The sequence below is a fragment of the Eufriesea mexicana genome, unplaced genomic scaffold, assembly GCF_001483705.2.
Source record: "Eufriesea mexicana isolate 0111107269 unplaced genomic scaffold, ASM148370v2 scaffold9443, whole genome shotgun sequence".
NCBI classification, from domain to species: Eukaryota; Metazoa; Arthropoda; class Insecta; order Hymenoptera; family Apidae; genus Eufriesea; species Eufriesea mexicana.
In genome coordinates this window covers 171,975-241,750 of record NW_016917158.1, presented here as the reverse complement: position 1 = coordinate 241,750, position 69,776 = coordinate 171,975, and the positions used below count along the sequence as shown (strand labels likewise).

General features: G+C 41.1%; 7 protein-coding genes and 1 long non-coding RNA gene across 16 annotated transcripts in view; 4 read left to right on the top strand and 4 right to left on the bottom strand.

Moving 5' to 3' along the window:
* LOC108553137 (single Ig IL-1-related receptor) overlaps positions 1-13,388 on the top strand; it is a 60,891-nt gene extending 47,503 nt beyond the window's left edge. The window contains exons 4-7 of the mRNA XM_017907916.1: positions 1,926-2,059; positions 2,337-2,501; positions 4,305-4,442; positions 12,941-13,388. Coding sequence (XP_017763405.1) covers positions 1,926-2,059; positions 2,337-2,501; positions 4,305-4,442; positions 12,941-13,380 — 877 coding nt within the window. The 3' untranslated portion in view covers positions 13,381-13,388. The remainder of the gene's footprint in view (positions 1-1,925; positions 2,060-2,336; positions 2,502-4,304; positions 4,443-12,940) is intronic.
* A 2,760-nt stretch (positions 13,389-16,148) lies between these two features.
* On the bottom strand, positions 16,149-23,666 carry LOC108553149 (probable multidrug resistance-associated protein lethal(2)03659). 4 transcript variants are annotated; one of them, XM_017907946.1, is made up of 15 exons: positions 22,851-22,903; positions 22,355-22,461; positions 21,623-21,910; positions 20,676-21,109; positions 20,407-20,563; positions 20,129-20,331; positions 19,693-20,060; positions 19,407-19,621; positions 19,111-19,329; positions 18,856-19,036; positions 18,598-18,774; positions 18,060-18,516; positions 17,485-17,851; positions 16,709-17,405; positions 16,149-16,621 (listed from the first exon to the last, which is right to left on the bottom strand). In XM_017907946.1, exons 1-15 carry the CDS (start codon positions 22,860-22,862, stop codon positions 16,481-16,483), a joined length of 4,023 nt encoding a protein of 1,340 aa, XP_017763435.1. In that variant the 5' UTR covers positions 22,863-22,903; the 3' UTR covers positions 16,149-16,480. The 4 variants fall into 4 exon arrangements, with proteins under 4 accessions (XP_017763435.1, XP_017763434.1, XP_017763433.1 ...); XM_017907945.1 differs by lacking the exon at positions 22,851-22,903 and adding an exon at positions 23,337-23,666 and having other exon boundaries at positions 18,060-18,774; XM_017907944.1 differs by having other exon boundaries at positions 18,060-18,774.
* Positions 23,667-24,520: 854 nt separating this feature from the next.
* On the bottom strand, positions 24,521-54,947 carry Lapsyn (Leucine-rich repeat activity-regulated protein at synapses). 2 transcript variants are annotated; one of them, XM_017907942.1, is made up of 4 exons: positions 54,024-54,947; positions 27,137-27,357; positions 26,192-27,064; positions 24,521-25,863 (listed from the first exon to the last, which is right to left on the bottom strand). In XM_017907942.1, exons 1-3 carry the CDS (start codon positions 54,070-54,072, stop codon positions 26,228-26,230), a joined length of 1,107 nt encoding a protein of 368 aa, XP_017763431.1. In that variant the 5' UTR covers positions 54,073-54,947; the 3' UTR covers positions 24,521-25,863; positions 26,192-26,227. The 2 variants fall into 2 exon arrangements, with proteins under 2 accessions (XP_017763431.1, XP_017763432.1); XM_017907943.1 differs by lacking the exon at positions 54,024-54,947 and adding an exon at positions 27,845-27,867.
* On the top strand, positions 50,717-52,240 carry LOC108553148 (uncharacterized). Of its 2 annotated transcripts, none has more exons than XR_001890613.1 (3): positions 50,717-50,809; positions 50,908-51,131; positions 52,133-52,240. It is a non-coding gene; the product is annotated as an uncharacterized LOC108553148 (long non-coding RNA). The 2 variants fall into 2 exon arrangements; XR_001890612.1 differs by having other exon boundaries at positions 50,717-50,813.
* A 2,688-nt stretch (positions 54,948-57,635) lies between the features above and the next one.
* Positions 57,636-60,121, top strand: LOC108553131 (epidermal retinol dehydrogenase 2). Of its 3 annotated transcripts, none has more exons than XM_017907907.1 (7): positions 57,636-57,697; positions 58,809-58,985; positions 59,056-59,232; positions 59,314-59,463; positions 59,533-59,789; positions 59,851-59,976; positions 60,055-60,121. In XM_017907907.1, the coding sequence occupies exons 2-7, from the start codon at positions 58,842-58,844 to the stop codon at positions 60,119-60,121; spliced, it is 921 nt and encodes a 306-aa protein (XP_017763396.1). In that variant the 5' UTR covers positions 57,636-57,697; positions 58,809-58,841. The 3 variants fall into 3 exon arrangements, with proteins under 3 accessions (XP_017763396.1, XP_017763395.1, XP_017763394.1); XM_017907906.1 differs by lacking the exon at positions 57,636-57,697 and adding an exon at positions 58,323-58,349; XM_017907905.1 differs by lacking the exon at positions 57,636-57,697 and adding an exon at positions 58,630-58,633.
* A 1,093-nt stretch (positions 60,122-61,214) lies between these two features.
* On the bottom strand, positions 61,215-66,358 carry Sym (symplekin scaffold protein). Its single transcript, XM_017907895.1, has 16 exons — positions 66,143-66,358; positions 65,706-65,902; positions 65,401-65,634; positions 65,041-65,327; positions 64,743-64,972; positions 64,486-64,671; positions 63,959-64,401; positions 63,612-63,884; positions 63,357-63,540; positions 62,799-63,040; positions 62,556-62,734; positions 62,310-62,470; positions 62,102-62,237; positions 61,644-62,008; positions 61,439-61,516; positions 61,215-61,301 (listed from the first exon to the last, which is right to left on the bottom strand). The coding sequence occupies exons 1-16, from the start codon at positions 66,194-66,196 to the stop codon at positions 61,215-61,217; spliced, it is 3,336 nt and encodes a 1,111-aa protein (XP_017763384.1). The 5' UTR covers positions 66,197-66,358.
* Positions 66,359-67,063: 705 nt separating this feature from the next.
* LOC108553124 (ketohexokinase) lies at positions 67,064-68,574 on the top strand. Its single transcript, XM_017907896.1, has 3 exons — positions 67,064-67,244; positions 67,488-68,084; positions 68,163-68,574. Exons 1-3 carry the CDS (start codon positions 67,102-67,104, stop codon positions 68,572-68,574), a joined length of 1,152 nt encoding a protein of 383 aa, XP_017763385.1. The 5' UTR covers positions 67,064-67,101.
* A 614-nt stretch (positions 68,575-69,188) lies between these two features.
* Positions 69,189-69,776, bottom strand: part of LOC108553128 (Lipid droplet subset dehydrogenase 1) — a 3,859-nt gene continuing 3,271 nt past the window's right edge. Inside the window, exons 7-8 of one of the 2 annotated variants that reach the window (XM_017907899.1) lie at positions 69,475-69,600; positions 69,189-69,415 (exon numbers count right to left, since the gene is read on the bottom strand). In XM_017907899.1, coding sequence (XP_017763388.1) covers positions 69,346-69,415; positions 69,475-69,600 — 196 coding nt within the window. In that variant the 3' untranslated portion in view covers positions 69,189-69,345. The remainder of the gene's footprint in view (positions 69,416-69,474; positions 69,601-69,776) is intronic. The other variant, XM_017907901.1, reaches the window with a different exon arrangement.

The following is a 69,776-nucleotide window of genomic DNA, read 5'->3' as shown; positions in this document are numbered from 1 at the left end:
AGTTCATCGGTTTCCCTTAATTAAACAGGATTGACCGCGCGATGATACGAGCAGCGATATCGGTCGCGGGGGCGGTAGGGCAGAGAGGGGGGCGACGGGAGTGGAATCATTAGATTCATCGATTTCCCGTCACCTTTTACGAGATTAAAATCTATTCGCGTGCGGGCGAGATCGCGTAACGCGCGTTTCCCCGAACGGTCTATAAATTCCGAGCCGGCGAGTCGATTTAAACTATTTCGATCGACGAGATACTTCGAACCCTCGCTATTCCGTTCCGCGAACTCCGTTGCAGGCCGGCCATCGATCTTCCTTCAAACTCGTTGGGCGCGGTTTGCGAACGCGACTCCGCCGGCCCTGGGACACCTGTTCGCGGATCTCCGTCGTTCGCGCACGAGTACGCCAAGGTGCCGTAGAATTTTTCGATCTTTGGAGAAGACGCGAAATCTCGTACCTGGTCACGCTCTATCTTTCGCGTAGATTAGCATTAGCTCTGCCGCGTGCTCACGCAGCGGCGTAATCCGATGCTGGCGACGTTTCACGCAATTTCCTATCGCTGACACTTCCCTTTTGCGCGTCTCAATTCCTACGGAATCCCTCGATTACTTGAAAAAGAAGGGAAAAAGAATCCTCGAATTTCCCGAGAAGCGACGAAAATCTCGCCCCGAGTGCAGAGGGTTCGCGCGTTCTTATTTCTCCGTCTTCTCGATCCGCGAGTCTCTCAGCTCGCGATGGACTTATCGGTGCGTGCTAATTTAATTCCAACTCGAGGGCGAAAATCGCCGAGGTTCCGACTGCCGGTGTTATATATACGTACGAATCGAACGAGACGCGAGGGGGCAAGAGGCGGAGGGATTAAATTTGCTTTTGTAATTCGCAGCGAAGCGTGCCGTAATGAGCGGCGTTTCCCGATTGTTTCGGATTTTGGCGGGCGACTTTTAATTAAAAGTTGCCGAATCGAAGGGGCGAGCGGGGCAGGCGGATAGCGTCGGATGTCGACGACTAGTTGGTCGATTTAAAATTCGCGTTGCGCGCTGATCGCGCGTCGACTTTCATCCGCGTAGCGGAAAGAGGCTGAATCGCGGACGAATCACCGCTTCCGGGCAGAGCGGGTATTCCCGCGAGCGCAGGGACGGGGAGGAGAATTCGGACGCGCGTCGAGTTTCCGAGCGGAATTGGTTCGGCGCAACGGAAGCGGCCGCGAGATTGAATTTTCCGGCGAGCCTCCGCTTTCCTCGCGCGCGGAAAAATTTTCCTTCCCCCCGGTCGGATTAGTCGGGGATTAACCTCGAGCGACGCGATAACGCGCGGCGCTCGCGAGAAAAAAGGGCCACGATGGGACTGGCCGATTAGCCGGGCGCGGCCGCGATAGCGAGACAGCTGACGGCTCTATAAGCTTAATAAGCTCCGGCCTGGAGAGAAACTCTCGTGGGATCGGAGCGTAGCGACCATCGTCCGATAGGCGTCTTCCAGCTTGGTGAAGGTACGAGGACTTTCTCGCGGGAGGAAGGTCTCTCTTGCCTTCCTTCCAATGGTATCCTCGTCTGAGGCAGGGCCTGTAGGGGTAGTCTTACCGACGAGTCCACCAGTTCGTCCCTTCCAGCTAAACACCGCCACGCCAAGGATTCCCGCGACCATCTCGACTTGGACAATCGCGGGGGAGGAAATCGGGCGACGATTGTTTCTCTGCTCGGCGAGAAATTGCGGAGAAATCGCGAGGTGGCGATATTTATTGGCGGAAGGTACGCGCGGCGTTTACGAGCGCGCGCGGATTCTCGAACGACGCTCGTTTCGTTTCTCCGTTCGGAACGCGCGCGACGCTGTTTACGAGCAGCAGCCACCCGCTCCGCGTTCCCTCCCAACGCTTTCCATTCTCCTTTTTCTCCACTCGCGCTTTAACCGTTTGTTTCCGAATGGTCTGCTTTCAGGGAGAACAATCAGATCGTCGGCTCTTACCTGGAGATCGAGGACATAACGCTGGAGGATTACGGCGAGTACAAGTGCGAGGTTAGCAACGGCGTGGACGAGGAGATCACGTTACCCGCTCACGTTTATCGGCAAGGTAACAACCGAAGGAAGAAGCTTGGATCGCGTTCGCGGGGACTCTCGGTCGCGTGGAAAAGGGAGAAAATTCGACGAAGGAGGCTAATCAGCCACCCGATCCGTGGCTTAAACGAGTACCTCGAACGCGATTCGTCGTTCGTTGCAATTCCGACGAAAAATTTCCACGAAAATTTCGCTCTCTTGCTCCTTTTCTCGCCCCTTTTATCTCTTCCTTCCACCGCGATAGGGTTCCTACCGTGTTTGCGAGAAATTAAAGGAACGGTTTGCCTTTGCAGAGCCGCAGTTCGCTTTGGGACTGCAAAACGGATCCTGGAGGAGGTCGTTCCTGGTCGGCGTCCTGGTGCTGGTCCTGCTCATCTCGGCCGGCGCGTTCTACGCCCGCTGCTGGCTGCCTCTGGCGCTCCTCTGTCGCGACAAATTCGCTCCTCTCGAGGAAAACGGTAATTACCCCCTTTCGTTGCTCCCTTTCAGCGATCGTCCAATCACCACACCCAAATGCACGGTCTTTCCGCTTTCTCGGAATCGACTTTCGCCATTCGGAGGTATCGTTGCTCCGCGAATATCAGCGAGCCAACTGTTCCGGATGCAACGGAACGGGGGATGGATTTCAGGTGTCGCGTGGAGTACGAAATTACCGGGCTTATCGTTATTCCGCGGACGCGGCGAGGATCGTATTTCGTCGGTTGCCGATACGAGCAGGTCGTCGATGCTCGCGCGTAAAATCATTCCGAGTTTGTTCTCGAGATCCTCGCAATTTCCACCCCCTTCCTCCCGTTTTCCCCCAAACGGGGTTTTCCTCCGTTCTCGCGAAACCGACGCGGCGCGTCTCGGAGCTCGAGAATAACACCCGCTCGACTCGGCCGAAATTAACATATTCGATTCCCATTTCGCGCGAGTTTTACGTGACCCGTGATCCTTTAACCTCTTCGCGATGGGCTACGCTCCTGTCCCGTGTCTTTCGTGGATAAATCGCGCGCGAGAGGGGATAATCGTTTCGGGAGTAGCCTTTCGCGACTATCGTCGCCTTCCCGTCGAATCTGAGCCATGCCGATAACGCGGAACACGCGTGCTAGCTACCGATAAACCGCGGCGGGCTTGGAATTACGGCTTATCTCGCAGGGTTCCATCGGTCGCGGGTTATCCGGAGGAGGGAAGCGGTGGGATCGGGAGGACGATGGTCCAGCGGTGGTTGGGCTTGGGTCGGCCGGAAAAGGAGGAAAACGGTAGGGGGGGGGGGATGGTGGGTACACGCGGAGGCGATAAATCGCGGCCGCGCGCCTCGGGCTGCGCGACGAGGTGGTACACGTGTAAGTCGGAGCCTGTTACGGAAGGAGATATGCCGTCTCGGACGAGATCTGGTCGATAGGGTAGCCGACGATCGAGTAGCCCCTACCCTAATACGGAAGCTGGAAAATTACCGCGATTACGAGGCTTCTGGGAAGCGGCGCGCCGCGACGCCGTGCATTAACGTTTCGCGACCGCGCGCGTAAGAGAGAGAGAGAGAGAGAGAGAAAGAGAGGGAGCCGCGATGGCTGTCGAATAACGATCCAGCGTTGACCGACGTTTGACGACTAGCGCGCGATAATCAAAGTTGCCGGAATGCCGGATCGATCCGATTTCTCTGCCTCCCCTTTGTCCCCGGGTTTGATTTTCGAGTCTCTTTGCCGGGAGTCGCTTCGATTCCAGCGAACTGGAAAGAGCGCGGAACGAAGAGCAAATAGGTCGCGTAGGTCACTCTCTCTCTCTCTCTGTCTGTCTTTCCGCTTTATTATGCGGTTCCTCCCGCCGAGGGGACCAAGATCGGCGAGATTTCGCGGATAATCGGAATTCTGGGGTAATCCCGACTTTGGCGAGACACCGAGGTATCGGCTCGCGGAGGATCGGTGGCTTTCACCCGCGATCGCGATTCCGAGCCGAGCGGAATTCGTCGCGGCGTTTCGAAAGGCTCGGCGTGTCGATCCATTCGAGCGGAGAAATCGAAGGCGAGGCCTCGGAAGCCGAGTTTATTCGTCGTTCGAGCCGCTCCTCCTTCGAAGCTTCTCTCCGTCGTCCATTTCCGTCGCGGACGTTGCGCGATCGGTCGGTTTCCGAGTAAGCAGCTACGCGGAGAAGAAAGCGGAGAGATCGGTGGTCCGATCGGAAAGAGGCGGGATTCCGCTGGCGAGTCACCTTCCCGGCGAGTGTGTGGCAGCTGGGAAGGAAGCGACACGTACTCTAACCATGGTCACGAACGCTGCTTGCAGACGGCAAGGAATGCGACGCTCTGGTGTGCTACCACGAGAAGGACTCGAGCCTGGTGATCGGTATAGTGATACCCACGCTGGAGTCCAGGCATCGATACAAGTGCACGGCGTTGGAGCTGTCCCAGCTGAATCAGAACTGTAAGTCTCGGGTTTAATTAAACGCGCGAGTGTTGCGCTCGTTCGCGACCTCGGCGTCGGTGGCGTCGATGGCGTCGGTGACGTCGGTCCGACGAAAGGACGCCGGCGATCGCGAGCACCGGCTCCCTCGCGACGCCGCCCAGAGATCCGACGACCACCACGACGACGACTGCTGGAAACGGGAGAGGGAGAGAGAGAGAGAAAGAGTAGCATCGTCGCCAGGGAATTCGCCTCTTTGCCGGAAACTTCGAATCTGCCTCTCTCCCTCGGGAATCCAGCTCTCTCTCTCTGTGTGTCTCTCTGCTCGGTGTTCCTGGCGCTGCCAACGAGTCTCTCCGATCCTCCGACACGCTCGAGGATCGAAGAAAGTTTACGCGATGACGTCGGTCATTCCGATTGGCCGCGTCTCATGAATACGAACGGGGCTAGGCGCGCAGTCGGGGTGATAACGACGGGGAAAAATATTCAGACGCTAATTTCCTTCTAATTGGCAGGACGAAATTGAGCCGTGTTGCAGCGGCCGAGCGGAGCCGCGATTTTATTCATGCAAATTGCGCCACGCTGCCGGCCCCGATCCACACCCGATGCAAACTACAGCCTATACATAAATTTCGTTCCGCGATCCTCCCCCTCTCGCCCCCGCTTCCTCTCTTCCGTTCTCGGCCCTCCAGTAGTCCCTGGAATAATTCGGAAAATCTCCGCGGCCCTCTGCGGCCCTCTGCGGCCGTTTGCGGGCCGCGATGCAGCGGCGTATAACCGGAAGGCAAAGGGAGGCAGGTTGGAAGGAGTATCCTCGGGGATCGCGGAATCACGGCGCGGAACATGGAAGTTGGCAAATTGAATTAGGAAGTTGGCCAGCTTCTCCGTCGTTTGTCTCGCGAATTCGAGCCGCGGTTTCGAGTTAGGCGTGTTACGGCCTTTCCGTTCCACCGACTTCCGATCGCGTCCCGGAAACCGCGCCTCTCTCCTCCGGCATTTTCCCCGTTTCGGCATCCGATTAATTCCCCATTTTTCCGCGGTTCGAGAGCGGTTTACTCGCCACGGTATCGGATTTTCTCGCAAAACTGACGCTCGATCGCGAATAACCTCCGATAGACGTCGTATAATCGGTCGCCTAGTCGCAACCTCGGCCCTTTGTGCTCGGCAAACGAATAGTAGTCCACCCTCTGCTACTCGGGGGTGCATTCGCCGCGGAGAAATGGCTCGGAAATTTTCCGTCCCTGATAACATCCACGGGAATCGCGTCTAAATTAACCTTTCGCTCGGATATTTTACGTACCGTTGCGTTATTTCGCGTTTCCTGCCGGGTATTCGCGTTTGTTCCGAAATTCTAATTTAATTTGTCACGGTTTAAGTAACGCGTGGAAATCGGAGAAACGCAAGACGCGTTTATTATACGTTTTATTCCTTGTTTCCCTTTCCGCGAGCAGCTGATTACTCGTTCTCCTGTGTTCCGAGTCTTCTCGTACGGTGTGTTATGGCAACACGCGTGGTCATTCGGACTTCGAGCGTCAGTTTGATCGCGCACGCACAGGCGCGAACTGTTTACGGTACAGGGAGAAAAATTCCAAGCTTCTTTGTCGTAAATTTATTGTCTTTTAAAGTCCTTGTATAGTACTTACGCGAGTGAATTCTTCTCCACGCGCGATTTCGTATGACTTAAAAAGATACGCGACATACCATTTGGAAAATTAACTCTTTTCGATGATTTTTTTGGCCAGAGAAGAACAGAAATTCGATGATTCGCATTTGACAAAAAGGCTTACAAGGGGAGTGCAAGTTCTTCGAGTCACCGATTTAGTTGAAACTTTGCAGGTTTGTAGATATAGTCATGCAGTTTAAGAAAATATATCATTATAGCCGTAAATACTCGATAGCTTTCGAGATATTTACGATTAAAGTTTTATTATTTCTTTAATTATAAATTTATTTCCAGTAGTTTTCGAGTGGAGTGGTGGTGTAACGGTGACAGTTAAGAGTTCCTATGTTGTAGGACCCGGGTTCGATTCTCGCCTATAGTTGGTAGTTTTTTTTCAATCTATTTTTTTATTTTGTATTCATTTTTTGCCTATGAAAACATTGTAAATAAACAATTGAAAATAAAATTTGTTAATCAAAAAATTTATTTTTTACGCTTACTTATGTTAGTATATATTTACTGCGAAATAATAAGAATACTATACAAGAAAAACAGTTTTCTATAGCAATCTTATTTACTACAGGAAGATAACAAAAATACAAGTAATCATTAGATACAGGAAATACAAATGTAAGTATTACATAAACTGATATAAGTATTAATTATTAAATTAAACATTGCATAAGAGTGTTAATTATAATTTTAAGTTTGCTGTACAGCTATAAATGTTCATGAATTGATTACAAAATCTTGGAAATTTATTAATTTTCTACTGCCGTATTGATTTATTAAGATTTTAAATTCTTTTAATATTACAAATTTTTACCGCTTGCGATCAGCGCCATCTATGATTTGGGCTCAAAAATCAGAAAAGTAATAGGAATATAGAATAGGCAAGGAGGTCGTCGAAGAGCTGGTCACGTGGTAGACAAGGACAGAGAGGGGATAGAAAAGGACAGAATGGCTCCGGCGGTGAAAAATTGTTAATTACTCTCTTTCCGTAAACAATTTGTGAACTTTTATAATTTCATTGCAAAGCTGGAACTTCAAGCAACATTCTTATATAATATTCGTAAAGAATGTAACTCTAAATTGTTAGTTATTAATTTTTGTTTGATGGCGTCTATGATTTCATAACGGCGACAATTTCGATCTTCCGTGAAAATAATTTAATACTGAACGAAATTAGTGGAACTCGAACTTCGACTCTCTAATCATAGACGGCTCTGATGTCAGTTTACTAACTCTGGTATGTGCTCCTTACATATTTTAATAAATCAAATCGGTAGTGGAAAATTCACTAATTACTCAATTTCTGCGATTAATTTATGAACTTTTATAATTCCATCGTAAAGCCAGATCCTTTAAGAACTTTCCAATATATTTTTCGACATAAATTTGTCCCTAACTAATTAATTATTAATAATTATTCTACGAAATGTTTGAATTATTGTCGAAAATTATCAAAGACGCCATTGGTTTTTCATTAATTACTATCCTTTACGCAATTAATTTATGAAACTTTATACACTCATTAGAAAGACATTGTTTTTTGGAATCTTCTCATATAACTTTCAATCACATTTTGCTTCTAATTTCGTTCAGTATTAAATTATTTTCACGGAAGATCGAAATTGTCGCCGTTATGAAATCATAGACGCCATCAAACAAAAATTAATAACTAACAATTTAGAGTTACATTCTTTACGAATATTATATAAGAATGTTGCTTGAAGTTCCAGCTTTGCAATGAAATTATAAAAGTTCACAAATTGTTTACGGAAAGAGAGTAATTAACAATTTTTCACCGCCGGAGCCATTCTGTCCTTTTCTATCCCCTCTCTGTCCTTGTCTACCACGTGACCAGCTCTTCGACGACCTCCTTGCCTATTCTATATTCCTATTACTTTTCTGATTTTTGAGCCCAAATCATAGATGGCGCTGATCGCAAGCGGTAAAAATTTGTAATATTAAAAGAATTTAAAATCTTAATAAATCAATACGGCAGTAGAAAATTAATAAATTTCCAAGATTTTGTAATCAATTCATGAACATTTATAGCTGTACAGCAAACTTAAAATTATAATTAACACTCTTATGCAATGTTTAATTTAATAATTAATACTTATATCAGTTTATGTAATACTTACATTTGTATTTCCTGTATCTAATGATTACTTGTATTTTTGTTATCTTCCTGTAGTAAATAAGATTGCTATAGAAAACTGTTTTTCTTGTATAGTATTCTTATTATTTCGCAGTAAATATATACTAACATAAGTAAGCGTAAAAAATAAATTTTTTGATTAACAAATTTTATTTTCAATTGTTTATTTACAATGTTTTCATAGGCAAAAAATGAATACAAAATAAAAAAAATAGATTGAAAAAAAACTACCAACTATAGGCGAGAATCGAACCCGGGTCCTACAACATAGGAACTCTTAACTGTCGCCGTTACGCCACCACTCCACTCGAAAACTACTGGAAATAAATTTATAATTAAAGAAATAATAAAACGTTAATCGTAAATATCTCGAAAGTTATCGAGTATTTACGGCTATAATGATATATTTTCTTAAACTGCATGACTATATCTACAAACCTGCACAATTTTAACTAAATCGGTGACCCGAAGGACTTGCACCCTCTTTGTTAAAATATCCCAGAATGAGACGGTTGTCTGAGAAATATGAAAGAGTGAACATGTAAATGTAATCGTTATTAAGAGTGAATGGGAGAGAAGGAACTTCTGGAAGGAGAGTACCAAGTTATCGCGTCGAAGAGTTTATTATTTAAATATTTTAACTTAAATATATTTTGTGCGTTACTCGTTAAAAAGGTCTTAGATGTTATTATTCATTCTACTCACAAATTCTTCAAGGCTTTTCGAGCTTAAGGATAAATTTTTACATTATACTTACCTTACAACAATTACCTTGTTAATCTTAATATACATATTACTTCAACAGATATTGCCCACTGTCTATTATCAAAATTCAAAGGGAACTTTGAAAATTTACAAATGATAGGAAATATCAATACAAAAATATCAATACAACTTTGTGCGTGGCTCTTAGCTTGGTATCGTTGGCCAAAGATTTATTATATTGAATTTCACAGTCTAGCCGTAAAATTTTCGGCCGATTTTGCTAATTTTGTATCAGGATAACATAACTTGAAAGGAGGTCGTTCTTTGGACAATACTTTTACAGTCTCGGTGGACAATACTTTTGCAACTTCTGTGGACAATACTTCTGCTGCGTCGAGGAAAAATTTCTGGTCGATTTCACGATTTTGTATCAGGAGAACATAACATGACAGGAGGTCGCTTGCCAGAACAGTTCCAAGAAATGACATCATTTCCAAGAATTCTCGGACAAATAACTTTTGCTGCCTTGCCGTAAAATTTCTGGCCAATTTCGCGATTTTGTATCAGGGGAACATAATATGACAGGAGGTCGCTTGCCAGAACAGTTCCAAGAAATGACATCATTTCCAAGAATTCTCGGTCAATACTTTTGCAGTCGGCATGGACAATACTTTTGCCGCCACGGTGGACAATACTTATGCCGCCACGGTGGACAATACTTTTGCCGCCACTGTGGACAATACTTTTGCCGCCACTGTGGACAATACTTTTGCCGCCTCGAGGAAAAATTTCTGGTCGATTTCACGATTTTGTATCAGGAGAACATAACATGACAGGAGGTCGCTTGCCAGAACAGTTCCAAGAAATGACCTCATTTCCAAGAACTCTCGGACAAATAACTTTTGCTGCCTTGCCGTAAAATTTCTGGCCAATTTCGCGATTTTGTATCAGGGGAAGATAATATGACAGGAGGTCGCTTGCCAGAACAGTTCCAAGAAATGACCTCATTTCCAAGAACTCTCGGACAAATAACTTTTGCTGCCTTGCCGTAAAATTTCTGGCCAATTTCGCGATTTTGTATCAGGGGAACATAATTTGACAGGAGATCGCTCGTCGAGTGAATTCCAAGAAATGACGTCATTTCCAAGAATTCTCGGTCAATACTTTTGTAGTGTACATAGACAATGCCTTTGCCGCTTTTGGACAATACTTTTGCGGCGTGAAGAAAATTTTTTAACCGATTTCACGACTTTGTATCAGGAGAACATAATATGATAGGAGGTTGCTCGTCGAGACAGTTCCAGGAAATGACGTCATTTCCAAGAATTCTCGGACAATACTTTTGTCGCCTCAGCGAGAATTTTTGGCCGATTTCGCGATTTTGTATCAGAATAACATAACAATATAGAAGGTCGCTTATCGACAGATTTTTAGAAATTCACTCTCCTACTTCACTTACCTTACTTACCTTACTTTCCTTACTTTCCTTTTTTACCTTACTTACCTTACTTCCCTTACTTCCCTTACTTTATTCTTCTTACATCACATATTACTTCAACAGATATTGCCCATTCTCTATTATCAAAGTTCAAAAGAAACATTGACAATTTACAAGAGATAAGAAATATCTTAAACTTTGCGCGTAGCTCTTAGCTTGGTATCGTTGGCCAAAGATTTATCTTTCGTCAACGATACCAATTACCAGGTCTCACCACGTGGAGGTGGCTACGCGTCGAGACCCGACATGCGCCCTAGTGGCGCAGCCTGCTGGCGCTACCTGTATTAAAGGCACCCTAATCTAACTTGGAGCGAATTAAGTTAAAGTGACTCTACTGACACTTTATTTTATTTCGTGTCTTACAAAGGGAACTTCGATTCGGTATACTGAAACTCTACTGTCGCAACGCTAAGATATTTTCAAATTCCCATAAAAATAAGGAATGAAATATCAAACACGCGAGCAAATAGAAAATTGCGACACGCCCGAACGAGATCGCGATTATTCGAAAGACCGACTAGCCTAGGCGATGTACTCTCGTGTACAAGACAACTTCGTGCCTCGGCACCCTCCCGATCGAACCTAGTTCAAGTCCAGCCACTGCCGTACTCGTCAAGACTTACACGTGAACCAAGGATAGTTCCCCGAACCAGTGAAACTCCCAGAGTCGTTGCGAGGGTCCAGCGGGGTCTTGCAAGCCAGACAGACACTTCGTGTCCCTGCCCCAAGGGGTAGAACTTAATCATCCCAAGTGGTCTGACCGTAGACACTATGTCCGTCCAACTGAAGGCCCATGCCCCAGTCGCGTACGACCAGGGTGCTGGACCCCCGCATCGAATCCAGAAGAAACAGTGACCCGAGGGCCACCCTGAAACTCGATGCTTGACGAGGTTGACAGTGGTTGGAAATGAGTGTCGGAGACAAGTCGTGAGAATGACTTATGAGACGCGAAGTTGTCGAGTACACGGGAGTACGTCACGTAGGCTAGTCGGTACTTAAGAACGATCGCGGTTATCGCGAGAACAATTATGTTCTGTTTGGTAAACGAGAGGGATAAGGGAAAATATATATATTCGCTCCAAGTTAGATAGCTTACCTTTGTACAGGTAGCGCGCACATGAGACTTAGCCTAGGCATCTATCTTATAACTGCTTACAACTACTTAGGTCTAGACGCACGCATCTCGCGTCGTCCATTGATGACTACCAAATGAAGTCTTGAAGAAACTTTATAATCTTGAGAAATCTAAAAGCTAAAACAGAATACTTTATTGTTAATATAAACCTGTGAAAGGAAATGAATTAGTACGAGGAAAGAAAACGAAGGAACAGAAACCATGAAGATTAACCAAGTGGAACGAGCAACCCATCGATGAGACAGAAACAGACCAACGACGAAACATTCGAATATTATACGAAATATTCGAATGTCTAAATATAAATAAATATAAACGAAAAATAACATGTGAAATAAAAAAAAAATGAATACCTGAAAAAATAGAAAATAATTAAAATCTGGGAGAAAAAAATAATTAATAGCTGAAAATAAAAAAATATTAGTAACTTGTTTAAGGGGGTGGAGCGAGGGTGGGGTAGCCAACCCCACCTCACTTCGGACCCACCCCCACTCCCGCACTCGAAAAAATTTGAATGTTACACTCCCGAGGCCAAATCGGCAAATGACTCGAACAGCGGCTCGTCGCTCTTTATATAGCCTCCGATCGGCCGAGTCCCCCACCCCGTTGGAAAATTTTCGAACTTTGCCGATTTTATTAATTATTAATTTTCTACTGTCGTAGCCAATAATTTATTAATTTTTTCACTGTTATACAAAATTTACGTTCTAAACAATTTGTTAATAATAAATTAATATTGTATCAGTGCGATAATTTATAAACTTTTTGCAAATTGTAGGTACATTTTTATACAAATACGTCATTATTTCAAGTAATAGCCAATAATTTATTAACTTTTTACTTTTATTGTAAATTTACGTGTTGAATAATTTGTTAATAACGATATTCTTTTGTTGTTAATAATGAATTTAATAATTTATAAACATATTTTATGAACTTTAACTACAATCGTAGAAAGGAAACTTTGAGCAGAGTAGTTGAGGTTGGGAAGGAAATTGGAATTTTCGGTATAAACGAGACTCCATGGGTAGTACTGATCCCGAATGAACGATCTGACAGAGAGTGAAATGGTGAGAGAGAGGGGTGAAAGCTTGGCGTAATCGCGGCATAGTTGGCTCGCGTGCCGACTCGGGAGGAATCCGATTCATCCTTTGACTAGTTGTCGACTTTGCCCGTAATCAGTGAAACATCGGCGAACAAAGCGTCGAGATATCGATGAAACCGGCGAGTATAGTCGGCAATTTTGCGATCATTACCTTTAATTTAATTCTGTAATTTAATTGATTCCGTACTTTAAGAATGACTAAAAGAAGAGATGAGAGGAAAAGATATAAATGGATAAATTTGGTTTCAGGGGGTCTGGAGATCGGCGCACACGCCACTATGAGCCGGAGAATCATCGTGATCTTGAGTCCGGCTTCCCTGGGAAACGTTTGGAACGAGACTAGCATCGGGGCGGTGCTGAACCAGCTGTCATCGCTCGCGACGCGAACAATAGTGATCGCGACGAAGGACCTATCGAACACAACCATGATCGCCAAACGATCGAGTCGGAGTTGCAACGACGGTAGCGAACTCTCGCTCGATCGTTTAAAAATACTGCACTGGGACGAAACTGGAAACTCGACTTCGGGTAACCAAAAGTTTTGGTACAAGCTCCGGCTCGCTATGCCACCGGTTCGACCGATTAGTTCCGAAAGTGGCTGCCAATCGGTCGCCATGATCGTCCAGGCGAACGGGAAATGCGGACAACAGAAGGCCCGATCGCGCGAAAGTCTCGAGGTTCTCGTCTAATCGGGAACCGAATGATGGCGTGATAAAAAAAAAAAAAAAAAAAAAAAAAAAAAAAAAAAAAAAAAAAAAAAAAAGAAAAAGAAAAGAAAACGAAAGGGAAAAATCGATTCCTAATGTATCGTCGCCTGTTCCCGCGTTTCTACCTTTTGCCTCCGCTCGAAGCGACGCGTAGCGTCGAACGTGGTCGTTAACGCCTGTCACGGTGTGCGCGCGTATGATGCCAGATATTCTCCTTCGTTTCCGTTCCGCTGCAAGCGTTTCGGGACACACCGGTATTCGTCGCGCGACTAGACGTCTCGAAAGATTTGTCGTGTGACACGGTAAACGCATGCGACGGCGAAAGTCGTATCCTCGACGAATCTCGAAGAAACGATCGCGTCTATGAAATGCTTCCCGCAGTGATCTTACTCGCGATACTCGAACAACAGCTGTTGCGCGATGATTCGTCGTTTTAGCCTGCGTATTTTAACATGACGCAATTTTGGACGCTCCTCAGCGTATATATTCGCGAGAAAAGCTACAATACGAGACGAATTTCCTTTCAACGTATGAATCGTTTGTTATCTGTAGCGCGCGGCACTTTTGAAACGATTTGTACGTATACTCGCTGTTTCTAAACAAAATATTGTTTTATCGTAACGAGTTACCACGAATGCGTGTGACTGTATATTCATCGCGAAGGATACGCCCTCTTCTTCGACGTGCGCACGCGCACCATGTTCCGTTCTGTTTATCTTTCGCTCGTCAAGTAGGCGACATTTCGCGACGGAGGAAAATTCTTGGGAATCTCGTGAACACGGAGAAAGCTTCGAGCGAAAGGATAGAACTAAAATCTCAGACAAGTTAGAAGAAAGCATAAAGGAAAAGGCGAGGAAAGAAAGCGAGTCTTTCGTTGCTCGCTTATATACGCATTATCGCTTATTGCGTAGTAACCTCTCGTTTTCTCTCTTTGTATATATCGGATAAATCGGTGCTGCATTATCCTTATTTATTACTTAGCTAGGCCGTATTATTTATACACCGTTTAGATTTAGCGACTTCTCGAATTAGTGTCGAAATCACGAATTATATAAAAGCCGCGTCTACGTTTTCGGGCACACTTTTCTAAGCGGATTTTACGCGCGAATTTTAAGAAAGAAATTTACGCACGATAAGACTAATAATAAATATAATAGGTATTTTGTACTGGTTTGTATATACATGTAAAATGGGGAAAAGAAAACATGTGCGTGCATAGGTGCATGCATGGATGTCTGTTTGTATGTATGTACGTATGTATGTATGTATGTATGTATGCATGCATGTATTATATATCAGTTTTTATTTTTTCTTTTTTACCGTTTTTTCAGAATTATCATTGCGCCGAACGAATACAAGGCACTTAGAAAGATGTATCTGCGAACGTAACGTCAGACGATAATCCTGTAATTCTAATGTTAGGGTAACGATTATCTGCAACTATACGATATATACACGTTCTATATATACATATAGTCTAGCCGTTATATCCGCGTAATTGTACTTTAAATGTTACGTACACGCGCAGATCCGCCACGTGAGCTTAATTTTAATATCATAGTAATCTCTTTACTGTCAGTATTACGATACACTAGTGTTACTTGTCTCGCGAGAATATGCCTGTACGATTCACTAGCGTCGCAGGCAATTGTTGCGAGCCGAGTATGAGCAGAGTATAGACATTAGGAGGTATACTTCTTGTTTCTTTAGCGATATAGAGGGTGACAAAGCGACCATCCTCTAATCGTTCGTCGTCGCGTTTCTTTTTTATACGTCGCGTAGTCACGTCGAACGCGTGGCCCCGTTCATAGGATTTCCTATTAAAAAAACAGAACGGTGAAAAATATATGTGTACACTCGATTGCATCTCGATTCTCGTTTGATCCCGTAAATACCGAATAGAATCGGCGATAATACAAGGCTCTATATATGTACCAAATATTAAACGCCCGTTTCTCATCGTCCCAACGTGTAATAGGTAGCAAACGAAAATTGTTGTTCGAGAATTCGATAATAAACAAAGAGTATTTATATTTCCAGAAACCGTGTGTGTGTGTGTGTGTGTGTCGGATTGTCACTTTCTCTTTTTAACGTATATATATATGTATATATATATACATATATATATACACGATACAACGCATTGCGTTTCGCAAACTTACTGAGAACCACTGCCGTTTTGATAGTCTAACTGCAACGACGACTACGCTCGTCGCCCAAACCGTTTTTCTTCTGCAAAACAAATTTCAGGAAATCCTTTGAAACTGAAACGAAAAAGACAATGTATTAACGAGATAAACCATTCTCTACATTTATATTTTTCATTTATGATATAATTAAATTACATAGGCAATTGTATATAAGGCAGTTGATTTCACCTAAAAGTACAATGTAATAACTCGTACGATAAATAATATTAGTGCGTGGAATAATAAGTACGAGGTATAAACCTTTTAGAATTTTGTACAAGAAAGAATTCCATTAACTCCTGACACAGTACAAACTGGCAAAGTGATTGTTCGGGTTGATAACGCTATTCTCGTTTATTTCGTATTATGAGTATTCGAGACACATATCCCTCGAATCTATAACGACGCAAAGGAAAGAAAAACTCTTAAATTCGTATTTTTTCTTTTAACGGTCATATGTGTGTACATATATGTCACAAGTACGATCCACGGTGTTTTAATAAACCTGTTTCCCACGTAGCAACAACAATGTGTGGGTAAAAATGAATCGCTACAGCGAGGTAAAGTTTTTTTTATTCCTTAATTGTAATACGGTTTCTACAAAAGTAGCTTTTTTTTTTTTTTTTTGTTTTTGTTTTTTATTATTACGTACTTAAGTACGTTTACGTTTCGTCACGGGTTCTTTACGGCAATATTTATCAGAATACGATGTCAAGTTCGTTTACAAAAATCTATGTAATAATACTGTGTAGATGAACACGAAATTCGGTGAAAAAGGAATCTCGTCCGAAGGTGGCATATGCTTTGACAACAAAGTTAAGTAACCCCACAAGTTGATAATCGGATGATTTTCGGAATTTTATTTATGAATTGGCAAATGCATCGTAAAATTATCAAAGTGCAGATGATGTACGATTCTCGTAATTTCGACGAGCGACTTGCTTCAAAACTTCTGCCATTGACGGTCCTGTTTCCTTTATCATATTCATTAGATACCCATTCTTTTGAATCAGCAAATGCGGAGCATCAAATTCCTGTGAGATTGAACAAATTCGTTAAATCGCTTTTCTCTCGATTTACTTTCAATTGAAAAATATATAACGGGCAATGACGACACTTACCACTGCGTTGCCGGCATCCATTACCAAAATTCGATCACTGTCCATGACGGTGTTCAGCCGATGAGCGATAGTTAATACTGTACAGCTTTCGAATTTTGTACGAATCAATCTTTGAATGAGCTCGTCGGTTGCTTGATCGACATTCGCGGTAGCCTCATCGAGAATGAGGATAGTGTTCCTTTTCACGACCGCGCGTGCCAAACAGACCAGTTGACGCTGACCGACACTCAAATTGGAACCACCTTCGTTAATATGAGTCTCTAGCCCCATTTCCTTTAGTTCGACTTCCTCTAACGCTTGCCATAGCACATTATCACTGTAATTATCGAATGGGTCTAAATTTTTCCTCAATGAACCCGAAAACAAAAAAGGTTCTTGAGGGATAATACTGATCTTCGATCGCAAATCATGAAGACCAATCTCGCTGATATTGACACCATCGATCAAGATATCACCGTCGAGATAGGCGAGGCGGAACAGTGCTGAGATTAAGGATGACTTTCCCGCACCTGTTCGTCCGACAATTCCTATCTTTTCTTGCGGATAAATTACGATGTTCAGATTCTTTAGTACTGGAGGTTCAGCCGGATCATACCTCATGAATACGCCCTTGAACTTAATCTCACCCTCTTCCGGCCAAGTTTCCTTGGGTTTCTTGTCTGGAGTACTTTCGAGCGCTGGTTCATTTTCCAAATTGCTGAAAATACGATTAATTTTTTGTAAGCAGCGTTCGCTGATTGGCGAAAATAAGGTTATAATTTTCTTAGTACGCTTACCTGTACTCCAATACACGTTCCACTGAGGTCATTTGATTTTCGAGCTCGGTACTTTGTCGCATGCCCCACTGGAACATTCCAGTTAATCCGATACTTTGCGTTATAGCTAAACCAACATTACCGCTTTGAGAATCACCATTATTTAGTACCAAAAAACTCAAGGTAACGAGAGTGATATAGATAACGCAGAAGAAATCCAGCCAAAACCCAAATGCTCTTGATGAAGATATGAATATAAACCATGCTGATGAATGTAGGTCTTGGTGTTGATCGAATTCCTTCGTCAGAATTTCTTGCGCTCCAAAGGCACGAATAGTTGGCAATCCTTGCAAAGTTGCACTGAGATGCCCAAATACCGGGGAACGAGCTAACGTTCGTCATTATAAATTGTTTAATCATTATAATTTCTCATTCCACAAATCATTGCAAAATTCTTCTTTTAGATATGACAGACGATAAAACTGAAGAGTAGAAAAAGAATTCTCCTCTCTTTGAGAAAAAAAAAACAAACAAAAAAAGAAAAAAGAAGAAGGTAGATGCAAATAGAATTAATTGTATATAAGGTAAGTACTCACTAACTCCTTCCAGTCGTTTGACGCTGCGACTAGTTGCCACGTAGAACACACGAATGTAATAGAAGATTACTGCGATGATTACGGTGGGTATCATCAACCAATAATTGGCTATCCCGACAACAACTACAATACCAAGAAGTGACAAACCAATTTGTAAACAGTCAATCAAAACTGAGGGTAAAAGTTCGTCGATAGCGCCCATATCTTTTGAGAATCTATTAAGAACGCGACCCGATGTATTGGTATTGAAAAATCTCATTGTTGCTCGACTTATGCATCGGAACATGCGATCGTGTAATCTAGTAGATGCTTTCATGCACATCGAGAAAAAGGTGACGGAACGTGTCAAAGTAATTATTACAGTGGAAACAATCAAACCACTGTATATATAGATACAAACATTACGGCTTATTGGACCTTCCCAGTGCTCTTCAATGCCGTTTTTTGTTTCATTCACCTTTAAACAAACATGTTTACTTGTTACAATTGATAAAAAATGAAAGGATAAAAAGGAAAAGATAACATTTATGATAATTACATATTTTTCTTCCATATTAACCCACTGAGAAATGAAGAGGTCGCAACAGCTGGCTAACAACTGCGCGACTACACAAAGTAAAGTAACCGTAACTACGATAGACCAGTTTCCACCTGCGGTGAAATATCCTTTGTACACTTTACCGGAAATTTTGCCTTTCGTACGCGTCTCAGCTACCTATGGATAATTTATAAAAAAAAAAAAAAAAACTACACATGATTTCCGTTACTCTTTATTTACTTTCATGAGCATATTTACCTCAACTGGATCTTCTATCTCGGAAGTATTAGTCTTTACCGAACTCAATGATGTGATACTGGCATGTCGAGAAGTACTTCTGCTTGCGGGAGCAGATCCTGATTTTTCTCCCCCATCGGTCGATTGATTTTCCAATAGTCTTCCAAAGTCTGTTCCCATTGAGATAAGCTCGTCGTAAGAACTGTAATATGTAATATACGATTTAAATAACTAAATAACTCGGAAAAAGAAGATATAAAACCGTTTTGCACGAACCCATCACATTGTATTTCTCCCTCTTTCAAAACGATTATTCTATCGACATTTCGTAAGTACTGTAGCTGATGCGTAACAAGAATTCTAGTCTTTCCCTTTAAGTACTTAACGATACATTCTTCGAACATATGTTTGCCCACATGAGCATCGACCGCGCTTAACGGATCATCCAGTAAGTATATATCCGTTTCAGCATAGATCGCTCTGGCTAAATTAATCCTGCATATAAAAATCGACAGATTAATTGTAACACGATATCATCAATAACATATATCAGGATTATAGTAATCACTGACCTAGCACGTTGTCCACCTGATAAACTAATTCCTCTTTCACCAACAATCGTTTTATCGCCGTACGGTAATAAAGCAAAGTCTCTTTTCAATTGACAACATTTAACTACACGATCGTACCGAAACTGATTCATATCTCTGCCAAACAAAATATTTTGTCTAACAGATCCGGCAAACAACCATGGTTCTTGACTAGCATATGCAAATGTCCCATTCATCTACAAAACAAAAATTATATAATTATTTACATATATAAGCAAGATATAATTATCTAAGAAACAATACCAACTTGTAAAGTACCCGCGGTCAAAGGCAATTCCTTTAATAATACATTAAGAAAACTACTTTTACCAGAACCAACTTGACCAACAACGACAATTAATTCGCCTGGTTTTACGTTAATGTTAAAATTCTTTAGTGTATCTTCTTCTTCATAAGGAAACCATCTGGTACTAGCATTCTTCAACGATATAATATGTTCTTGTTGATAATTATTTGTATCGACTATGTTATGTACACCTTTCTTGTCCTTTTCATCTTTTGATTCCTCCTGCTTGTATTCCGTTTTTTTCTGGTTTGTTTCCTTAATTTCTTCGTAACACATAAACTTTTGTAACCGTTTTATAGAAACTAATAACTCAGCTACTTGAGTTATTCCTATGATATTAATTATTCTATTAGATTTAATTAATCATTAATAATTGCGTGTATTCAAACGTACTCACCTTGTGGAAAAAAGACAGTCATATTTTGCCGTAAAATATTATAATATGCCTGCAGCATGAACACTTTTTCAGCAGTTATCTTACGATCGTACGCTATATATGCTAGTATAGTAACAAAAAGTGACATTCTTGTAGTGAACATTATGAAAGACATGGTGATACCTCTGACTATAGACATAATTCGTATAACATTTATTTCTCTCCTGCAACAATATCAAAGACGTTGATATTTACGGATATTAATAGACAATAACACATTTTTAACAGACAAATAATACCTCCTTGCTCTTTCAACCAAATTGCTAAACGGTTTCTCCCAGGTATACATTTTGATTGCCTGGATACCACCAATAATTTCATTAGTTAATCGGACTCTTTCATCTGTTCTCATGGCCGTTTTTAACCTGAATACCGAAGACTTTTTACCCAAGTATCCTACATATTTAGAGGAAGAAATAAAGAAAGGAAGAGAAAAGCATGATATAAAATAAACAAAAAATTATATGCATTATATTTGAAGATATGTTTGTAAAGTTATTTCTATTACCTTGTAAAGGAATAAACAGCAGGAGAACTATTATTCCAAAAATAGCAGACAGTTCAACTTCTCTGTACATTAAGTATGCTATAATGACAGTTTCCAGTGGTCCAATCCACAAGTAATGTAAATATATAAGTGCTATGTCGAATCTATTAACATCATTGGACAAGAGATTCACTGCTTGTCCCACTGTTGTTTCACCCAAAGCAATTCTTGAAAGCTTCAGTGCTTTTCTGTAGATTAATGTACAACAAGCCACACGCAGCTTCATTCCCATGTGAAGTATCCCCATCATGTATGGATGAGTAAAGAATATCATTATACCTGAACACAGTACTACACCTCCTGCATATAAATAGGCAGTTTGTTTCGTGACCACCGTGTCGTTATCGATTGTATAATATCGCAGAAGCCGACCAAGGAATATTGGCTGCATTATCCTGTATATAAAATAGAAAAACTTACTATTAAAGAACTCTTAATTGGAAGGTTAATCAATCAACTAACATAATTGCGAACTACAAAAAAAAAAAAAGAAAAAAATACACCCAAATTAGTATTAGTAAATACTACTTTTATGTTAACTAAATAGCAAATAAGTTTGTTTTACTTTTTATGCAGGGGAATAAAAGAGAAATATCAAGCAATCTAATATCAAATATGAGAGGAAAGATTAGTAGGTACAAGAAACAATGAATTTAGGGACTTAACGGTTTCATCGCATCGTCAATTTCATGAACTTGCGAATTAGAAGAATTGTATAATCTGGTCATTATGGTATGTAGCGGTATAGATTCAAATTTCGTTTGATTGTAGTAACGAATCAAAAGACCAATAAACTGGGCTTGTGATAATCTGAACAGGTAATCAGGCTTTAAAATGAAACGAATCGAACTGTCGAAGTTTATATAATCGTAATAAATGTTATATAAATTAAACGAACGATCATGTACCTCAAAACAATATCCGAAACGGCTAGAACTATTCCATATAACATTAATCGAGGTCCAAAACATTTGAAAAGCACCTTTACTAAACTAGGTTCTTTTAACTTCTTTTTCTCATCACTTTTCTTTCCTTCATTCGATAATTTCTGTTTTACATAAGTTTTATACTCCTTTTGCCATGTTCTTGATAACTTAGTACCTAAATAATCGCTTGTATGCTCTTTCAAGGGTTTATATAAATCACTTATTTCTAAGTCTCTTTGATAACCAGTCCAAAATGTAGGAAACGTAAATCTGTCAACAAAAGTCGTAAATCATGATAATATTTATATCTAATGTTATTTCAGTGTTAAAGAGTAAGCAATGTGTTGGCAATTTTACATTCCGGTATCTCTATATCAATGACTGAGCCAAATATTACAAGGTAGGAATATTATCTGTTTTCGAGCAACTAATATCAATGGTAACTGATTAAAGATAACAAAAAAGTTCCTTCAAAAGGTTTTGTCTTTGAATACTAGTAGATAAGAAGCATCATTAAAAACTTCATCTATTGATTTAATAATGGAATTCAAGATAATTGTTATTCTATTTACCTAAGGCTTCCTTGAATCAGATTTAAAGGTGTTTCCGAGACATTGCTTACTTATCAATATGATTTCATGTTTTTATTAGTGATTTACTGGTAAAGAATGACAATGTAAAAAATGAATAAGCTGTTAAATCTTTAAAACTTACGCAAATGTTAGAATGCTAAGAGGATTAGCACCTTTTCTAGGATTCTGTTTCCTCTCTGCTTTTACTTTTCCATCCATAATGATTTTTAATTTATCAATTAATTTTTCCTGCAAAATTAAAAAAATTTTTTAATTTTAAACTATCTACTTAAAAACAAATAAAATGATTATAGCGTGCATTCATAAATTCATTATTTATCTATAAATAAATACAAATGATAGGTAAATAAATAATTAAAGTATATGTACTTGTTCTGATAACTGATCTACAGAATGATATGCTACAAAATTAAATTTAATAATACAAAATACACCTTGGAAATATCAATAAAATTATCAGATTTATAATAAGCATCGATACATATATTATTGGATATCATTGTTTTCAGCTTTATATCTAACACTTTTACTTCTAACACTTATACTGAAAATTAATGGTTGCTCTAGTCCTTAGAAACTTTCAAGGATTCTATTTTATATCAATACAAAATGATTACCAAACAGGACATGTTAAATAAACAATGCTTAGCAATCTACATCTTGATGCGTTTGATATATTGGAAAGGTGTTTCATGTTAAATACTTTATATAATACGCAAATGGATGTTCGAAAAAATGCTTCAATGACCAATCGATCAAAGTGTTTGTTATAATATAAAATGTAACTGTAGGGCTTCAGCACTTAACTTCGAAATTACAAAAAATTGACCGGCGAAAGAGATGGACAAAACAAGTTTAATGTACGTGGCAGTAAGTAGAATTTAAACTATCGTAATAACAAGCTATGATCGATCGATGTCCTTATTAATTACAAATGATTAATCAATTCATAGAATTGCATGCAATAGACAAATTGTCATTGAAACACTTTCGAACTAAATCTGGCTTTGATCCATTTTCTGATAGGTTGAAACGAAAAATATTATTGTAGGGAACGATAAAAAAAATAAAGGAATCTTCAGTCAAAATTTTGCATCACTTACGATCAAAAAGGATAGACGTATTTATTTTCCGGCATATGAATGTTCCATTCCGTTTCAACTGTTCAACAACTCGTTGAATGACTAGTAACACCCACTAAAGTAGAAAGTCGTTACTTGACTGAGCAGCGCTGGTCTGTATTCACATGTGTCATTGCTTAATCTTAAATTAATACGTGATAAAGCACCGTACATATCTATACGTATATCTATACATTTCTTTCCTCCTATGTCCGTATCTCTTTCAAATAGCGATCAATACGGCATCTTTTGACCACGGAATGAAAAAGAAGGATTTGTTTATCAACAGTACATCTTCAATATATAAGCAAAACAGATCTATCAAGATAATCAAATAACAAATTGATAGCTGGTTTTAATTAAACACGTGACATTGAACGGATCATGATAGTCAAAGAAACTATTTTCAACTGTTACATCAAAATTTCGATCACAATGAATAAAAACTATTGCCACCTAGCAGCAAAACTTGTAACTTTCGAATTAATATGATCGTTCGAATTGCGTGCTATCAACGACTGGTAATAAAGATATCTCGATAACACAGGTATTTCCTAAACTGCTGATTAACGTATAAAAATATTTAACGTAAATTTCTAAACCAAATAATCTAGGGTTTCCCAGTAAAATAATAGTCGACTAGATTTAAGCTTTATTTCATGGAATTTATCGAACTGTCGGTAACATCATCGTACAACGTATTAATATCGTACGTATTAAAAGTTAAGGTAAATTCAATAGAAATGTATTAGAAATATGGATTAAGTACACAACGCGTACGCATACAAAGAATCATTGTTTGTCGGCAGACTGTAGCTTTATGTCTTACTTACAATTATATATCTTCAAAATCTACACTCGCATTATTAACTCGAACTTTTTCTGATTCTTACCTTTTTATCCTCATATCGTTGTTATCAATCTTTGAAACGAGTAATCGTCGTTTAAATAACATACTTACTATATGTTGTTAAAAACAGGTAACTAAGAAAATTGTACAAATATTAGGAACTAGCATCTTAATCATCGGACATGATATTTCGATCATGCCCGCTTCTTCTTCTTCGTATGACGCACTTTGAATTAAGAAAGAAATTCGACGAATCTAGGCAATAGACTAACGATATTTGGCACTTTTCGTAAAAAAGCATAATATTACGGTAAGTTCGAATTTTTCACTATATTTGGGGAATACACATTTGAGGTTGGAAACTTAAAAAAAAAAAGAAAAAAATTAGCATAAATGCACTTGAAAATTGGTCGTAAAAATAACAAAAAAAAAAAACTTTCTCCGATAAATATAAATAAATATAATATTTAACACGAGTATACGTTACATACACGTATGTATGTTACGTGTGTATATTAAGTGTGCGCGCGTTGCGTGCGCTTGTGTGTACGTTTATATCATGTATATATACACTCTGGATGGAACAAAGATCGTTCGAAAGACGCGTATACTTTTCGTAATAAGAATTATATCGTGTGAATCGGCAAATCGCTGATTATGTGAACGAATTAAAGGTACTTTTTCGATCGATCTTCATAAATCGTTTCTCAAAAAGAAATTTACGTATCCGGCTAGTTTACGATTTTAGAACATCCATTAATTCCAACGACTGTCGGGTAATAGCAACACGAATATCGAAATTCCGATATCGTGCACAACGATCAGAATTGTTGCTTAGTTACTACTAGAAACCGGACAAACGATGGGCATTCGAAATATCGGTTTTCGATTAAATTCGCAGATTATTGGTAAAGTCGTACCACGATAGTAATCTGAGATCGCACAGTTACATATATATATTCTTATCCTTTTTTTTATCGTTTTCTCTTTTCTTTTTTTTATTTTCTTTTGAGAACACAAACATAGTGATGTATTTAACCGTGATTTTATTTTCAGCCACTTCGTCCGTTTCACCAGATTCGGCGTTCGCTTGGAAATTTCTTGCAACGCAAGTTGAAAATACGGCGACAAATGATCAGTCGTCGCAAATACTTAGAGCTGCCTCTGAATAAATCTACTCTTCATCCGTACGGAGTATTTGTCTTAGCGAATAGAACGCTAAAACGACAGCGAAATCAAACGCTGACGCAACAACGCTTTGGGGGAAATTTCGAATCGGGGAAGCCATAGGGTTCGAGGAAATCGATACGAAAAATTTGCTCACAGGATAGAGGCTGCGGTTCGATCCAGTCCTCGCAACCCAATATCCTATGGTACTACTTATCGCAATGGCATCCTGTGCGCAGAAAGCAGACAACACGTCCGTTTTAAACGCAAGTTAGCCGTAAGTTGGTTGAAAGCAAGATTTAATATCGGTTCCCTCGAACGCGAGCCTCGTAAAAGAAACTTTATTCCGCATTTTCGATCTATGTTCTTAGGAGGATGGAGGAAGATCGCTTCCGTTCTTCGTTATATCACACCTGTTACGGGATACTCCAGCACATTGATAGAAAAGTCGAGGTTCCACGTAGCATCGCCGTAGAAGAGCCAAAGTTGCATCTGCAAAGAAAAATTGCACTGAAGCGTGTTTCCTTATTAAGTTGGTCTTCCACGGTTCGTTCGTTCGTTCCTTCGCGCGATCCAGGAACGTAGAAGCGAAAGGACGACAGGTACTACTGTGCGTTCGAGAAAAGAAGACACAGCGTGTCTACATCCTCATGGTAAACTTCGCTAACATTCCCGTGATCACGGGCAGTGATGTCACCGATAATCTTTGTCACCGTTTTCAGCCAACAGGTCACTGCCTGTGATCAAGGGAGTGTCAGTGGAGTTAATCAGCCGCGAAGATGTGAACACGCTGTGCTTTCTTTACTCGAACGCACAGTACCTCTGTTTGGCAACGCGACGACGTTGCACCGAAGCTTCAGGTGTTCTCCGGCTGGTTCAAATTGCTGTTGAGCAACTCGGTGTTGGCGTTGTTCGCGTTCAGTCTCTGTTCCTCCTTCAGCTTCTTCTTCCTCCGCTTGTTTCTCTTGTGCACGCAAAACAGGCTAATGAATAAGCAGAAGAGGAAGCCAGAGATGCAACAGGCGATCAATATCCACGTGGTCCTGGCCTTTTCCGTCTCAACTTGCAACCGCAGAATTTCCGTGCACCGATCGTACAGTTGGATGGTTCTGTTGCTAAAGGCAGGCTGCGCGCAGCCTCTTTCTTGCTCCTCGGTGCAATTGAACACCGGTCGCGAGCGTATTCCACGAGCGTATATCCACGCGTTCAACGTCTGGCACTCGCAATTGTTGGCGTCAAACTTGATCGGATTTTTCGACACGTCGAGAATCTTCAGCGAGCAGAAGGGTGCCAGATCCTCCGGGGAAACGGAGCTGATAGCGTTGTCGGAGACGTTCAGATTTACCAAGGTGGGCATTGCACCCATTTCGGGTATCTTGCCGAGTCTGTTCCTGGCGAGTTGCAAGAAGGCCAACGGGGACGTCACTTCTATACGTTTGAACAGATCGTCGGTGAGCTTGTTGTTATACAGATAAATCTTCTGCAGATAGGGTAGCCGGAACAGGCTCTTGGGCAGGGTGTCGCAGCCGTTGGTCGAGAGATCGAGTACCTTCAAGTAGTGCAGGCTATCGAATGCCGCCTCTTGGATCTCCTGAATAAAATTGTCGCCCAGATAGAGATAGGCGAGACTCGTGTACGCGGATAAACTGTCGTTCGTTAGCACCCGCAGTCTGTTCACGGACGCGTCCAGGATCTGTGGGAAGAATCGCCGGTTACAACGATGACGAACGATCGGTGGGTAAACCCGGAAAGCTTCGCGTCTCACCTGAATCTCCGTTTTCAGATTGGTGGGGATCCATTCGAGGTGCAGATTCGAGCAACGGACTTGAATCATCGAGTATGCCCTGCTATACCGGCAGGTCCTCGACGGGATGTCCTGATCCATGACGAGCGTCGCGCCGGAAAATCCGACCACCATGGTACCTGGCATGATGGCCGCGACGACACCCAGCATCAGCAGTCCGTTCATCAGGGACACGCTCATGTCTGTAACAGAGAGGCGAGATTTTCTCGTTGAAACTGCGGTCTTGTTTTCGCCTCCATGTCTCGGATCATGGTGGTTGACGTTTCGAGACACGCGAAAACTCGAGGATCACGGGGCCAACGTCACGCTGCGATTTTCCACCGCGAGAAGTTGGCTCTTCGTCGTTGTACGCGCGAACTCGGAACGTTCCGGAATCGTGAAAGTTTCAAGTTTGGAAAGGGTTGACGAGAATGGCTCGAGAACGAGCAGAGATTGGCTGTTTCGCGGAGGAAAACATCCCGCGAAGAAAATTGCGAACATTCGACGCGACAGGGGATGCTCGCAGACGCGGTATGCGCTGTGCCAGAGATCTCGATCCATTATTCCGTGTTGACCGCTTTCGGGCGCGAACAATGAAGAGAGAATTTCCGGGAGGCATCTTCGACGCGGCATTTCCTGGGTAGGAACGCGCAAACGGCTCTTGTAAATCTTCCACATAGCTCGGGATACCTGCGAATCCCATAGTCCCTTCCGGGAGGCTCTGCTGCTCGGCGGGTAGCTCAAAAAATTCACCCGGTCGATCGGATTGGCGCGAAACGAAGCGAAAAGGTTCCGTGACACTGGTTCCTTCGAAGAATTACCGAATCGGAGCGCAGATTTCGTTGACTCGGGGAAAGACGTGTCGGAGTATGCGACGAGATTGCATTTCGGAGGCTTCCTTGTGCGGTTCTCTTATCGCGGAAACTCATCGTCCAACATTTTCCAGGCTGATGGCGGCTCGGCCGGAAGTCGGTTATCGTCAGGTTGCAAGAATTCGTTGGTTCGAGAACTCGCGGGAAATTCGCGCGTGGTTCGAGCAAGCGTCGAGTGCTCGAAAGAAGATCGCCGACTCGTGTTTATTGTACCAAGCTTTGATGAACTGCAGAAGCAGCTCCGCTAACGTAAGCCATCCATATCCTCCCCTGGCGAACGTGGACTCGAAGAAGGGAATTGCACACGCTCGACGGATATATTTTCTGCCGTTGTCCGCGAAATTCGAAGCTCTGTGTCGCCGGGACCTTGGCACTCGGCTGTTGCACCGAATATACGAACAACTTACGCTGGATGGGTGGTTGAAAATTTGAAGAACGCTCATCTGTGATCGCGTTAGGGTGACAGGGATGAATTTTTCGACGAGGGGTGAAGGAATTTGGGACGAGGAGCTAGCAAACAGCTAGGAAACAGCGAGCGGACGAGTGGACGTAGGCAGAGATTCGGAGAAGCTTTGGGGAAAAGAGACGTTTCGCGGAGCTTTCGCGGCTCGACTGGCGAACGAAAATAGCCAGTGCTATCGCGAAGGTGCATTGGTTATACGGCAACAGGTCTGCGAAATGTATCGGCAGAGGCTGAGAGCTCGATCGTGGCACGCGTGTACACGTTCCGATTATAGCCCGCGATATTCCCGTCGATTCTTATCTGCGACTTTGCGCACAGCGGGAAACACAGCCGACGAGGGCGAAACCGAGAGACGGGGTATAGATGTTAATTAGAGACGAGCGAGATGATTAGCGGAGATCGCAGGGTGTCCGTGGAGCGAGATAAAAGGCGAGAAGCTGTTGGCGCATAGGTGGGCCAAACTCGTGGAAATAAATTAGGAAGTTCTCGTGTATCGTGCGATTCAATTAGCAGGTGCGAGTTTGGGATCTCTATTGCCGTTACTCCTATTATCCAAATATGTACTCAACTATCCGAACACTCTGTTATTCGAGTGCTTTTTCTTCCGCAGCTCTGACTTCGTATCCTGCAAAAGCACACCAGTCGTACCGATTCTGACGCCAACACGTAACAGCACGAGATACGAATCTTCCTTCGCCTGGATAAATACCTATCGCGATTATGCGTTTATATATATATATTTTTCAAATTTTCTATAACGCGATTAATTCGTACCGCGTTATAAGAAAATCGGAATTAATTGAAATCGGGAAATGCGTTGCATGTAAACCGCGTTACGATAAACATAGTAATAAGACAAATCAGATTAATTTATACCGCGTTATATACGAACAGCGCTATAAGAGATACAAATTGAACGAATTCGCACCACGTTATATGGAAACTCAGATATAAATAAATCGTACATAAATCGGATATATATAATAACTGCATTCTCAAAGTATCAAGGTGTGACTGATACGGTTACTAAATAAAATTTTCTAACAGAAATGGCAATGAATACGTAGATTTTTACATATTTGAATTTAGGGTTATCGAATGCGATACATAGTTCGTATGATAAAATTATGTACTAAAAAGATTGTTTCGCAGTCGGCTAAACCTCCAATTCTTTTCTAATGTTTATATAAAAATTCGATCTCGGAATCAAAACTTATTTTTCCACCGATAACGTATACGTAACAGCACACTTCGCGAGTCTCTCTGGGAACGCGAATTAGCATGAAACGAGACCCGTTGATTCACGATTCGGCGTGTATTTCCGCGCGGAAAATGATTCACGATCATTTGGCAAGTGGACGATGTACCGATCGGAGGGTGACCGGTTGAGCTTGGCAGTTTTTCACCGGTGTCCACGAGAGCTTTGGAACGCAGTTTGCGACGCGTGCGTTTTACGAGAACACGGTCCAGCGCGATCGTTCGCGATAATTGAAGTCGCAGGGCAAAAATGTAGCCGGCGAAGTGAAAAACTCGCGAGTTTCCAGGTTTTCCCAACCTTTACCCGACGTGAGCCGTGTTAGCTGGTAATCGGATGCTCGGTTCGCGGCGCCCCGACGCAGAGACAACAGGAAAAAATTCGTTATTCGCGGATGAAGGAACGATGGTCCATCGTAGGAGGGTGAGCGTGACACAGGGCTAGTTTCTTAGCGGGGAAAAAGGCAAAGAGGCTGCTGGATCGCGAATCGTTTGATCCTGGAACACGCGTTTCTCTCGCGTGTAAACGCGCTTTATACGAGCTCGCTCGGCCGACACGCGCCTTCACGCGTTTCGCACGCGTTTCTCTCGGTTGCAACGAATTCGCACCACCCTCTGCTCTTTTCCCTCGATCGCGGCGCACCGGCGAGAACCTTCGTTCCTCGGCTAATATCCGATCGACGCGGATCGAAGGAGAGTTCCATCGTTCCAGCGGGACGCATCCGAGCGGAACTGTCGCTGACGTTTCGCCTCCGTTTTCCGCCCGATCATGCCGGAATTTTGCATATTTTCGCATCGACTGCGACTTCGATCCCCGCTGATACGAAATTGCTCGCAGACAACCGAACCGCGAGCTTTCTCTTACATCCGCGCGATATTAAACGCGACAACCTGCTTTGGAAACGTCGTCATCGTCTCGCTCGCGGAGATCGATCCTGCTTCGGATAGATCGCGGTGTGCCTGGGCTGTTACACGTCTGAGGAAATCGCGATTAAACCTCGATTATTCGCCGGAGTTGAACCGTCACACGGCATTCGATGAACTTTGCTCGGATTACGAATCTCTCGCGGAACGACCCTGTCTCTGACAGATAGGGGATCGTGCGAGGCTCCTCTCTCTCTCAGACATGTCTTATCTCCGGATCGACGAAACGAAACGTAATTAGATAAGTTTTGTTTGCTCGATGTGTCGAAACGATGGTCGGGAAAGGAGAGATTCCAGAGGAAAAGCTGTAAATGGAACGCTCGTGGATAAGAATCGCGGTGACGGTCGGGAAGGGGCAACAACGGCAGATTATCGTAGATTGCTGCATGCTTTCGTGACACGTCGTTTCTGAGATTAAGTTATATAATAGTACGTGACACGTACGTGAATCGCGTTATCGCGGTGACATGTTTGCCTTCGATTTCGACAGAACGTCGAGCTGTTGCTCAAGATAAGTTGGTTATTACGCTTCGTTACGCGCGAGTCGCCGATCCACCCGCGAGTTTGCATAGACGATACTCGAGCACATTGAACCACTCGCAATCGATGTTTGTCCCCCGACCCGGCTCGTTCCTCGTCTTCTCCGCCTTCCAATCGCGTTTAAACGACAAAGAGCGTAAACACCGGGTAGATCGGCAGTGGAGGAACTCGTTGCCGCTGACAAGGAGACTGCAAGGCCTTTCAGTCACCGATTTCAGATTTTGCAGGATGGTAGATTTAGTTCCCCTGATGGCGAAAGTTATTCCCATCTTCCCCGGAATTGAACCCCGGTTCTATCCCGTAAAGAGTACTACGAGAAGAATACTGTCGCTACACCAAACCATTTCATGGTAACCTCTTTAAACTGAATTGCATTAAACCCACGATAAATCTTCGATTGCAAATATCTTGCAAATTATCGAGTAATGGCATCTATAATCGTATACCTTCGCCATCAGGGGAACTATACCATCGTACGAAATCTGAACCAAATCGGTAACTCGAGGGCCTAGCAGTGATACTCCTTGCGAGACTACGTATTTCGTATATACCTCGCACTGCGATCCGATTACGGAAAATTATGCGCGTACCTGCCCATCCATGATAAAATTGGATAAAATTTGTTTGAATTGCCTCGAGTCTCGTGCAAGTTGAAACACGTGCGATACAATTAACCAACGTTCGTGCTATAGCTGTATTCCTACTAATTAAGATGCCGTTTAGCTCTTTCGTTTGATCAGGATGATCAGGTGGTCCAGAATCGTGTCAGCCATGCGAGCCCGTTTTTCAAAACACGATTTACCCGAAAACGTAATAAGTTGCACAATTTTCAATAATTTCGTGAAAAAAGAAAATATTGGGAATGTCCTTTAAGCATAAATAAATCCACCTACGAAAACTGCGGACCAAAACCCATCGCGATTTCTCTATAAAAATATCCGAAAGAAGTCGCTTTTTATCGGTCTGATTACAAGAATAACTCTTCTTAGACGTTTAATAAAATTCTAAAGACTGGTGTCGATAAGGGTACTAAATTTGGAGTTATCGAAATCGAATGACTCTCGGATTTCGTTATTCACCGAAGCAAGAGATATAGTCGCAATTGTCGGTGAGGTCTTTGAATTTTTCCGTCACGAAAAGCTCTCGCGAAGAAATAATTAGAGTCACGCGATTAGCAGAGTTTACAATCGCGAGACTCGACACGAAGAATTCGCGACGTTGAATCGACCTAGTCATCGCGAGAGATTAAAAACGATACAAACGAACGATAACGATCAAAAGGTACGAGATTAGCAATAAAGTGAAAAATATTCCGGTAATTCCGACTGCTCTGATAGCCCGGTCGGAGATACACCGTGCGATTGCCAGATCGAGTGGATATTAATTTTTCAGCTTATTTAAGGAATCAGTGTCTATTAAGGAACGCTTGAAAAGAGCTCGGAAGCTTCCTCGAGGAAGGCATTAAAGCCTGACGCGGCCTGGGACGAATGGAATCAGCCGGGCTTGCTGCTCGGCCTGCAATATGCCTCTTTCAGAACTCATCAAGCGGTTCAATCTCCGTTCGTGCGGTTAGAAAATGTCTTATTTTTCCATAATCGGGGAGCGAAATTAATCGAGCGTCGCGACATCGTCTCGCGACTCGCGAATCGCACGAGCCGGACTAGGTACACCGACCCTGTGGAAAAAGCTTCTTCTGCCGGGAGTGTCAAAGGTAGCTTTTACGTTGCGAATAAAAATTACTCGCGCGAAGCTTGGAATTCATTCCCAACGCGTTGACCGACTTTCCCGCGGACTATTCCACTTTTTCGAGTATTCTCAAAGGGGCGAGGTTTAACAGCTGCAATAACCGTTACTGTTTCTCGCCGCGTTCGAAATTAAAATTCAAAAGCGACGAAACGAAAGGATGCACGGGGCGAAGGATGATGAAAAGTCTGCGGTGGGAATGGGGGAAAAATCGCGGGCAAATCGGTGGGATAATCGGTGGAAAAGTGGTGGGAAAATGGTGGGAAAACGGTGGAAAGATCGGGGAAGGAGATTCGCGAGGGAGGTTAACAGTGAGGCGAGTGGATGGCGCGGGGCGAAGCGAAACGTGGATGCATCTGGAAATAAAACGGACACGAGGAGGGAAAACTGCCGAAAATAACGGCGCAACGAGGCGTCCCGCGACGGGAAGAAAAACATCTCGAGAAGCGGAGAGCGTCGGGACGGTCGAGAAGGCGTCCTTTGTCGCGGGCGAGCAATTTTCCCGGAAATCGCGAGCGATTCGCGAGAAACGGGCCGGCGTTGAACGTGTTCGCTGTTATTCGTTCGATGGCCGCGCGAAATAATTTCGAAGGACGCGAAAAGGGGTGGAAACTCCGGAAATGGAGCCGAAAGGACGAAAGCCGTGCGCTGTGGGGGGTTTATTAACGATGGTTGATTGTACCCGTTCCGTTAATACGCTGTTTTCCAGCCGATCGTTTATTCGATTCCTCGTGAAATTCGCCGCGCCACTCGCGCGCTGCGTCATTTTCAAAAGAGGACCACCCGTGCCAGTCGTGTTTAGCAACGGTCTGCGTTAAAAATAAAATAATTTATACCGACGCACGGTTCCATTGAAATTTACCAAATGAAACGGCAGAGCCCGAGCATCGAACACGCGAAATCGTTCCGCGAGGGTAATTCCGTCGGGGAAATCGTTGGAAAAATTGTTGGGAAAACTCCGCGAGAGTTACATCGTTCCACCATTTTGTCCGGATGAAACGACAAAGGGGAAACTCGATTCGAGTAGGCTTCTAACCTTGAAATAACGAGAGACTCGATTGGCTCTCGCGAGTTCGGTCCAGACCGGCGAGATTCCTTTCGCTCCGAAAAGAGAAAGAGAGGAGAGAGGGAAGGGAAAACAGGCGGGAGAGAGGGGGAGAAAAATAAAAAAAAGAAGGAAAGTGGAAGGTCGACGTAGGCGAAAGGCAAATGGCGACGTGGCGCGGAATTGGTGTTTCGTCAAAAATTCAGTCGCCCGGTGATATGTCCCCTTTCCTCTCTGCGTCCGCGCCGTTCAAACATCGGGAGCAGATATTTCCCGAGCAAACAGCCGTAGTTCTCGTAGCTCCCATTAACCAGTCGACTCTTCCGTGGCTGCAGTTTCCAGAGAAAATAAATTAAACGAGAGCTGAACCGGGGTGTCGCGGGCGCCTGTACACGGAGCAACGGGTATCACCGATCGCGCCTCTCTTCGGCCAAAGTTTTTCGTGTCCTCCACAGTACTCGACAGATCCTGCGAATTCTCGCGATCCCCTGACTACGTAGCTGGAATATTTGCACCGGTGGCTGGGTTCGTTTCGTCGTTTATTGCGTGTTCCGGAGCACGGTTCGCAATTCGGGGCCCCTTGTCAGGTGCGCTCGTGGTCCCTCGGAAAGACACCTGGAATGCTCGCGTGACACTTGTCCCTTCGCTTTTTCACCCAGAGCTACCGGTCATCGATTTCCGTTAACGAACGGCCGGTTTCTTGCCGAGGATTCCCACTGCTTTGACGCGAATGCCTGCGAGGCTACGAACCAGACGCCGACGCCGACGACGACGACGACGACGACGATGAGGACGACGGTGACGCGTTTTCGGAACGTTCATTTTCCCTCGGCCCCGTTGCCAACGAAGAAAAGAGAGGAAAAGAGAGGACACGCTATTAATCGAGTTCCGAACAGGCGAATAATTACGAGACGCGTTATGGCGAAAACAAGCAACGAGCGGATAATTACATCGCGAGACGAGCGAAAAATAATCAGGGGGAGGAAGGAGAGAGGAAGAGTCGGCGGTTTATCGAACCAAAGCCAGATACGCGGCCTGTGGAATTTTCTGTCTGCCGATAATAATTAAAAGGCCAATCTCCTTATTGAAATCTTCGTACAACGCAGCACCCTGAACGGGGTGACCGAAATAGCCCAAGTTTTCCTCCGTCCAAGACGAAACTATCAGCTCGCTCGGTACTTCGGGCTGTTCCCTAGTCCATTATCCCGGGCGAGAAAGTCTGGTGAAAAAAGGAGACTGATAAAGAATCGAACTTCCGAATGCGTCCTTTGCTGATAGCCCCTCGTCGTGAATTGATGCGAGCCGGGCCAATTAGGCGTCCCCAAACACGGCTGTATCACGTTCGTCGAGAAATACTTGGAATGTCCTAGGGGATTCCAAGATTTGTTCGCCAACGTTCTAGAACCTGTTCGTCGAACTTCTAATTGGGTCTCTGCGCATTGTTTCCTTCTCTGTTTACGATATCGTTTCTCAGTTTTACAGCTACAACCCTTCTAGCTCGACAGGTCTTACGTTTCAGCTTTTATGGCTGTCGATTCCCTCGGTCCTGGTGATTTTTAGAATTTCCCCTAGATAAAATTACGTCTCGAGCACGAACCTTTTACAAAGTCCTAATTTCATCACAGTACGGAGTGACGGATTTCGAGAAAGGTGTCACTCTAATTCGACTTGAGATATCATCCGAGGCACCCAGTCAGTGAAGTGGTAGTTGGTGACGCGAATGCACTCGTGGAAATCGAAGCCGCAGGAATTAATTAGGTGCTCTCCCGTGCAAAATGCCGGCGGTAACTCATCCTTCAGTGAACTCCTGCGAGCGGTGCTTAACCTGGGATACCACCTGGTCCTCGGCGACAGCTCTATGATATATTCGCACTGGAGTCCACTGTTGCTCGATAGCCCGCGGTACGCGAGTATCAACGTTACGATCATCGGTCATCGAAGAGACGATTAAGACCTAGTTACACGCTCCAAAGATAAAAATAGGACTATAGCTGCGCGTTAACCTCTGTCTGGAACCTGGCTACGAATCGATCCTCTCCGAGACGGGGAAGCCGTCGCGAAGAAGCTCCTCGTTGTTGACGGTGCAGAGAGGAAAGAGGATCCGTTTTTCAGAAGAGAAGAAGGAGCTAGACTTCTCGCGATTTGACGCGTTGGATAACGACACGACCAGCCTTGGAGCGAGAATTAACCGGGCAAAGTCCCGCGATTAGCGTCCGGAGCAGCGGAATTAGCCGGCTTTTCTAACCAGCTTTGCGCTCGCGTTCTCGTTTACACCTGTGAGCAAGCGGGAATAAATAGAGAGCTCGTGATTCACGGATAACTCGATCCCGCGAGAACGAAACGGAACAACCCGGTAGAGCTTTGTCCGACCGAAGGATATTAAGGGTATCACCAACGGATGAAGAGAACTGGCTCAGGATTCATCTGGTTTTTCCATTATTATTCCTGCCAGGGTCTGACAGGAAGGAGGACGTGGATGAACGAACGCGAAGCCTCTCCTGTCACGTGAAAATTCGCTCCGTCTTCGAGCTCCGGTGGAAACGTTTGCCACGACTCGAACTCGCGTTTCGATACTCCCTGTCCCGAAACCCGCGACGTTATCGCGAGCTGATAACGGGGGAAGGCAAACGTTGGAGTTAAGCCCGTGGTACATAACGTGACCCGAAAGTGGGAGGATTGAACAGAAACGGAGACGCGTTGGAATTTCTTCGCGTAATCGAGCAGTTCGTTTGCCGCGCAGTCGTCCATCACGAGGCACGGATATACGGTGGCTTCGAGGTCCACGTATACACGCTGGCTGCCATACGTTTTCGAACGGTCGTGATAAACAGTCCGAAAACGTCCTCTAATAAGATGTATGTGCCAACTCTGTCCAAAAGCGATTTAACGTCTGCGGACTTTGGAACGTCGGCGGCAGTTACGAGAGGTAGGTCGGCTCAGACGAATCGTCTCGCTTCTCCAACTTTTCTTCTTTAAAGGCTAGTTAGAAAGTTTAGATAATCCATCGTAGACTTAAGCGAACGAGAAAGTCGGACGTCCTCGAGCGACGGGCCAACTCGTTATATTCGTTCGACAGGTTAAATTGGGGCTCGGAAAGGATGACGGGTCCGCAGGTTTCAGGGGATCGAGTCTCTTTCCCGTTGCTTCAGCCGCGTCTTTCGCAACGCGCTCCGAGACGGAGCGGCCGATAAATCGCGAGATTAAACGCGGTCGTAACCTCGAGATCGGGAACAGGTTGGCTAGCTCGGCGCTAATCCGCGCCGCGGCGATTGCGCGAGATCCATTGAATATTTATGAAAGCAAACGCGTCCCGACGCCCACGCGTCTCGCGTCCTTCGCGCTCGGTTCCGTCAGTGACACGAGAACCAGATATCGAAGGAGATTAGGGAGGGGAAAGCGAGACAAAGGAGAAGCTTCTCGATGCGTTGGGAAAATATGGAAAACGAAGCAGAGATTATTTTTTCGCATTATCTTCCGCTTTTATCCTCCTCTCTGTCGCTTTTCTTCCCTTTTTTCCTGCTTTTCCCGGAGAGCTCGAAACAGCCGGGTATTTAGCGATGCAGGCGAGATAAATCAAGGTCGACTTTTCGGGAGAGATCGGGGAGAGATCGGGGAGAGAAAGCCGTGGAAAAAATAGGGGAGAATTAGAAGGGGCATTTATCGGAACGGTCCGGAGCGGTGTTTGGATTCGAAGGCGTGCATAATAGCGGGAGCAGCAACAAAAGCGAGAGGCTTGTTCCTTTTTCCACGCGAGGGGAAATCCCCGAGTGTCCCGGCGACAGAGGTCGGCCGGCGAGGAGGGAAAACGGGCGGGAAAGCCGCTCCTCCCGCAGCCGAGCTAAACGAGTTAATGGGCAGTTATGAACTTTCTTCATCTAACTTCCCAGCACTCTTTTCCCGTATAAATTGAAATTTTTATCGGACATTACGCGCTCCTTAACGAGCGTCTCTTAGCACGTTCCTACCGAAGAATTCGCGCGATTCGCGCGATCGGACACGTGGTAGCCGATCTTTAAAACTCGCGAAAATCGTCACATCCAGCTTTTCGCAGCCAGGGATCAAACTCCGGACCACGGCATTCGTCGACTCGCGTTTTCTCCAACCCGGGAGAAGATCGACGACCGTTTTCTTGCGAGAATCGGATGACAGTCCGAGCTAAACCCGATTACCTATTTTTCCTCCTCGTCTAGACCACTTCTAACCTCGCGTGTCGCTCTTCCCTCTTCCTCTCTGATGGCTACACTCGTCTAGGCGTACCTCTTTTTCCGCCGGTTGCACTTGTCCGCGCGAAAGAAGGCTTCCTGTCGGCCCGGAAACGAAGCACAGGCCCGTGAAACGTGCTCCTCCCGTCTATCTTACTAAAAATAACAACCACTTCTCCGCTCGACTCTGCTCGCTACCTCTCGGCCGATTTTATTTATTTGATTGCCGTCGTTCGAACGCCGAGACTCGCCGCATGACTCCTCGAAATTAACGAAACTCTCTTCGCCTCTCCTTCCGCGTGCTCCCCCCGCCGTTAACGCGACTTCTAACTCTCTACCGGACCTAGGTTACAAGGGAGTTTTCAATTACCGTCAAGAGGAAGGTTCAAGGGTGCGCCTTTGGGAAGCGAATACTCGCGGCTGAAACTCGAAGGGGGCAAAGAGTGCGAGACGTCTGCCGTGGTATTCCGCGCGGAGAGGAAATCCGTGAAAAAATTTAATACGACGCGGCAAAGGAGCAGGGAAGGAAAGGAGGCGGAAAAACGAGGAAACAGTCGGATCAGGACATGTCAGAGAGAACGCGGCAACGGGGATTAAAGGCAATTAATCACCGCGGCGTTGGAAAACAGATGGACGATGGGCCGTGAAAAAAGCCGAGGCAGCCGGCGTCCTCGGTGATTTTACAGAAGCCAGAGCAGCCTCGACCTGTCCCGGAATCGTCGGCTGGAATTTATGGACCACCTAGTTTCTCGCCCGGAAAACAACGACCGCGAAAATAGCCGTGGCTCCAGACACCTCTCCTTCTCCCGGCTTCTTCTTCGCGAGGCAGACCCCCGATGGAACTAACTCTGGTCGTTGGTGGATCCCATGTCTCGCGGTCGTTTCCTTCGGGTGTGTTATCAAAGAAGAGTATTTCAGAAATGGGTCAAGTTTAACGCCAGTCTCGTCTCCTGTGTCCTTGCTGCAGCTATTGCGAGGACTACGTAAATTCGGGAGTACGTCGCGATGCTCGTCGCACACGGTCGTCACCTAACAGACGCGAAGAATCGACGGATTAAGGGGGTCGTTAGCCAAGTTTCGATCAAACTTGCGCGTTTACTCTGCACGATATAACGTGCCTGTCTGCCAAAAGGGGATATTCCAAGGCGGACGAGCTCAAAGAGGGATGGAAGGAGGCAAGAAGGAGCGATACCGTGGCGCGTCGAGGAGGATTTAATTCTGGTTCGAGCACGATGAACGCGCGGCGACTGCTTGGTCAAGGAAATCCTCCGCGTTCCAGCAGCGTGGCGGCTAGCCGAGGATAAGATTTACGCTTCTCAAAGGCGGCCAGCCAGGGAGCCCCGAATGGTCGGCTGCAAAACGCTCGCGTAGCCGGAGAACCGGTGTGTGGCTCTGGGCTGAGGATTCGCTCCGATCCTCGGACGGAATGCTCCGCGTGCTTGCCAGAGGCTTCGGCATTTCTACACCAGCGAATCCCGGCGTTCTTCTTTCTAATCTCTCCCCGTTTCGATACAGTCGCGTGGGACACTGCAGCCTTGCCTGGCTAGACCAGGTACACGCGCGGTATCGCGTGCTGCGCGATATTCGCAGCGGATCGAATTTCCGCGCGTAACGCGAGCACCGGCAGCTCCGATGTCTAGATCGCGCGCTATCGGTGCTGGAATTTGCTGCTCCGGCTATGCCATATCGCGACTCCGCGTGCATCCTTCCGGAATCCAGCGAGACATCCGCGAATTTATACGGAATGCGAGATACAAGTCCCGCGATGGAATCCGTTAATCGTGGCTTTAAACGCGCGTCCTACCGGCTCTGCTCCTGCCTCGTGTCGTTGCCACGGTTATCGAAAAATCTCGCCACGCGTTTCCTCTTTTCGCCAATCCTCCTCCTCCTCCTCCTCCTCCTCCTCCTCCTCGTTCCTCGTCAGCCGTCGCGTTTCGTTTCCAAACTCGCTGTCTCGGACGAACAGTAATTGCGACGAGATACGAAATATCGATGACAGAGTGTTAGAGGCGACGCGGAGACATAATTCAAGCGTCGATAGCGACGACGCGCAAATTACGAACGCCATAAATCAAAGGAGCTGCCCGGACGATTTTTCCTCCGCTTTTCCAACACTCGCGATCGACGTTAATCGCGCGACACTCTGATCGCCGCGCGATTTATCGCGTCGATCCCAGGAGATCGCGCGAATCGGACATTCCGTCGCTTTTTTCCAGCCCATTGTGTTCCTGCATGGATAGGGCGAGGAGCGAAGACGCCTGTTGTCGCGGGAGGCAACGGGCGTCGTTACAGGGAACGACGCGCCATCCGGTTCGCCATAATCGGCGGCGAAATCGTCGCGTTAATTGTCGCCGAGCAAACGGTCGTTTCGCGCGATGTTCCGGTCTCGTGGAAAATCGCAGGATAGACACGTCGCCTTATTTACCCCGACCGGTGAGTTACCGCGGGGATGGTAGCTGGATATATCGCGAGACTGAATTTTCGTGGGAGGAAATTGGTGATACATAACGAAGATCTTCGGTCCGTGGTCGTGCCAAGGCTACACCCACGTAACGATATTCTCTGACACTGACTTTCCTCATGGTTGCGTAACAATTAATTCACGATCCGCGGGTAGACCGGTTCCCTGCTCCAGAAACGAGAACAGCCTGTTCCCGATCGAGAAATCCGAGAAGATCGATACGATCGCTGAGTAGACTCAGAAGGTGCTTGCTCCGACGTCAGTCTCTCTAGAGATTTCTCGGGGAACGTTCCCTATCTCGTTCCTTCCGGATCAAAGTTCATTTTCGTCGATTTTCCAGCTAGTTTTCGCGCAACGACGCGGCACACTTTCGACAAGGTCCCTCGCGAGATTTCCCTTATCGCGGTCGCGCTGGAAAATCCTATTATCAGGAAGTCGAGGAGTTGAACTAGGGAAGGAGAAGAAGCGAAGAGGAAGAGAAGAAGGAAACGGCGGTGGGTCGGCGCAATATGCCGAGCATACTTGGCCCGGAAATAATGTGGAAACGGCAAATATTATTTTAACCGTGGATTTATAGAGTGGGCCCGTCACTCTGACGAGAACCAAGCATTGTTGTTCCCTGGCTGTTTCAACGTCCGCCGTACGCACGCGCCCTCCGGTTTCCCTTTCGGAGCCGCTAATTATAAACAGCCGCGATTCGCTCCGTTCTCCGGCTGTTTCCGCAAAATCTGTCTGCGAATCGATCGCGAGTGCCCGGGAAGAGAAGCATTTATTTCTTTGCCGTTGCTTTATTTCAACGTTCCGCAACACTGCTCGAAATACGCAGCTGGCCAAGCAACTCGGCTCGCCAGTCCTCTCGAAACTTGCCGATTTCAACGATTCGAGTGTTTAACCAGAGCGTGTTTAAACGAAACGTCGGGAAAGAAACGACACAGTGATACACGGGCCCCTTTCCGAGCTTAATATTCCTCGTTCCCAGCTCTTCATTGACTCGCGAAAATTTCGTCTTCGAACGATCGTGTCTGCAAGAGGGAAACTCGCGGTACAAGCGTGGAAAAGGGAAACTTTATCGCGCGTAAAAATAATACAGCGAGCAGAGGCTGTAAAAAGAAGAACGTCGAAATCCTTTAGCGAAATGGGCTGCATAAAATCTGCATAAAGCACGCGCAGTTTGTAACGGGTGTAATTCATCGACCGCGTATACGAGCGACGAATAATAATTCATTCTTTTTCATAAATTCCACGAGCCCCGTGGCAGCAGAAGTTTTTCGATTTCGCCAGAGCCTGACGCAAATTCGATTTTGTTTACGATTTTAATACCATCCATAAGTCACAGCGCCGTTTTCCCGACAAACGAGCAACGCGATCGCTGCAAAGTCGGCAAACGCTGCCAACATTTTTCCCAACGACACTCCAAGTTCCTATCGCATCGTTTCTCCACCTTAAACGCGTGTCGCGTTTAATACGGATAGTCTCCGGTTCTACGGATCCTCGAGGAGAAACAAAGCTGTGCTTTTAATCGCGACGATTGGTCGCGCGAGAGAGTCCTGCGAATCTTTTTCGTCGTTCGGGGAAAAAAGGAAAGAGAGCGAGAGGAGAGGAAAAAGGGGACAAAAGGAGTGTAATGAAATTGTTCTCGGCCGATGGTCGAGCCGTAAGAGAGGACAAAAAGCTCGGTTCGCGAACGGCACAGAGAATTAATAAGAATCACCGAGTCGCGAATAATGCTACAAAGTTTGATCCTCGAAAGTTGGAAAGCCACTGACGAAGAAAAAGGGCGGAGAAGTTTCGAGAAGTCGGCAACTTCGTAGAGGGCGAGACTCGATCGGCTCTAATAGGAATATTTCGATCCGCGGAAACTCCTACGGTTCATCTGGGGGGCGAACAATCGAGTATATATTTGATCTGGTGTCGAGTTTAAAGAGAGAGAGGTTTTTCTATTTTTCTCTCTATTTTATCTTTTTCCCTCTCCTCTAACTAGTAGACATCTTCGCGGATTAATAAACCGTGCAGGTGGAAGAGAATAACGAGCAATTAGACTATCTCGAGTGGGCAAGTTCATCGACAAGTTCCGATGTTGAGGACTAGAAAGGAAAGGCTGTGGTTTTAGAAAAAAGGATTAAACGACTGGAACGAAAATATACGTGGAGAATAACCGGGACTCGCGTTGTTTAATTGCCGGATAACCCCGTGTACACGGGGAAATTTAGTTCTTCGGATCGAGAACGCGTTAGGTTCAATGCCGGCACGACGGGGTCGGTTTTTGCGTTTCGAGACTGCCGGTAGCCAGCCGAAAAATCTAATAAGAGCTTCTTTACTGCTTTCATCTGAGCTGCGAAATTGCTTCGTCGCTTGTAACAATGTCCGATTTGATTTTTCTTCCAGCCGCGTTCCCATGCGACGAGGAAAGCTGCGACGTCTCGCCTACGATAATTGCGACATTACCGGGGACGCGGCTGGAAAACTCTCGACAAAGACGAACGATCGCAAGAAAATCGTCCCTCGGCCCCTGGCATTGTCGAGAGTCCTATGGCCCGTCCAGACGAGTAATTGATTTGGCCCAAAGAGCAATTGAAATTTATTATTTCCTACGTACCTCGAGCTTTCACCGACAACGAAGCTCGCACGTGAGGCAAGGCAGGAAAAAAGGACAAGCGATCGCGTGCAGAGACCGAGGCACATTTATCGTCCCAACCACGCTGCTGGAACACGCTGCTTATCCGACCACCAATTATCTCAACCCCCAATTATACGGACGCTAGCTGCACGACTGTTAATTATCCAGATGCCCGATTAGAAAATCTCGCAGTTTAGATATGGCAACGCGTTCCTACTAGTGCCGATTTATCGAGCCGAACGCCGTTCTCCGATTAGCACGTACGATCAGCTCTCTGCCTGATTCGCACCAATCCCCGATGATAGTGTATATACCTCGAGGTAGCACGTGGTCGTTGAGCAACGAACTCCCACATTCTTCGTACTTTTAGTGCGTTCGCTCGGTGTTGTCGAAATCGGGAGGAAAGAAGAATGGTGACCTCAACACGCTTATCCTTTGTAGCAACTATCGTTCTCACCACGAGATGAAATCAAGTGCCTCGGTGAACTCTCCAACAGCATCTCCGGCCTAAGGCAAGGCCTGCTAGGTGGTCTTATCGATGAATCCATATTAGCAGAGCCCAGGGCTAGCATCATTTCTCCTTTTCCTCTCAACCCATCCAGGAACTATCTAGCAGCATGTAGGACACATCCAACAGACTTTAAACGAGGAGTACACCCCACAGGTGCCTAAACAGAGGTGTAGTTACAGAATCGAGGAGTAACGATGCCCGTGATCCATGCAGCGGATCTAGCTTCTCGCTTTGAACGTTATTCCGTTCAAAGGCAGTAATTTCCAGGCAGATCGAACAAAATCCACGTACCATAGACCGATTTCACACCGAACCTACCAGTCTTCGAATTTAGCTAGTTCTAAGTAATTTGGTAGGTACGGACGATGATACACGAACTGTGGCAAACTGGGAAAATTCGTGTGACGCAAGAATTGCATCAGCAGACCCAAAGTGGACCTGGTTTTCCTTTTACCGGTTTTACCTCTAGCTCAGCGACATGCGTTTGTTCGGGGAAGGGAAAAGAAAGGTAGAGGAAAAGTAGAAAGGCAAAAGATACTTTCTTGACCCTGTAAAGGAGCTCGCCATGAAACGGATACGCGCGTCACCGATGACATTCCTAAAGGCGAGGCACGTCATTAGAAACGTGACGAAACAACGTCTCTGGAGAGGCGTTTGACGTGTTCTCGATGAACCGCGGCAGAGGGAACTGAGGCACAGAGAGGATCACAAAGCTCTCGCGAGCGATTTCTCATTCATCTTCGCCGAACCTTCATAAATATTCCCGAGCTCCGTGGATATTGTGCACGTGTGTATCCATTGCCGAGTTCTCATCCGACTTGGACAAATGAACCCGCGGAATTTTCCGCCACGCCTCCCCATTCGTTCACCCCTCTCTGCACACGCATCAAGCGACGTGAAAGGCCACCCTAAAAGCCCGGCCCCACCTGGAATCTCCGCTTTTCCGAATTCATTCGACGCGATGTGCTCGATTGCTGAGACAGTTTATGCACCCCGTTATGAATGTTCTTCACCGGCCGTTTTTCCAACGGACGATTACGCGCGCGTCATGCTTCACGGCTCCCGGGATCCCCGCTGACTCTGCTTTCAAATATTCGTCTCAAGTTTCGCGCGAGAAACTGACGAAAGAAAAATTCGCGATTAACGCGACGTTTCCGAGTAATCTGCCGCGATAAAATTTCCTTTGTTCTTGGGATACGATGAATCAGAGATGCCACGAAACAAGAGCATATTCTTATCAACGGTGTTTTCTATTTCGCTAGTGTCTTCCGTGACCACCACGGCGCTGCGGTGCGCGGTTCAACAATGGCTGAAATAAAACAAACATCGCGAATTCGAGAAATTAATACCGCGGTTCACCGCTGGTCTACGTGTTCAAGATACACGAGACCGCGAGGAACTATCGGTTGTATCGAATCGAACGAAAGCAAAAGTAGAATCTTTTAACGTTAACAAATGTGCTAATAATGATGAAGGGAAGGCTCGTGGAGTCTGGTAAAAAGATTTAATTCTACGATTAAATCTACGATTTAATTCTAAAGATGATGCATCGGTAAAGAGGAAAAGGGAGAGGGGCAGGAAAAGGGAAAAAGTATTAAAGCGTATTACATCACAGCGTAAAATATTGCTCGTCGTACCGCAAGAAAGAATTGTCTCCAGAGGTCTTTGAAAGTGCCGTCACGCTTTATCTGGTGGAATATTATCGGACTTTTTTTACGAGTAGCCCCTTTCTTGGAATCATTACCGGTGATATCGCATAATAGATAAATATAACTGTGAGAGAGAAAAATGTCGAGGTATCGTGAGCTCTGAAAACCTTCGGATGACGCGGCAACGGTAAGACACTCGATATCGAGATGCCGCGATGACATTCGATATTAATAATGTATTCCATATCAGAACGGAATCGGATCAAGCAGACGAGGGCGGAATGCGACGAAACGTTCCTTGGAACGACCGATGAGATCCTGTCCAATGCCGTTTCGAACAAAGAACGTAATCCGATATTTGTTAGAAACTGCACGAGCCGGCATAACTCGAAGCAAGGACGATGATTAAAATTTTAAACGATCACCGGCCGAGGAGAATAATATCCGCCAGAATACTCGAGATTCTTGGAGAAAAATCGATTCTAACCTCAAAAGCACGAAGCGCGAAGAAATAGACGAAACGCGGAGCGAAAGAATTTCGCGCACCGTTAAATATATTAAGCAACCTTCGAGGCTGATCACACTTTCGAAATATGTATGTATACTCAAACACCGTGAACGCTCGCTTGGAAACAAAGCGAGGGTCTTTCGAATAGAGTAACGAGATTGCGGCGGCTGAAGGGAGTTTCATCTTTTTAACGGGCCATTAATAGTTATTGCTGCGCCATATTCCGTCGTGGTCTTTTACACGAAGATGGAAACGCTTTTGGGTCAAGAAGAGCGGATTAAATTGAAGCACGCTCGTTGGCTAAATTTAGGCAAAGGTAGAAGAAATCGAGCTCGACTTCTTCCGCTTACATTACCAACTGCCACGACTGCGATGCGACGACTAAGCGAAACCCGGATTTCTTTTAATTCGATTTATATCCACCCACGGCGTTGTAGTCTGGACCGTCATGGCCGTGCGACTCACCGCGGTTTCGACAGAATCGCTATTTTTGCTCGAACGAATAATCGATAACATTCGGGGACATCGCGGTTACGAATTAATTTCGAAATAATTGTATCGTACGATACGCACGATTCCCGCTACGCACATCGACGAGAGAACGGTTTACGCGGTACATACAAGGTCCTTGGGCTACGCGTACCGATCGCGAAAGTGACGAAATATCTCGAACATTGTGCTGGATAATCCTGTACGGCCACGTTCACGCTACTACGCGGCTTTGTGATAGGTCGATTTAACGAGATGTATCTACAGGAAGAAATGAATCAAGGTACAAAGTTCATTGGCCTCGTCAAAGAAACTATAACCCTAAAAAGCGAGTGGAAAAGGTGATTCGCCTCTGAGCCTTTCCTTCGGCATTCTCTCCGGGGAACAGAGAAAAAGAGCACGAACTCCGGGGATCGTAGAAAAGTTCCTCCTGCTGTAAAGTCGAAGCCAGGGGGGTCGTACTTAACGAATCGATGGAAATTATAGCCCACGGTAGTTCGCGAACGAGACGAAACTGTTCGATACAAGGCGATCGTAGCGCTTACGAACGACAACTGACGAAAACCTGAAGGATCACGTGACGCGTCGTTGTTTCGCAGTTTGCCAACAGTTGCGAACGATCGATCGACTTACCGAGATGTATCGCGGCGTCGGATCATCGCGATGTCGGATCGTGTTGCATTTCTAACGATGCAACGGCCTTGAAACGCGCAATCACGTATTCAAGAAGACGCGATGTAGTTTGCCCGAGGCACAGTTAGGCAAACGAGAGGCTTTTCTAAGAAACTTATTGCGTTCGTTATTTTGATCGAGGGCCCCGGGGGGAACAGTACGCCACTGATTGGGAACGGCGTGCTCGTTTTTCACGATGTTTCGATTGGCACGTTGGACGGGGTGCGTTTATACCGTTGAAAAGGGAGAAAAATCCTCTCTTCCACGAGTGCTAGTTATTTACTTCGATAAAATAATATAGCGAACTGGCCGGCAGTCGTGGCTCGCGTTCGTAAAACGCCTCGACTACAAGTCCGCTCGTCAGGCTTCTTTCACCCATCGAAAAAGGCACCTTGACTCCTCTCTTTGCGGGATGCATATTCATAATAATGGAAAGTTCCGGTTTCGCAAGGGAGCAAATTTCGCGCCATTTTCGCGCGAAGCAGGTTAGAATTCGCGTGGAGTTTCGAAAGGGCTCGCGATATCTCGACGTAAATCCAACATTCTCGACTCGGTTCGATAAAACTAGTTTAGCTTCGACTCGAATTTCGAGTGCTTGTGTGTGCAATTGCAGCGAGCAGAGGTAGACGGCCGCGTAGCTGCTGGTTCGCAATGGAAATAAAAATCGCGACGCGAGTCCTGTGCAGCGTGAAAAAGCTAGTACGCTAGAAGGAAATCGGTAACGATCACGCCTGGCCTCGTTTGCGCCAGCTTGCCAGCCTCCGCTAACTCGATACACAAGTTGCTCTCGCCCGTCGCGCGTATCCGTAACTTCCGGAATGAAATTTCCCGCTAATTTCAGGAAGAATGCAGCCCCGAGAGCAGCAGTGTCGTCGAGGGGAACTACGTAATTATTCCTTCGCTGGCGTCCAACTTGCCGGTATAGTTTCCTTTTCTCTCTTACTCCCTTTTTTTTTCATTCTTGTTTCCGTAGCTCTCGGTGGCCGCGTTAGTCTTCCATTAACGCTCATTAACATGCCGTGTGCAGTTTTAACTGGAACATCGATTCCGACACGGCGGCTTCGAAGCTGCTGCTGCTGCCTCCCTCTATCTCCCGATGTGTTTCTAAACGAGGGAACGAGCGAACAGGGAACAGGGGAACGACTGGAAACGGTCTCCGCAACGGCTTCGACCCCCCACCCTTGGCCCTTCCCTTTGCATGCAATCCAACCACCGTCGACCCTCGACCGTTCCACCATCGTTAAGAGAAACGTATCTCTCTCTTCGAACGCGAGTCGAATCAACTTCCCTTTGTTTTCGAATGATTTTCATCCTTCGCCCCGCGTTTATATATATATATATCATTCGCGTATACCCGCGTTGCGATTACTCGTTCTGATGTATTGGAAGACGATCATGTGACTCGTGCACGTTGTTAGGTTGGGTTGCAAGCGACTAGCAGGGTGACAGAATCGTACGATGTAGTAAACAGAAACAAAATATATTTTTCACCCGCGGGCAATATAAGATAATCCAACAACGGAGAAAGCGGATACGGAAAGGCATTTTAATTACAGCTAATCGTCGGCTGCCACTGCATTTATGGATTTTGGAAAATCCTGCCGCGAACGAAGACCAAGTTTTGCAGGTTAACGACACGATCGGTTATAATGACAGCAAACTCGTTTATCGTCTAAATACACACAGCGCGGCAGATGGAATTATCGTCGAGAACGTTCCGATAATAAACGAAAAGCACTTCTATCTTCGGTAAAATCGTCGCGATCTATTTTATAATGCGAGTCGATTTCGATTTCGATTTCGATTTCACTCGGTTAATAACGATGAATGATCGGAAGGTTAGGTAGCCGACGCCGTGAAATTCGTATTCGCAGTAATTATCAAATAACCGGGGATCGCGATCGAGGATACTCGACGGTCATCCACGTCGAAATCGATTGCGCGTTGGTAGCCTGTCTACGGAAAAACGTGCACTTTCCTGCGCGTTTGTTCGTTTCGCTGTTGAAACGGCGCGTCACTGCTGTAACGCGATGCGTATTCGAAAATGGCCAAATGGAAAATAAACAGGGGAATAGGAAATGAAACGCAGATGGAAAGAGGAACGTATAGTAGACATTGTATTTATAATCATGCGCAAATTGCAATAATATTTTCGTGATAATATATCATCGGAAAGGAGTCGTTTTCATCGGGAAACCAAACGTGATGCGATTTTACGGTTAAATGGAAGCTTTTCGGCCGCTGATGGAATTTTAATAAGACAGACGTATCCCATTGGTAATTACGATACTTTAAATCAACGCCATTCGTTTCGCCATGATTAAAATATGCGTACTTGCCGACCTTGTTCATTCGAAATGCATTTTAAGGCCCTTCGCGTAAATATCTGAGCAAATATTCGTGCGCAAGGAACGAAAACGGAATACCGTTGATTCGATCCGTGGTCGGGTTGTTATTTCATCGCGTTCGAGTAACTTGCAACACGGTTTACGACGCGTCAATCGTGTCGATAGCACGCGTTCTCGATCGGTCAACGATACGCAATTATAAAAGATATCTACTCGAAAGCGTTCGACAAACAAATTGGACAAGAATGGAAGGACAGGTAAAAAAGTTCTTACGAATTTTCCTTTATTATTTATGCAAAAAAATTAACTTACACGATATTAGTCGAAAATGTCGATAACATTTTTGGAACCATTTTTGCAGAAAAATTGCGCAGTTCTATACAATTTCGCTGAAAAAAATCACGTTTCTGAAAACGAAATTACCAAATGGTCCCATGGATTCGACATAGCGAATGGCTCGCGATACAAAAGGATCCAATTCGACAACTAAACGGGATAAAACAGGAGCATATAAAGGTTTATATTATGCCGAATATAACTGTTCAAATCGCGTAATTATGAGTCTTGACGTACAATACGTACCATTAGATATCGTTTCACAGTATAATTGTTTTAAGCGTCAATTGATTCCTGACTTGACTACCAATAACTGAAAAATACTACTTCTGCACTACAGGGTTTCTTCCTATTTACTGAACAAATGAATAAATTATAAATATTAAAGAAGAACGCTTACTCTCGAGAGAATTCGTAAGTATAAGCATAATCGACGGAGCACAAGAACGTCGTCTGAAATCAGTTTTCATCTCGCTGGAAATTTTCTAGGAATTCGTTTGGTATTGATACATAAAATACCCTTGCTAAACGATTCGAGAGAAGAAGGGAAGAGAGGAGCAGCAGAGGGAAGACGAGACAGAAGGGTACGTATGTATGTAGCTCCTTACGGTGAAAAGACCAAGGACATTTCACGCGCAACAAGATCCACAGAACATCTGCTTCAACTGGTTCCAGGTGCGCTTAAATTCGAGGCCGATCGAGAAGAAGAATGGAGGAGAGACACGAGAGTGGTCCGGATTCGTCAAAACGCGAACAAAAGTCAATTTTTCGACGTAGTTGAAGATCCACAGAATTTTTAATTTCAACTATACATTCTCATATGCATAAAGTAAGTTTTGGTGTGTACACGGATTACCATGAATTATCTAGAATTTCTTTCCAGAAGCTTTGAAAACAAGAAAAGATGTCTGTTTTAGGATGATCACGTTTTCTGTTGAAATTGGCATGCTTGGCTGCACTATATCTTTAGATTAGCTTATATCTTCCTACGTGGCATCGAAGGGTGGTCCTTCAGCTATACGTATGTAAGAATGATTCAGCTAAATAATTGTATTTTCACCCTTAAAGAAGGGCTCTTGCTGAATCCATATTTTTTCTCGTTTTTGCCTATGCACTTAGATCTACGAAACGGAAGACACGCGAAGTCATGATAAATCTTGCAAGAATGTATTGCTTGGGACTGACTTGAGATGACTGGACAAGAATTTTTTGCATCCACCTGTAAACTCACTCGATGCAATTAGTAATCAGTTCACTAAAGTCGGTTGACGTTGCACGAGTATGGAGTAGCCGCCAAACCAGAGTCGATCTACGATTTGCCTACTCGGACGGGACACGACGGGGTACGAAACATGGTTGCGAGGTCGAATCATTTTAAAAAGGGAAGAAACGGCGTCCGGAGAAGGAAAAGCATAGGTCCGGTTTTGCGAACGCGTTCGAAGACAATGGCAGCAGAGGGGGTCGTCGGAGCGCGCAACGTGAACCGATCGTGTTGCACAATGAAGCGAAAGCAATTATTCGCAAAGCGCTCCCCGTGAATGGGAAACTGGCCAATGTGCAAGGATTATTGCATTTATCCGTGATGCAATGTCGTTTAATTATGTGTTTAAATACGCGGTGCGTGGCATGCGTTGCGATACGATGCTGGAAACCCCCTTTGTTCCAAACGATTCGAACAGAGCGCGCGAAGCAGTCAAGCGATCCGAAGGCTGCACCGAAGCGCAAGTTCTTGCCACTCTTTACATATAGCGGACAAAAAAAGTATTAGCACGCTGTATTACAAGGAAATTCATCAAACCAGAAAGTTTGAGCATGTGTAGAGCATAACGAGTTCTGCGTGCAGCAATTTTTTTCATGAGCGGGAAAACTTTTTAAGAGAGCCAAATAGACCCTTAAAGTTCCAGTATTTTTTCATGCTCTGATTATAATCTTTCTTCGGAATCTTTCTCACGACAGAGCGATAGTAGTATTAAAAATTGAACTTTCTTGTATAAATAGTTTCCCTGTCTCTTGTACTATTACGAAGTTATATTTGAAAAGAGCGAAAAGAGCGCTGCAATTTCAATCGTTGATTTCATCTGCTTGGAGCGATATCACGTGAGAAAAAAGATTGTTGCATGTATAATCTGTTATACATAATACATTCTGCTTAGGTGTATTTTCTTGTAACATAGTGTGCCAAAACCTCTTTTATCCACTATATGTACAAGTATAACTACGACGACGACTTAATGAGCTTGCGTCGCGTCGAGTTCCCAGTGTTCCTCTTGCTCGACGAAAATTAGAAAGCTCCGAGTTGCCGAACAATCCGATAACGATATTCCGGTAGCTTTTTCTGTTCTAGTTATCGCGCAAACGATGGGGAAACAACCGGCCGAATGCATGTTTTCCTACAGCTCGAACGAAAAAACCACCCTCAACTGGCGTACAGAGTCATGTAATTTTCTGGAAAAGCTGCGAGCATACTTCTCGGATTTCATCTACGAGGGAAGCGAGTGTTTGATGGTAGATAAAAATTAAATTCTTAACAGTCCAACAAATTTCACGAAATCTGGCCAGAAAATATGTATCTATTTCTTTTTCTTCCAGAGTTGATCTAGGATCTAGAATGGAATCCAGAAACGAAATTACGATGGAAACGAACAAACTTCTTTTCATTGGGAAAATGTTAAAAAGTAATTGTAACTACTCGCGTACACGTCTAGGTACATTTCGAAGAAGTAGAGTAGATAGATAATTGCGTTTCTTTCCTCGTTTGTTTCGCTGTCTTACCTTCCTTCATATCACAGACAACGTATTAATGATATGGTTTTAATTATTTTTTCCATCAGAGCTACTTTTTCGATAAAGAGTACCTTCTTTTATCAGTGTAAGAGGAAAGTTATGATTTTTAGTTTTGTTATATCGTATGACGAGTGTGTCAAGAGCGTGCAAAATTTCCCAAGTCATACGTGCACGTAGGTGAAAGATACGTTACGAGTGCGTGTGTGTCAGGTTCAGGCGCTAGGACTGTTAAAGGGTTAACGAATCTTCCTCCCACCTGCAGCCCTGAAAGCTCACGCGTGCCGCGAATTTAATATTTAACATATATAAACGTAAAGGTATACACGTGTACGTAAATTCAAAGCGATGAAAATTTTAATTACGCGCGCGAATCTGATGAACAGGGGCGAAAACACGATTTACGGTCGAATATTATTTTAATTAAAAGATTGTCGTTATATATCCAGCTGCTTCGAATTCGCCTACAAGTTGTCGTTTAACGTTCATTCTCGTTGATTCGAAGAAACTTCTTTTCGAATCGAGTTGGTTAATTATACATGTATATATATATATATATCATCTTAGCTTCGTGGTATTTTCTCATTTTTATCGATTCTCATTTTTATCGACAGGTTGTTACATTTGTTTCTCTTGCGCGTTCACGAGAAACAAACGTGTGTTTACATAACAGACGACCAGTTGGAAGACAACAGTCGTCTACAGCTAGAAAAAGCGCGGCCAGAACGGTGCCGTGAGTACGATTTATCAACGTTCAAGAACGGAGATTAGCTTTCTCGCCGATAACACTCGGATTCCGCTCCGCTTCCCATTCGGTGGAAAAGTAATTTAAACTCGGTCTCGATCCGATCTTCGTTGCTTGTCGCACGCAAAAATCTCGCGGAAGCGTCCAAATCCGCTTCGCCTTCCTCGCGTTCATATAATGTAGTTTAAATATTTACCCGTGCAAATTTACAGACCATGGCTTCACATCCCCAAACTCGACGGGTCGTGGAAAGAACGATCTCTCTGATTTTTAGGTTAGAAAGCAATCGCGGTCAGTATTGGCAGTCAGTATCGCTTAAGTGGTAAGTTAAGCTACTAAAATAGTTAAAAACAAGATAACCTTGGAACGAAAATGACAATCGGTATTAATATCGTTGCACATCGCGATGTTAAATTCTGAGTGAACGAAGAACTCGCGAGTCGAACCGGTTGCAAAATGTCGCGCAAACATAGAGGGAAGGTCGATCGATTTTTCGTGAAACGACGAGTCGCAATTCCTTTTGCGACGCGATACGCTTTGTCCTGGATATCACGAAACGACATCGATCTTTGTGCAACGCATAAACTGAGATGAGAAAAGGATAAACAAATAGATCGTCGTGTTGTGCTCTTCCGTGCTTAGAGCGAATGAAAAACAACGCGTGGAAACCGGTCGAAAAAACAGGGGATAATTTCTGCGTTTTGCTTACCTGTCCTTTTCCGACTCCATCCTTCGGAAACGTTCCGAGATCGTTGCATGATTCATAGACAAATGACTCGTCGTTATCTTTCCAATAATTTCTTCTTTTTTCCCTTGCTTCATCCACAATAGTTTTAGAACGTTGCCTTGGAAATATCGCGAGAACGTTGCGTTTTCGGCCACGATATCATCATGTACGTACATGTAAGAATGTACCGTTTGCAAACCCGGCAAACGAACATCACAGTGCACGAACGATCAAAGGGACGATCGTCGAAGCAACGCGTATCCTTGCTGAACAGCGAGAAGCAGGTTTCACTACATCGTTATTACCATTCTGACGGTCGTTTCCGAGAAACTGCTCTTCCAGAGTTCCTGCCTGAACGGTTTTTACCGTTCCCACATGACTAACAGGTTGGCTGCGGACCCCGACCGAAACTTTCGTCGATACACTTTGCACCAAATATGCTTTATTCAACTGCTTTCTTTCAATATGTTACGAAACGAATAACCGAACCGAAAAAGTATAATACGCAGAAGAGAAAACAGAAAACAGTAGCAACGATGTTATCGAAAACTTGTTGCAGTATATCCACGCTTCTTTGTAACTTAAAAAACGATTCGAGGATATTTTTTGACTGTCTATACTGCTCGCATATATCGTTGTTTTTCGTCGAATTATTTGTTTTGAACGCTCGAAGGGTCGAAATTATCAAACAAATATGATCCGAATTCGACCCGATTTTCTAACAATTCCCGCGTAAACAAATTAATCATTCGCCCGTTACGTTTTTCTCGATCATTTGCGGAATAATCTTGAAGAATCTCGGGGTTGTATATCGATAAAAACTTGAAAAAACTGTCGTTGAGAGATCGCACAGAAAAATCGTGAAGAAAAGGGACGCGACATAAAACGCGATGTTACTTGCGCGACGTCTCGCACTAGACTGCGAGGCGCTCGTTCAGACCGAAGACCTTAGATTTAAAGCCGTACTAAAGGCTCGAGTAATATCTCGAGCAGGACCGATTTTTCTATCAGTTTTCTTATGATTACTGCTGAAATTAAAGGTAGGCTTTACACTACGGATAAAAACTGACAGATAATTAACCTTCTAAGTAACAGTACAGTACGTGATAAAAGAAATTGTTATTGCTAAATACGTTAGAAATCATACGAGAAAGTTATTAACAATAACTTTTCAAACAGATGGATCAATGTCGATTCATAGGAAAAAATTTTTAGTAAACGAACCAAAGGTGAGTAGCGCAATCGATAAATGCTGATTTCGTGACCGGATCTACTATATCGACTTGGCAAACGTTTTAAGATCCGTTCAACCGAAGTACCTGGCAACTTTAAGTGCTTCTATCTCGAAGCAAAGATGTATCCTGACGTGTATAGTGATCGATTGATCGGTACAATGATATCTCTATTTCTTTTATATCCGTTATAGCTTTTTATTTATTGAATGAAATGTTTCGGATAGAATATAATTTGTAAAAAATATTAAAAGTTTAGTAAAACATTATTACCAACAGTTGTTAAAGAAACATAATTTTATTTTCGTTATGTATTTTAAGAAATTAACATTAAATAAATATTTTCTCTTTTTCGAAGATCGATATATTATCTCGATTTGGATGTCAATGTTCAAGTAGTCCAGTGATATACACTGTTAACTATATTTGTTTTGTTTTGCCATTACTAGTGAAAAAGGATATTTGTGGATACTTATTACATCTTTCATGCTTCCTTCAGCTGATTTTTGTACGTTGTTTATACATAAGTAGTAGAACTATATATTTCCAAAAGATTCGGTAGGTTTTATAACGTGAAAACAAATAATATCGTCAATCAGAACTTTACTGTTATTCATTTTTTACTTGACTTTGTTTCATTTTAAATATCCAACAATGAAAAAATTTAAGTCCTTCGCATAATTGTTATTTTCAAAGAATTTCATTGCACTAACAGATTTGAAATTATTAAAGCATTTCAAAGTACTTCTTTTCAATGAAAATACAAATTCTGAATTGAATTATTTTTCTTTTCAAATATTAAATAATATTAGAAAAACACATATATTCATTTGTTTCAGTAGTTTTTGTTAGAGCAATATGATAAAGATTTATAGTTGAAACTTCTAACAGAAATCATATTCACGAAATTTATAAATAATAAATATATTTATCTTTTAAATTTACAATTTTGATGGCCTTAATACGATCATTGTATTAAAAGCATCAAAATAATATTCTTTCGAATAAATTTATAGTAAAGAGGACTAATAAATTAGAAACTATTGTTTTCCCATGTTACAATATTTCTAGTTATGTTATATCATGTTCACATAACAATTTTATTTAAATAACAGTTATTTTTTATACAATATTATACGTATGATCCTATTTATCTGGAAGAGCATCCCAATCCTAAAAAAGAAAATAATTATATTAAATATAAATTTCAAAATATTAATTGAACTTAAATAATGTTAACAATGTATTGTTACAAAAAATAATGAATCATTAAATAATTACAATATTGTATGACTACTTACAAGCAATACCCGTTTATCATCCAAGTCCCTAGAAAATCCTAAATTTTCTAGAAAACTTTCCATTCTGTATGCTCGTCCCTGTAATGTCAAACAGTAAAAAAATGACGAGGAATACATATAATATAGATTGTATATATAATAATTTATTTAGAATAAACTGAAACAATTGAATGTATTTTATTAAATTGAATCAATTAAAATGTATTCATATAACAAGTGCTGTGTGTATAGAAATTTTCAATGATTAAGTTATATATTTTATTTTAAATAAATGCAAATTTTACCTTGAAAGAAAAAAGAGATAAAAATTATTTAAAATCTAAACTAATACTATCAATCGTATTAATATCGGGGTTATGTTATAAAAATTACTTACAGTCCATTTATTAGCCATAAAATTTGCTATATAAGATGGAGCAGCCACACATGCGGTTATTATAAACAATGGTGGAAGAACCATAAACCACATTTTGACTTAATTTTTTAATGTAAGCAACATAAACTTCAATCTTTCCTCAACTTTTATATAATTGTCTACTCAATCAATAAAGCAGACATTTGTAACAGCCAGCAGACACAGCTACCAATAGTGCAGAAAATTTCCCTACTTTTTTGATGAAACAACAGCAAAAGGTCGCGGAAAGGGGAATGACATGCATGACACACACGTCAGATCTAAGGACACGGCATGCAGAGTATGGACTTATTATTCCCCTACATTTGCCTTTTTTCTCCTATCTTTGCATAAAAAGTAGGGGAATGTTGTGTACGTAAGGTAACATAGCCTACAGAATTTACAGAAAAAATGACTTTAAAGGGGCGACTAAATATTTCTCTCCCTACTAGTAGAAACTAAGTCGTTGGCTGATGATAACGCGTCGCCTAGTTGCCTAGCAACACGACGTGATAATATGATACCACGTGTGATACAACAAATACCATACATTAATAACATTACATCGATTAGCTTCGTTAACAGTCGAATGAAAAGTAGGGGAATAATTTGTTCGCGATGATTACAAGCACGTGAGACGTGTGGTCTTCGTGATTTTTTTTTCTGGCAACTTTATTGGCAACCCTGCTGACAACCTGATTCGTGAGCATTCGGATGCAGTAAGCATTGGTATGAAACGCGAGTTTTAATTGCATATATTAAAAAATGCGAAGTTTAAATTATACTTTAATTTTTAACATAAATAGTAACTTTTCAATATAATAAGATATAAAATATAGGGAAAGCAAAATTACTTAATTTATTCTTAAAATAACTATTATAATTTGCATATCCTTAAAAATAATTCGACTCAACGTAAATATTGAATAAAATGTTTGTTTTTTTATTATTGTTATTATTGTAATTATATCGTCTGAAAATGACAAATGTATTTAATGCCCGCTTGATACATATTTATGATACGGATCGATTATCTAGTTATAAATTTGAAAACCGAAGTAAAATATAAAATAAATACAATTTTTAATTATATCTTATTATCAGATTATATAGCAAATTGTATAATTATTTGTACTAATGAAATATTAATATACTGTTGAATTTATTGCAGTTGCTAAATTTATAAGACAAGCAATTTGAAGCATTTAAAAGGTTAAATAAATCAAATTTTTTATGGTCTTAGGATTATCCTCTTTAACCGTTAGTTGTTCTTAATTGAAAGTACATCAAAATTGAAATTATTTTATTTAAGTCTATTTAAAACAGCATAGAAACAAAAGTAACGGTGGTTGAAAGTTTTGAAAAGCAAATTAATACCGTGGTATGTATTATAAAATTTAACAATTAGTAATTTTTATTACATTCATCGTAAAATGTATATTATTTCTTAATATCAATATGAACTAGTTTAAATAAATTTTGAGTGGCATCGCCTTCTCTTTTCGTAATGTCATGATATGTTATCTTAAAGTCACGACGTAATTTGATATAAAATATAAATATCTTTAGATCCAATAAATTTTCTTTCACCCGCTTAATTAATTCAAATTGTTCCGTGACACGGTCACATTTTTAACTGTATTTATTACTTTACCCAACAAAATGGTAAGTGTTACAATAAATATATATAATTAAAGAGAAAAATTTATTAACCATTCTAAATTTATAACGTTTAAGAAATGAAATCATTTTAATAACTCACTATAATAATAAAATATTTTTGAACAAATGTAATAAATTAATTTAATAATTTGAAGATAAATATAAGTTTCTATTATAGGAGAGTTTAAGAAGAAACTTGAAACCACCAAAAATGTTATTAAGAATGTATTCTCTAGTTATTCTAATACTAGATCTTGTGACACTTTTATTTGGGATATTTTTTGCTATTGTAATTGCACTATACAGAATAGTTAAACCTCCACCATTGAAAAATCTTCATGGGGAAGTTGCAATGGTAAGAAAATTATATTACTTTGTTTATAAAAAATTTATTAAATCTGACATGTATTGTATTGTGATTTTAGGTTGTTGGTGCAGGGCGAGGCATAGGTAGAGAATTAGCAATTCATTTGTGTCAACTTGGTGTTAACGTTGCTTGTGTAGATATTAACATTGATAGTTGTGATGTTACTGTACAACTAGCATCTAAATCACTAGGAGTTGCTAAAATGTACATTTGTAATATAATAGACAAGAACGAAGTAAGTACAAAATTTATAAAACATTTATACCCATCATATAATAAGTACTACATTGATTTGATTGAAAATCAAATATAATAGGTAGCTCATACAGTGAATATTATTCAATCAGAGTTAGGTGAAGTTACAATGCTTTTCCACTGCTGCAGTATACCAAGTCCTAGAGCATTACTTCAGGATCCACCAGAAATAAGGCATACAATTGATTTAACAGTTCTGAGTCATTTCTGGGTAAATATCGTACATAATACATATTTTATTACAATACTTATAACCTTTCACAATGAATTTTATTTTAAGTTATTGGAGACAGTTTTACCTTGTATGGAAAGTGTTGGTAAAGGGCATATAGTAGTTTTGTCATCTGTGGCTGGTCTTTCTGGTACTGCCACAGGAGGAAGCAGAGTTTCTTTATCCACTGCACAATTTGCAGTCCAAGGACTAGCTGAATCATTACATACTGAATTAAGGCATTCAAACAGTAACATCATAATTACTTTAGTTCACGTTTATCCATTCATTGTGGGCGCAGAAGTAGCAAAAGATATTCGTTTTAGGTAAACAATAAAATAAATATATTTCACTGTATCGGAAATTTATTTTTCTTAATTCCGGCAGAATACCGAGTTATTTTGGTACTATGCCTGCCACAGAAGCAGCTAAACAAATTTTGGATGGTGTTCGTCGAAATTATGCGGAATTTAGTGTACCTGGATATTTACTTTATTTAGGACATATTCTTAGGTAAATTGAATTAAATTGAATGTTAATATTATTAAGTGCATTAAGTCTTATTTGCAATTAATTTTTTTACATTTTTAGAATACTTCCGAAGAAGGCATCGTTTATGCTGCGTGATCTATTAGACACTGGTGTTGATTTTGGATGATATTTAATTTTCTCAATTAAATATGAGAATGTATTTTTATTATATAGTTGTAATATACATTGCAAAATATTGCAAAAGAAAATTGTTAATAAATTTTTACAATGATGTGCAAAAGAATTTCGACGTATCAACGAATATGTAAACGAATATCTTGTTTAATTTTTATATATTATTTTAATTCTGAAACATTTTTCAAGATAGATTAACGTTTCTAACGTGCTTTACGATTTTAGTATAAAATTTCACATACGTTTCATTCATTTTTACATACTATAATATTTATATAAAACAAAATAGTACAATATATTAGTTTATTAATAAATTATCATATGCACCACATATAAAATATATTATTTTGTGGCACAATTGAAAAATTAAGAAGCATTTGAATAGCTTCTATACTTACGTTTTGTAACTTGTTTGTGATAAACAATATATATGTAAATGAATAGAATGTAATACACAAATACTATTCATAATTCAAAAATAACCTATATACATAGCATCAGTATTATGACGATTTAATAGTAAAATATCTGGATGTACAGGAAACTGTACTGTAATTATTAATCTTGTAAATAGTATATACACAAGTTTGTGCCTATGGGTTACTTTTTGAATTTTTTGTTCATAATTATGTGCATGTTCCACGAAAATATTAATAAACAAGTGTCAACTATCAATTGTAACATCATTCGATCTTTTCATGAAAACAGGAATACCAAAAAGTTGTTCAATCGGTGGTATATAAAATCGAAACTACATTTATCTAAGTGTAAATAAGAACATACTATATAGTGAAGATAGTAGGTATATACATTTACACGTAGGCAAAGTTCTATTTACAAAATAGGAGTAAATAGACGTTTGTCATAGCTATAAAATTAATTGAATTTTCAGTAAATTCCGAATAAAAAATATTTACATTTCGTATTTGATTTGATAAATACGTGGATCTAACGTTTCAGATTACTGAACAATTCAGATATGACTGAATATGAACAAAAAAATTTATAATTTACAAGGTAAATTCATTAAAGTTGGGACAATCTGTTGATGATGATTCAAATCCCAACACTGGAATGAGTTTATGCTAATCTAAACCAGGTGGAGCTGGTTCTGAAACATCAGTTTCCATTATATCTGGTTTTTGTTCGTTCAGATAATCACCGGGTGGTGCCTGAAAGAAATTTAAGGAAAAACTATTTGGATCAGTTCATATATTTATTATCTTTTTTTCTTTTTTTCTTTTTTCCTTTTTTTCTTTTAAATGATAATATAAAAATCAACTCTTTATATACAAGTGTTTTTACTCACAATGTCAAATTCATCATGAATGTCGCAAGGTGATTTACCCTGAATGACATCCATTATTGACTGCGGAATGTGCGCTTTCTGAAATACCATACCATTTTTACATAAAATTTTTTCTTTTTTTTTTTCTAATAAAATAATATACTATTATAATTATAATTACCTATTAACTATTATAATTCTTAAGAAAGTATATCACTGGAATTACCTGATTTTCGGCAAAGGCTTCGACATGTGCTAATAAGGGTGCTCGTAAATTGCTTGCCATTTTTAACGCTTCGGCCAATTGTGCTGGAGGAAGTTGTAATATAACCGCAAAACTTTGCGGTTGCGTACGCTCACAACATTTTACAAAACCTTCCCAAACTTTTGGCTGTTTCCAAACTTGCTTAAGAATTAACCGTTGAAGTATATTCATAACAAATCCACTTAACCTGGGATATAATGCCAAACTTTGTATCACTGTTCGCATCAATAATGTGGGAAGCGGTGTCATCTCCATAAGATGTTGCATTACAACAGCTACAGTTTCTTGCGTATATATTTGTTTTTCCGCAAAACATAGAGACGTGGCTATAAATTGATATTATTAAATATAAAATTTGGATAATGAATTGAAAAAAAAATTTTTTTTAATGAATTATAAAAAAGTTTTATATGTTATACCTTTTATAATTGTCTTTAATTCTGCTTTGCTTGGATCTATATTATGTAAAGCAATTAATAATTCAGCAGGTGTAATAGGAGATGTATGAGGTACACCACTTTCATTATTGTGAGTGCCTAACAGTCTGTTAAATACCTATGAAAAGAATCATTGTAATGTGATATAACATTATTTGCAATTTGTATAATATTATCTCATATCATTTACCTCTTTAACTACAATAGGATTTAACTTTATGAGTTTTGGAAGAGCAGCTATAACTTCTTTCTTTGTTAAACCGTTTAGAACTGGTATTAAAAATCGAACGTCTGAAACTCTAGTTTGATAAAGTTCTCGCACCCTTGCTACTAATTCTACGCTTGGTGCAGCTGAAAGTGAAGACAACGTTATGAATGTCGAATATTAAATAAACGTTAAAAAAGTGTGAAAAAATTATACAGTAGATTATAATACATTTTTCTGTAAGGATATGAATAATTCTTGTAACTAGTGTCTCAGCGCCTTTAGGGCAATTTTCAACTAATGCCAGTAATTGTGGGCTGCCCATTCCCAAAGATCTTACAGGTCCTTCTACTAATCTAAGGACCATACGTTTTACATCTGGACTCATGGATGTATAAACTCTCGCCAATCTAAGAAAACAGCGATAATAGAAATTTGTATTTATTAAATGTATTTATTAAGAAAATAACTTACTCATGAATTAAATCTTGATGTTCACTCAACAGAGCAAGATATAATCCAAGGCAAGCTCTTGTAGTTGATTCAGTCCATTGGGTCTCTACTTGTGGCCTACCTCGATCTTGTCCGAAGACGATTTCGGGTGGTGTATGAAGTCGTAGGAAACCTAAATAAAGAACCGCGTACTCTTCAATGAGTTTACTCAATTCGGGACGGCTATATAGCTGACATACTAATTGTATAGCAGCTTCCCTTATCTATTTATGAACAGAAATTTAAAAAGTTTAATATATATAAAATATTTGTATTATATGATAAACCCTTCCCGATCCTGTGTTAACTCGACATCATATTTTTTCAATCCATTTTAACTTTAATATATAAAAATATCTCTTTATATTGTAATTTTATTTCACATAGATATGTCAATATAAATACATTATTGGTCACGAGTATACAGAAATAGTGTCAAACATTAAATAGCATTACTAAGTATGTTATTAAATATGAATCAGTTGGGATAAAACGTCGAATGTTATTTGGATCGTGAAGAGCTATATAATTACAACTTACAGTATTATTTTCATGGCCAGTATGACATAATAATACATTTAGGAAAACTAATTGTTTTGTTGGTCGACGAACAACCATTTCTTTTAACAACTGCAATGGCACTAATCCTCTTGTTTCATCAGAAGATACCATTTTTAAAGCTTCAACAGCATCTTCAGTGATTAAAGGAGCTTCCAAGTACAGCCTTTTTAAAGTGCATTAAAAGTTAATGTTATGTATTTTGTTATTAAATATTTCACAGCAAACAGTTGTTACCTATATAGCAATGTGTCGCGATCTTTGCCTTGAACTAAATCTATTGCGGATACTAAAGTACATAACAAAAAGTTGTAAGCTTGATGCGGAGCTTCTTGAGGCTTTGTACATAACGTAGTTCGTCTTTGAAAACCTTGAAGTAATGCATATTCTTCATACAACCAACCTAAAGCTAAGTCTAAACGATTTCTCATATCATCAGTAATATAACGTAACACTGCTTCTTTAATATATGGATTAAATGTTGCAGCTAGAGTGGTTAAAATTTTTGATCTAAAACGTAATAAATACAATTTTTTATCTCAGTGATATTTTCAAACAAATAAACAATTAATAAAGTAATCTACCTTATGGCTGCCACACCACCAAATACTGCTGTTTTTTCAGAAAGTAAAATTCGATTTACAGCCATCAGTAACATCTTTTCTTTTACTTCTTTTGACAATGGTTTTGTAACTTCAGATAATTTTAACGCTTTTAAACGCGTTCTTGCTTTTGCTAGTGACTTTTCATGTGCTTCTAAAGAAGCTTTTGCTTCTTTCTCTTTTTCTCTGTCCTTTTCACGTTTACGTTCTCGTTTCGCTTCTGCTACACTAATAGTAGGATTTTTTACTAAATCTTCCATTACAGCATCTTCATCCTTGGCATCTTTTTTTTTCTTTGTTTTAGCTTGTTTTATTTGTGATGCTAATAATTTAGCAATCGTTTGTCGCTGAATATTTATATCAGTAGTGGAAGTAGGCAGATATTCTCTTTGAAAGATGGTTGTCATTGTGTCAGGAACCCATGCCTGTTAATGGAATGTTTTTAATATAAAAAAAAACAAAAGGAAATAATAAAAATGCCAATGATTACTATGTAGAACTTTACTTACCATGCTATCCATTACTAAATCTGTAGCAATTTCTACGCTTAATCTTTCCGCAATAAAGCTTTCTGAAAGTTCAATCAATTCTGGTAATTTTGAGGTGGGCACTACGTTAGACACAATTTCTGGTTCATCTGGTATTACAGGAGCTTCAATTTTAACGCGTTTTGCAGCAGAAGATGCAGCTGCCTCCTAAAAATCATATAAATTTCTAACATGGAGCTATTATTAAATTTTATAATAAAAGTTGATTACACATTTACTTGTTGACGTTTTTTCATACGTCGAATTTCCTCTGGTTTTGGATAAGCTTTAAGAATTTCTTGTTCTTTTGCTCCCAATTGTGTTAATTGTTTAGCTATTGTAGATGCAAATTCTATACTAGCTGGATGTTTCATTAATCCTAACAGGGTTAATTTTAATTGCTTTTGCACACTAGTTACTTGAGAATCAGATAATGTGGGTGGTAGATCATGTTGTAATCTTTGTAAAGCTACAAATTGATGCCTTTTAATTATATAATTAATATGACTAAGTAGTTCTGCTGAAAGGTTTGTGTACCTTGTATTACACCTGACATAAATTGAGGTCTTGTTTTAGCAATCAATGCTAAAGATCCCATGCATGTCATTAAATTGACACTGCTAACATGTGGAGAACCATGAAATTTAATTAACAAATCCATTACATCATTTGCCTCTTCCTCTAATTTTCGTCTACGTGCTATTTTTAATGTTAGTGGAATATCTTCCAATGAAAAATCATCTGGTTTTTTTGGAATATCTGGATCTGGGTATGTTTGTATTAGAACAACACCTTCGAGAAATTTTACAGCTTGTGTTCTAATTCTATATGTAAAAAAATTTAGAAATTATTACTTAATTAACATGTATAAAAATAAGAATTAAAGAATCTTTTTACCCATCATTATCACTATCGATCATATTTATAATTTGAACTTTAAGAGTACTAAGTTGATTCCATGCTACTTCCATCTCTGGTGTAACAGTAGTAGCACTGGATATCCATTTTAATGCTGCTCTCAATATTCTCCCACTAGCTCTAAGAGCCCTTTTAGCAACAGCTGATGATTCGTCAGAAACTAATCTTAAAAGTACTTGAACTACACGTGGAATTATTTCTGGTTGTTTTACCCTGAAAATAAAATATAATTATTTTATTAATAATGAAAGTGTTTTATCATAAGTTCCAACAATGATTATTACCCAGCTTCTTCTATGAAACCTGTAACTGTTTTCTTAACTTCTGCATTTCTATCTAAAGAAAATTGTAATGTTTCGTCCAAATATAATGGAAGTAATTGAGGTTCTTTGTTTATTAAGATTTCTTGAACTTTACATAAATTTGTGACTTTTACATCTTCTCTTAGATTTTGGGAAGCCTCATTTAACCATTCAACTATCTGTAAGATATAATGCAAATCAAAATATTGATATATTTCTTTTTTATATAGCAAAGATGATACGAATGGTATAATTATGAATTTGTCCTTTTCTGACATCTCTTACAAATAATAATAATAATAAATATTTGTTTAATTATCATAGTGATTATATAAAAAATTCCTATGTATTGTAAATGCTCTTTTTGTATTCATAAAATGCGTTTGGGAAATTATAATTTGAAAGGTTAAAGCACTGACCAAATCGCCCGGTCCTTTTTCTTGTTCTGTTCTTCTATGTATTCGAGGATCCATTGTATTTAATTCTAAATTATCTAAAGCTAAATATAAACAATAATTATTCAAAAAAGAGTTGTCGAAGAATAATCAGGCGAAGCTTCGATATGTTAGTTAATATGTGTTCTCTGCATGGATTTAGCCTACTTAAGAGACAGACAATGATTCTACTTATTTAACAAAAATTTTATATCTTTCTATATACGAAATTTTTTAAATATTGTATTTAAAAATTCAGTTGATAAACAGTAAACGCTGTCTTAATATTCAACAAAATCGTTTTCGTTGCCATCTTGGCATTTTTCGTTGTTCTCTAAGCGCTATAATCGTCTCATATCGACGAAGCGGGAACTTGAAGGTTTTTTTTTTATTTTGCATTAATGATTCTAGTATATTAATACTAGATTGTGTCCATATAATTTTCAAATATAATGTATTAATCTATTAATGTATATTGTAAAAAGTGTTGCTTCATATGTAAAATTAACGAAATAGAAATCTATACTTTAATAATATTATTCCATTCTTCATAAGTTACGCTTACATATGTAAAAGAAAACCTTTGAATGTATTACATAAACGAAATCTTAAAGAAATCAATACAGTTTGTACAAGTATATTTAATTTGCTCTACAACTGCTGAATTTCAGTATCACTGTAAGCATAAAAATAGGTAGGTTTAAAAGTTATCAACATACTTTTGCTCAAAGTGTCAAGGGTCAAGTAGATTTAATCGATACATATGTACTTACTTCACCTAATCCGACAGATGATAAAGAAAAAATTGTTTGGATTAAACGAAAAATATAGCTTGTTATCAAATCATAAAATGTATTTGTACATATGTTAGATGATCATAATTCTATCATCTCTGGAGTAGAAGAAACGTAATGTGACTTGTGTATTCACAATTATTAAGTGAAATGATTTCGAGTTTTTATGAGAAAATTATTGGTACGTCTTCATCAATGGAGTCGAACCAACAAAAGATTCTTTGTGTTGGATTAGCTTGTCTAGACATTGTACAAACGTGTAAACAATTTCCTACGGAAGATTCTGATCAAAGGTAAATGATATCCCATACGCGATTGCGCAGTGTTATCCTTAGTTCGTTATTTACATTGATCAACTGACATTTATAAACGTGTAAACAATGTGTTTTTGATTGACGTGCAATATTGTTATCATTATTAATCGATATTTTTAATTATTCTTTGTAAAAAATAAGAATATATTTTTATTAAATTAATAATTTTATATGTGATAATTTTGACAATGAAAGTTGCTTAGTTTTTTATATGATTTACAGGTCTGTAGAATGTAGATGGCAAAGAGGAGGTAATGCATCTAATACTTGTACAGTTCTTTCTCAATTGGGAAGTTCTTGTGAATTTTTTGGTACTTTAAGTGCTGAAGAACATTTAAATTTTTTGCAAAATGATATGCAAAATTACAATATAGATTATTCTCATTGCCCTATGGCAGAAAATATAGGATGTCCAACATCTACTGTTATTTTGAGTTTAAGTTCTGGTACTCGCACAATTTTACATCATAATCCAAATCTGCCAGAGTTAACATTGAAGAATTTTGAACAATTACATTTAGAAGATTATAGTTGGATTCACTTTGAGGGTAGAAATTTAAGTGAAGTATTATCTATGATGCAGTGCGTGGAGAATTATAATAACATGTTGAATTACAGTCAAGATACAGACAGCAAAGAAATAGATGCAAATCAAGTGCCAATTACGATTAGTGTAGAATTAGAATGTCCAAAACAAGAGCTGTTAGATCTACTACCTTATGTTGATGTAACATTTATATCTAAAGATTTTGCTCAGAGTAGAGGGCATGATAACATGAGCGAAACATTGAAAAACATTAGTGAAGATGCCAAATCTGGGTATGAATCTCTGTAATAGGTATACCTTAAATATCTATTTACAAAATTAATATATTATGAAATAAATTTTTTTTCTAGAGCAACTCTTATATGTGCTTGGGGTGACAGAGGGGCTATGGCAAGAACTCCAGATAATATTATAGTACAATCTCCTGCATTTTCACCACAGAGGGTTGTGGACACCTTAGGTGCAGGAGATACTTTCAATGCTGCAGTACTGCATTTTTTAAATAAAGCAAAATTGGAATTTATTAGAAAAAGAAAGTCAGATCCAAATGAAACAAATAGTTTACAGAAAGATGTGAAAATAAGACAAAATATTAAAAGGAACTATAACATTGAAAGCATAGAATGTAGTCATACAGAATTTATTACACAAAATATTTTACAAGCAGCTGTAACTTTTGGTTGTCAAGTAGCTGGTGCTAAAGTAGGTTTAAAAGGATATACTAAGTTAGATGAAATTTTCAAAAATGCATTAGAGAGTTAATCAAAATATCACGTTAAATTATATTGTATATAAATATATTGAAAAACAGATTGTAATTAACCCATTAAAAGTTCAGAAAATTGGAAAATATTCGACCAAAATATACCTTTCTTTTATAAATTGGTAGTTAGTACACAAATGTAGAATAAGAGAAATAAAAACATACTATTAGTCATTGCTAAAGATAAGGAAAATTATATTCAAAATTAAAACTTTCCAAATCATGTACCTGTAACAGTCACGGATGGAGTAACGACAGTGCGTTAGATTATCCCGTGAATGCTACAAACATTTAAGCGATTAAAGGAAGTTGTTATTCAAAATTCCAAAGAGTTTACACGAAATAAAATTTATAATGTTTCGTTTATGTATATATTAATAATTATTGTTATTTGTATATTAATAATTAAATATAGTTTTTATGCATATGAAATAATGAATATAATTGAAGTTTTATTAATTTATTTATTTTATTATTATTAGTTGTCAGAAAAAGAACATGTAAATATGGATTTACACGAAGATCAAGAAATATTTTCTTATTTGTATTTTAATTATTACATAATTACTCTTACAAATGATTAACAATAACTAATCTTCTAAAAATCTTCTAAAGTTATCTACAACTTTGTGGGCAATAATTATAAAAATCAATCAAAAGTATAAATAGATAAACATAAGATATTTCTTTTTCTTTTTATGAACAATCATTGTAAATCAAAGACACCAAATTTTTTTTTAATATTTTGTTACAAGAATAGTAGATATTCGTTAACTGTCTGGATATAAATTAGTATCCACAAAGTCTACTAGTTGTTTCATGCATGAAGGTGGAGTACATCTGAAATCAGAAAAAAATGTTACAAAACGATAAAAAATCTGTGATAGTATGTTACGTACCTTATAATCTTATTAATATGAAACCAATAGGTGGGAATGCTTATTTCCTTGTCGTTTCGCCGCTGCGCTTGAACTATTTTAGCAACTGCTTCTTTTGGTGAAACCATCCCCAAATGATCTGGGAACCTAATAAAGATAAAAGTAGTTCAAATATCATTATATACATTAGTTGTTTCTTAGTTTTAAATTTTATTTTACGAGTAGCGTTATATTTGATTAGTAAAAAATAATTTTATTATATGAATTTCTATACCTCTAGTCCAATAATCGAGTCTGCATGTAAATATATTATGTAAATGATA

What these genes read in the sequence shown, in the direction of transcription:
- LOC108553124 (XM_017907896.1), top strand. Translation starts at nt 67,102, where the DNA reads ATGATTTCGAGTTTTTATGAGAAAATTATTGGTACGTCTTCATCAATG. An exon ending in ACGGAAGATTCTGATCAAAG is followed by an intron (nt 67,245 to 67,487) that starts GTAAATGATATC and finishes TATGATTTACAG; the next exon opens with GTCTGTAGAATGTAGATGGC. An exon ending in AGTGAAGATGCCAAATCTGG is followed by an intron (nt 68,085 to 68,162) that starts GTATGAATCTCT and finishes TTTTTTTTCTAG; the next exon opens with AGCAACTCTTATATGTGCTT.
- LOC108553131 (XM_017907905.1), top strand. An exon ending in CAGTTCTGAGTCATTTCTGG is followed by an intron (nt 59,464 to 59,532) that starts GTAAATATCGTA and finishes TTTTATTTTAAG; the next exon opens with TTATTGGAGACAGTTTTACC. An exon ending in TATTTAGGACATATTCTTAG is followed by an intron (nt 59,977 to 60,054) that starts GTAAATTGAATT and finishes TTACATTTTTAG; the next exon opens with AATACTTCCGAAGAAGGCAT.
- LOC108553149 (XM_017907944.1), bottom strand. An exon ending in TCAGGTGGACAACGTGCTAG is followed by an intron (nt 19,330 to 19,406) that starts GTCAGTGATTAC and finishes TTTTATATGCAG; the next exon opens with GATTAATTTAGCCAGAGCGA. An exon ending in GAACGTGTATTGGAGTACAG is followed by an intron (nt 17,406 to 17,484) that starts GTAAGCGTACTA and finishes TCGTATTTTCAG; the next exon opens with CAATTTGGAAAATGAACCAG.
- Lapsyn (XM_017907942.1), bottom strand. Translation starts at nt 54,072, where the DNA reads ATGCAACGATCTCGGAACGTTTCCGAAGGATGGAGTCGGAAAAGGACA. An exon ending in ATGGAGTCGGAAAAGGACAG is followed by an intron (nt 27,358 to 54,023) that starts GTAAGCAAAACG and finishes TCTCTGTTACAG; the next exon opens with ACATGAGCGTGTCCCTGATG. An exon ending in ATCTGAAAACGGAGATTCAG is followed by an intron (nt 27,065 to 27,136) that starts GTGAGACGCGAA and finishes TTCTTCCCACAG; the next exon opens with ATCCTGGACGCGTCCGTGAA.
- Sym (XM_017907895.1), bottom strand. Translation starts at nt 66,196, where the DNA reads ATGGATCCTCGAATACATAGAAGAACAGAACAAGAAAAAGGACCGGGC. An exon ending in AAAAAGGACCGGGCGATTTG is followed by an intron (nt 65,903 to 66,142) that starts GTCAGTGCTTTA and finishes TATATCTTACAG; the next exon opens with ATAGTTGAATGGTTAAATGA. An exon ending in TATGTCAGGTGTAATACAAG is followed by an intron (nt 64,973 to 65,040) that starts GTACACAAACCT and finishes ATCAATTTGTAG; the next exon opens with CTTTACAAAGATTACAACAT.